Below are 72089 nucleotides of genomic sequence, written 5' to 3' on the forward strand. Positions count from 1 at the left end.
GTTGGAGAATATATATTTTACAATTACATAGGTAATACAGGCTAAACCACTTAAGGTACCATAATTAGATTCTATCAATAATTTTAAAATTAAATTATTGCTTTATTGGAGTTGAGTAGAGTACAGTCATACTGATTTATGATGGTAATTAAAAAAGTACGATTTATAATCAACGGCTTTCGATGATTTCTAATGTTTCGATAATATTTGAAGACATAATATTTTTGGGTGAACGAGATATAACAATTTCAATTCTCAATAATCGAAGCATTATTTTTAAAGCAATCGTTTGCTTATATTAACTCTATGTCTGTTAACTGTTAATACGTTCCATTATAAATTACAAGTACAGTAATAATAGTACTATCTAATACTTAGTACCTACTCGTGTTTTAATACTTAAATAAGATAAGTGTAAAAGTTAATTAGTGTTATAGAGTTGGTAGTTGGTACCTTATAAATTATAATATACCTTTGTATCATATGACTATTAAAAATGTAGTGTACAATGTATTACAGACTAAAGTATTATACATTCGTGTATCAAAAATTTAAAAGGTAAGTTGTAACGCTTAAATTATTATTAAATTATTGTTGTGTGGGGCATGCATGCAAACACATTTGATTAATTAGGTATGCATAATAATTAATTTTTCGTTCGTACAATCTACATCTATATTCTATAAATAAATATAAAACTATAGATATAAGTGATATAACATAAGACTATACCACATTAATACTGTTCGTGAATTAATTTTACTCTGTTGAAAAATTAAATTATGGGTATACCGACATACCGTTTACTGTCAACAAAAAATACCAATATACGGTTATTACTTATTATTGTTTTAACAATATAATTAAAATTATTGCATTGATTACGGGTTGGCTTATTTAGAACCAATATTAAATATATTGGGACTTGCGGTTCTTTAAAAAATATGATACCTATTTAATTTAATAATAATATATGTATATATATATATAATATAAATAGGTACTCTACATACACTGCAATTATATTTTATAATTTTATACTTTACATCTACCCGTTAGGCGTTAGCTGTATGATGGATTAATAATATAGGTAGTTTGTATTTATACGTAAAATATCTCCTACCTATTTTAACAAAAATATACCGATACGTTAAACTGTAACATAATATAAATAGCGGATAGCGGATCATAAGGCCATTAAAATTCTACATAATTTTCCAGAACATAGGTAGTAATTAAACATGAAATATGAATAATATAATATATATATTAATTTACTAGTAAGTCGTAATATATGAGTGTTTATACCGTTTATGATATTGGTATTCGAAATATGTTCACGACCTTCGTTATAAAATATGTTATAATGGCATACTTTTATTAATAAAGACGTTTGTATGATTTCAAACAATCGTCTTCTAATTAGATTAAGGCGGTAAGGGTATAATATAGCATTAATTATTATATAAAACTTTATATTTAGGTAGACCTGCAGCAGATACCCATTTATTATATAATATGCGTATACCCTCGTTCATGAGATCAAGCCCCGGACGAATAAAAGAGTATAATAATTATATAGTAAAACAGCTATAGTATAGGGTACATATTTTACATATATTCGCATTTCACAATAAGTATGGCAATGTTCTCGTATATGTCGTATTTATAGCGGTACAATATAAATGACTTCGAATATACAATATAAGTATATACCTACTAAAATACAAAAAAGTGCTATAAATTAGGTATACCTACATAATATTTATGATCTATATATGTGTATAGTAATTAATATGTATATATCTACGCATTATACTTTAACTTAAAAACTTAAACAATATAGGTATAATAATAAATACCAATTTATAAGTTGGTGTATAAATAATTATACAGAAATTGGACATTTTAATTTTAATTATATTATTATTATTATTATTATTATTATATTGAAAATTAATTTATACGACTCTTGAAATATTGAATGTTTTTGGTGTATATATGATAAAATTAAGGTAATCTTTGGCTTTTAAGGGGTCATATAAGTAGGCTCTAAAAAAGTTGAATAAAAACATGAAAAGTGCATTTAAAATGATTACTTTATTAACAATTAAATTTTAATACATTAGGTATGTACATATTGTAGAATTAGAAATGGTATATAATCTGCTACAACTTTCAACAATGAAATCTATAGTTTACGTTTATCGTTTTCTATTTAAGCAACGGTTTTTTCCCGTGATTTGACCCAAATTGGTGAGCCATTATTGCAACATAGTCATAGTAGTTCGTAATTCGTTAAAATTTCGTTTTTTATTCTTTTCAGTTATGAAAATGAGACTGATGTGGGTTATGCATTTTAAAGAAAATCTGGTTTAGGTAATGTTATAAGAAATAAAAGATATCAAATGTACATAATTGCATACAAATGTCACAATTATTAAGCATTGTTTTTTTAACATTTTAACACTGCCATTTATCTAAGTTTTTTTTTATAGATGGTTGAATTAATACGTTACAGCTACAGCTTACATTGCTTACAAGTTACAATTTAAAGTTGTAATAATTTCTATTATTCTGGGTATCCATCTGTCTGCAGGGAGGTTAGTGCAACGACCATCTCGCGATCAAACACATTGTTCTACATTTTTTAAATTGGTTAAATTTCTCCATAGGTATACCTAACCTCCCCTTGTTGCACCACTGGTGTCGACAGTCGACTGTCAGAAAAAAATATTAATAATCCATCCAAAATGGAAGATGCATTCATCTACACACGACCTTTTAAAAACTATTGATTTTTATAACAAAATATTTAAGTATATTATAAAAATATATAACTATTGTAAAATAAATATAGACAATATAAATGTAAATGTATACCTAATCGTGAATTATTCAATACTCTAAATTAAATCAAGTTAAATATGGGCCAATGAGTAATGATCTAAAATTTAAAGCCTTTATTTCTAACAAAAATAAAATTTTTCGAGGATTATACGAGTTAAAAGCACGTAAATACACCACACATCGTTTGGATTATATGATTTTCGTGACATTGCAAGGAATATAAAGGAATAAAAAAAAATAGACGGTTATTAATATACTCCAACTACTATTATTGGCATATATTGGAATGAATAAACAAATTATTTTTTTCAAAATTATCTACGTTACAATTTTCTATTAATATTATTATATTATTATTATTATTATATTGAAAATTAATTTATACGACTCTTGAAATATTGAATGTTTTTGGTGTATATATGATAAAATTAAGGTAATCTTTGGCTTTTAAGGGGTCATATAAGTAGGCTCTAAAAAAGTTGAATAAAAACATGAAAAGTGCATTTAAAATGATTACTTTATTAACAATTAAATTTTAATACATTAGGTATGTACATATTGTAGAATTAGAAATGGTATATAATCTGCTACAACTTTCAACAATAAAATCTATAGTTTACGTTTATCGTTTTCTATTTAAGCAACGGTTTTTTCCCGTGATTTGACCCAAATTGGTGAGCCATTATTGCAACATAGTCATAGTAGTTCGTAATTCGTTAAAATTTCGTTTTTTATTTTTTTCAGTTATGAAAATGAGACTGATGTGGGTTATGCACTTTAAAGAAAATCTGGTTTAGGTAATGTTATAAGAAATAAAAGATATCAAATGTACATAATTGCATACAAATGTCACAATTATTAAGCATTGTTTTTTTAACATTTTAACACTGCCATTTATCTAAGTTTTTTTTATGGATGGTTGAATTAATACGTTACAGCTACAGCTTACATTGCTTACAAGTTACAATTTAAAGTTGTAATAATTTCTATTATTCTGGGTATCCATCTGTCTGCAGGGAGGTTAGTGCAACGACCATCTCGCGATCAAACACATTGTTCTACATTTTTTAAATTGGTTAAATTTCACCATAGGTATACCTAACCTCCCCTTGTTGCACCACTGGTGTCGACAGTCGACTGTCAGAAAAAAATATTTAATAATCCATCCAAAATGGAAGATGCATTCATCTACACACGACCTTTTAAAAACTATTGATTTTTATAACAAAATATTTAAGTATATTATAAAAATATATAACTATTGTAAAATAAATATAGACAATATAAATGTAAATGTATACCTAATCGTGAATTATTCAATACTCTAAATTAAATCAAGTTAAATATGGGCCAATGAGTAATGATCTAAAATTTAAAGCCTTTATTTCTAACAAAAATAAAATTTTTCGAGGATTATACGAGTTAAAAGCACGTAAATACACCACACATCGTTTGGATTATATGATTTTCGTGACATTGCAAGGAATATAAAGGAATAAAAAAAAATAGACGGTTATTAATATACTCCAACTACTATTATTGGCATATATTGGAATGAATAAACAAATTATTTTTTTCAAAATTATCTACGTTACAATTTTCTATTAATATTATTATATTTTATTTACATTACATACTTATTATACCTAGTGCGAAGATGAAAATTTTTTTAGAAACACATCAGCTATAACCTTCTATAGAATTTTTATTGTTATCAAAATATACTTATAACAGATAATGTTTATATTTTTCTAACTTAAATGTGTATAAATTATAAATTTATAAATATGGGCAAGTATAATAATTAAATATTAAATAACATTAGCACGAACTTAGATTTATATATTATATATATATATATATATTAATTTACTAGTAAGTCGTAATATATGAGTGTTTATACCGTTTATGATATTGGTATTCGAAATATGTTCACGACCTTCGTTATAAAATATGTTATAATGGCATACTTTTATTAATAAAGACGTTTGTATGATTTCAAACAATCGTCTTCTAATTAGATTAAGGCGGTAAGGGTATAATATAGCATTAATTATTATATAAAACTTTATATTTAGGTAGACCTGCAGCAGATACCCATTTATTATATAATATGCTTATACCCTCGTTCACGAGATCAAGCCCCGGACGAATAAAAAGTATAATAATTATATAGTAAAACAGCTATAGTATAGGGTACATATTTTACATATATTCGCATTTCACAATAAGTATGGCAATGTTCTCGTATATGTCGTATTTATAGCGGTACAATATAAATGACTTCGAATATACAATATAAGTATATACCTACTAAAATACAAAAAAGTGCTATAAATTAGGTATACCTACATAATATTTATGATCTATATGTGTGTATAATAATTAATATGCGTATATCTACGCATTATACTTTAACTTAAGAACTTAAACAAATATTTAATAATAAATACCAATTTATAAATAGGTGTATAAATAATTATACAGAAATTGGAAATTTTAATTTTAATTATATTATTATTATTATTATTATATTGAAAATTAATTTATACGACTCTTGAAATATTGAATGTTTTTGGTGTATATAGGATAAAATTAAGGTAATCTTTGGCTTTTAAGGGGCCATATAAGTAGGCTCTAAAAAAGTTGAATAAAAACATGAAAAGCGCATTTAAAATGATTACTTTATTAATAATTAAATTTTAATACATTAGGTATGTACATATTGTAGAATTAGAAATGGTATATAATCTGCTACAACTTTCAACAATAAAATCTATAGTTTACGTTTATCGTTTTCTATTTAAGCAACGGTTTTTTCCCGTGATTTGACCCAAATTGGTGAGCCATTATTGCAACATAGTCATAGTAGTTCGTAATTCGTTAAAATTTCGTTTTTTATTTTTTTCAGTTATGAAAATGAGACTGATGTGGGTTATGCATTTTAAAGAAAATCTGGTTTAGGTAATGTTATAAGAAATAAAAGATATCAAATGTACATAATTGCATACAAATGTCACAATTATTAAGCATTGTTTTTTTAACATTTTAACACTGCCATTTATCTAAGTTTTTTTTTATAGATGGTTGAATTAATACGTTACAGCTACAGCTTACATTGCTTACAAGTTACAATTTAAAGTTGTAATAATTTCTATTATTCTGGGTATCCATCTGTCTGCAGGGAGGTTAGTGCAACGACCATCTCGCGATCAAACACATTGTTCTACATTTTTTAAATTGGTTAAATTTCTCCATAGGTATACCTAACCTCCCCTTGTTGCACCACTGGTGTCGACAGTCGACTGTCAGAAAAAAATATTTAATAATCCATCCAAAATGGAAGATGCATTCATCTACACACGACCTTTTAAAAACTATTGATTTTTATAACAAAATATTTAAGTATATTATAAAAATATATAACTATTGTAAAATAAATATAGACAATATAAATGTAAATGTATACCTAATCGTGAATTATTCAATACTCTAAATTAAATCAAGTTAAATATGGGCCAATGAGTAATGATCTAAAATTTAAAGCCTTTATTTCTAACAAAAATAAAAATTTTTTCGAGGATTATACGAGTTAAAAGCACGTAAATACACCACACATCGTTTGGATTATATGATTTTCGTGACATTGCAAGGAATATAAAGGAATAAAAAAAAATAGACGGTTATTAATATACTCCAACTACTATTATTGGCATATATTGGAATGAATAAACAAATTATTTTTTTCAAAATTATCTACGTTACAATTTTCTATTAATATTATTATATTTTATTTACATTACATACTTATTATACCTAGTGCGAAGATGAAAATTTTTTTAGAAACACATCAGCTATAACCTTCTATAGAATTTTTATTGTTATCAAAATATACTTATAACAGATAATGTTTATATTTTTCTAACTTAAATGTGTATAAATTATAAATTTATAAATATGGGCAAGTATAATAATTAAATATTAAATAACATTAGCACGAACTTAGATTTATATATTATATATATATATATATATCTTAGTTTGTGTCTAGTAGCATATTAATATTTAATATTTTAATCACACTACATAGATACTATATAATCTATTGTAACTATTATCTATAGCCGCAATATTAAGGAGCGTATTACACTACTTTACAGTAGGGTTTAAATTGTTGAGTGTATCTACTTATTACAATAAATAACAAAATATTAATTCTTATTTCAGACTTAAAGTTTAATTACCAGTGATTTTCTCTGTAGTATATGCGATTACATATATCAATACATGTCTTTATTATAGTATACATGGTTGATGGATTAGAATGATTAGATTATAGCGCATCGTTAATCAAAACGATATCTTCCCCCGGCCTACGGTCTCCTGATTATGTCTAAGTGAGTTATGAGTACCTATATAGTGTACCTATTATATGATAAAAGTAAATATTTTTGGAAATTTACAATAAAAGAGTAGGTTAGTATGTTGTAAGTTGTAACACCGCATTTTAATTCTTATGGTAAAAACTAAAAACAGATTATAATATGATAATTGTATTACAATTTAAATTTTTGTCACATTCAACTGTTTATTAGACACCCATACATACCTATATGGCTACATTTTCCTTAAATTAGAAAGAAGAATTATTAGTCATAGATAAACAAAATAATTTATGGTAACCTACCAAGTAATACATTATTGCTAATAGAAAGGTGAAAAAATAAAAATGTTCTGATTTATTGATTTGTATTTTATAGTATATTGTTACTATAATACAAGGGTGGCCAAACTTTTTTTGGTCCCGATCTACTAAAAATATACTTCACCTTTTAAACTTAAATTAAATTACTTTAAGGTTAGAAAAAAAGTATGAAAGTACAATATAATATATAGTCTGTTAATTTATCAATAATTTTACTTTTAATTATATTTACTTTCATGGGCGCAGATAAAACATGAAAATATGAAAAATAAAAAATCGATTCCACTGAATCAATTAGGCTTAGAGTTAAATGTATATAGGAATATATAAGCTTATAATTTATAAGTGTATACGTGCACTGTGCAGCTATTTTTCAAATCAACTATTAAAATGGATAACAACCATGCAATAGGTATGCAAAGTACGCAATAATTCCGGATCCTAATTATTATAATACCCATTTAAATAAGACGGTTGGCCATAGAGTCTCGGCGAGTATTGGAGGAAAAGATGTCAGTATAATTATCGTAAGTTTATTGTAACTTATAAGTTTATATAGTCACACAACACATGTGTATAATATATTAAGACTGTGTGAAATTATTGTTCCGGGGGATGATTTTGAAGTCAGGCTGCAAGGCGCGGGTGCAACGGATAGGTGCAAGCGTAGGCCCGTCGCTGTGGTGGGGAGGGAAACAAATTCGAAACGAAACGAGCGAATAGAATCGTCTAACGTATAATATATAATGACCGCGCGCACGTTGTAAAAGATAAAAGATATATCTATTACGGTACAATTATTGTTATTATCATCATCATCGTTACCTATACACGCGCGTAGGATGACCATATGCCGTCTGCCGGCACGCGCTTCCGCGTCAATGAGTGTTCGGGGCTCGTGCCGTCAACTGCCGCGCCGTCTGTTTAAGTGCCCAATAATAATAATAACGATAATAATACATAATATAGTGCCGTCGGTGTCGTCTGCGATCGTATTTCGCCCGCGAGTTTTTTTCCACACTTATTAAAATCATTTATGTTTATATTATACGTATCCATTGGCTGTGAATTTATCGTACATAATATTATAATTAATTGTGCTATACCGTCATGATTATATATGTATACTTACACGAATAGCAAACGTACATAGCTGGATTGAATTGTAACATACATATACCTACGGGTAAAACACCGCCTACGCTTTATCAACAGGTAAAAATATATTTTGTGATTTTTGTTACCCGAGGTAGAGTAAGTACCTACCGCGCCTAACTTACTACACCATTGTCCATTCCTAATATTCGAATATTTTTCCATTAAATTTAAAATCATTTAAATCGTTAATAAAAAAACGCTTCTATTGTTTATTCTCTTTTATGATCGACTATAACGGTTGTAATTCTTATCTAACGATCATAAATGTAAATTTACATTATACACATGACTTTTTCCGTGGTTAAGTTTGGTGAAGATTTATGTGAGAAGTACTAGGAAAGAAGTAGCTGTAAAGCAATGAGAAAAATATTTGTGAATACTTTATAATATGTAATATTCCATATATTAACATTTCGAAAATATTACAAAATAATGGTTAACCGATAGGTATAACTGGTATTAGGAGTTAATAGTTATTGTGCGAGAATTAAGATATATTATCATGAGTACCTATTGAATAGTCTTATTTATTAATATTGTTAGTAAGCCAGTAATCTGTAAGCCGAATGTTTATTAAATTGATTAACAATATTCTTTAATTTATAATTATAGATACCTACTATTAAATATTATAATAAAATACAAGAGTAGGCGTACCTATCTATCTACACTAAAAAGACGTTATACCGATCGTTTTCAGTGGTAAAAATATGTCCACTCTGCAAAAAAAAAAAAAAATGCAGCATTAAAAGATAAAATTGGATAGTGTAATGAAAAAAAACTATTATAATATCTACAAGTATTTGTAATTGTTTCCATCCACAAAATGTACGTTCATCATATGATTTTTACATTAGTATTAGTACCTACTTAAAGGTATAGGTACCTAATAAATTTGAGTTTTTAGATTAAACGATAAAAGCATTAGGTAGGTATATCTGTGTTCTTTTGACTATATTTTTTGATACTAACTTACCTAATCTAGTATAGGTGTACCTACAATGTAGGTACCTACTGTAATAATTAAACTTTAATCTAAAGTATAGAAATAGATCGTTAGAAGAAAACAGAATTCATATAATGTTCTTATTTGTTTGATAAACACATATTTTATTTACCTCAATAATAAACTATTTTGAATCCATCATTATTAATACGGAAGACGAAATTAATCAAATATTAGGATGAATAATTAAGTATAGTTTATGGCTTATAGAAACCATTATTACTCACAAAATATGAAAATATAATAAAGGAAAAACTATAATATTCTTTTATTGGTATATTTTACCGATATTTTAGATTCTGAATGGAGTGAAGAATGTATTGATTTTACAATGATGTATGTTTTTTTTTTTTTTTTTTTTGTTTTTTTTTTTTTTGTGTCTGTGTACAGCATAACTAGTCGAAATAATGCTCCAATTTCAAACTATGGGGGTGGTTTCCGATGTAAAAGTGAATATCCTTGGTGCATTATAGAGGTAAAAAGTTAACATTTTCCAATAGTTTTCAAAAAAATCGAGAAAAACAAAAAAAAAAATGACTGAAAAACGGCAATTTTTACGCAAAACCAGTTTTCGACCAAATCGATTTTTTTTTATTGTTGTAATTCAAAAACTAATCACTGAAAATACTTGAAATTTTTACCAAATGTTCATGTCAGTAGTATCTGTATATAGTTAAATTTTCAAAAAATTTTGACTTTTTTTGAGTTATTTATAGATCACTGAAATTTTCGTTTTTTTTGAGAAATTTTTTTTTAAGTGTCGATAAAAAATTTTGGGATGACCAAAAAGTTTTGAAAATTTAATACAAGGTTCCTTATGAGATGTTTTTAATGTAGCTAAAAAAAATTAAAAATCGTTAGTCACAATTTTTTTTTATAAGCGTTTTTAGTTCAAATTTTTACGAAATCTGTCGAAAACGCGAAAATTTGCAAGTAATTTTGAAGTTGAAAAATCATGAAATTTTTTTCTTTTATAACTAAGTTTTGAAAATTTGGTACAAGGTTCTCCATACATTTTTCTTCAAATATCTGTAAAAAAAACTCTACCGGATTCAGACAAAAAATTTTTATGAGTGTTTGAAATTTAAATTTTTACAAAAACCGCGTTAAATAACAGTTTAGCCTCAAACGATTTTTGATATTTGTTATTATTCAAAAAGTATAAGTCGTAGATACTTGAAAATTTTACCAGTTATTAAGATTCGCGTTTTCTTTACGTGATTTAAATTTCAAAATATTTTGACTTTTTTTGAGCTATTTATAGACAACTGAAATTTTCAATTTTTCTGAAAAAATATTTTTGAAGTGTCGATAAAATTTTTTTGGCCCTATCAAAATACTTGAAAATTTAATACAAAGTTCCTCATAAGTTATTCTTATAGTGATTAAAAAATTATAAGAATACATAGGCACAATTTTTTTTTATTAGCATTTGAAGTTCAAATTTTGACGAAAATTCGTCAAAATTATGAATATTTGCGAAATATTTGAAGTTGAAAAATCATAAAATTTTTTGTGTTTATAACTAAGGATTAAAAATACAACACTAAGTTTTCCATAAGTTTACCTTCAAGTATCTATAGAGAAAACTCGAAGCATCATTATAGGAAAAATTTTAAGTGCGTTTGAATTTTAAATTTTAACGAAATAGCGTAACGATAACGATTTATCCTCAAACGATTTTAAATATTTGTTATTATTCAAAAAGTATAAGTCGTAGGTACTTGAAAATTTTACCAGTTATTAAGATTCGCGTTTTCTTTACGTGATTTAATTTTCAAAATATTTTTTAATATAAGCTGGTTTTTTTAAACCACCTTTTTCACCAACCACTAGAAATTATATCCTAGGCTGACAAATCATCTTCGTTCAGAATCGTTTTTCGTATACAATGATAACTATCATTGGATTCAAATTTAACACTCCTATAATATAATATAATAATGATCCATACGGCACCTAATGTACAGCAGAGCGGTACTCACTTGCCCACTTTTTTTTTTTTGCATGAAAATATAAACTTTAGATACTGATGCGATAAACTCCGCCAATTGCAATTAGTTGTAGTAGGTTCCTAGTTAAGGTACTGCCAATACCGGCCACCGGGAACAACTTTGTTGGCGGCAAATGTTGACTGTCTTACCTAAAAGACATCTCATCGGCTGATAAATGATAAATCGTGATGAATAAACTTGACGCAATTTTCAAATTATAAATTAGATCTAGGTACGTTATAAAAGAAGTATTTTATTATTTATTTCCACCAAATGTTTAGGCTTAACGTAACGCTGAATTTATTTTAACTACTAATACATACAAATTTATCCATTCATAATTGAGAATAGGTACACGTCCAAATACATATCACTTAAAAGAAAAAATTTCGAAATCGAACTTGTAATTCGTATCGGAACATCCTATAGTATTGGCATGGCTTATTAAATCGTAAATTATAATAGACGCGTATACACAAAGAGGGTTTAGGATTAAGAGTTAACCCCCTCTCACCCAAGGGCGTATTTCTGGGGGGGGCGATGGGGCGATCGCCCCCCCCAGAGCCTCTGTTTTTATTTCTATTTAATAGTACCTACTTTAATATTTTCGTAATTATATGTAATTATGATACAAAAAGTGTACACCGAATAAAGTAAAATAATTAAACATTTTAGAATAGCACTCCTAGTTGTTTAAATAGGTTAACATATACATTATAATACGGCCTTTTACGGTTTTTTTTTTTAAATTGTATCAATAAGTCGCCCCCCCCTTGAAAATAGGGCCAGAGACGCCCTTGCTCTCACCAAATATATTTTTGTGTACACACTTAGTAGTTGGTATATTAATAATGACGTTTAGCTGCGTTCCCGTTTTCCTTGATCGCAGTGGCGGATTCGAGAGGAGCCCGTCCCCTCCCCCTCGACAGTTATATCATATATTTTGTAAGGTCTATAGCATCAAATCCCAAACTGTTTTTACAAAGTTGATGTGAACATTGTTGGCCACCACCTCCCCCCCCCCCAAAAAACAGCTTAATTGATATATACGCGTATATATTTTCTTTGTAATTATATATAATATTATAATAAACTGATGTAGGTACAGCAAGACAACACTATATATATCATATATATAACTGTCCGATATATTGCAGGTTTACTGCAGCAATACCGGCGAATGGTGGTCGAATAACCTGGCCGACGATGGATATGGTTCAGTATCGTCATCATCATCAGCACCAGCAGCACCAGCACCAGTCGTTCGACACGCACCAGCTGGGACATTTCGCTGCGGGGGCGGTCGACTACGCGCACGGTTCCGGCGGCCCGGGAAATTCGAACGGAAACGGCGAATCGCCGTCCAGACACGGCGCGTACTGGCAGTGGCAACACTCGTCCGACGGTTCGTCGTCCGAAGGGTACAATCACGGGCAGCGCGCGTTCTTCGACGACTCCGCGGACCGCGGCTACTGGGACGCGACTGCGAGCTGCGGTAGTCCGCCACCGCCGTCGACCCGACTACCGCCGCCGGACGGCGAATGCTCGTTCACCGGTCATCTGCAGCTGTTGAATCCACTGTCGTCCCAGCGCGGTGACCGATGGAATCGTTCCTATTTCAGGTAGGTACCGCGGTGATCTCGACCTACCTGTATACAGTAGGTATACACGTCTGGTCGGCAATCTCTCTATATTAATTACGCGTACGATATGATATTTCCCATATACCTATAGGTACATAATATATCAAATTAAAACCTTTTTATATTTAAGTATAGATATTTTTTAATTATTATAAGATAAAAATCAATATTATTTCATGACATAGATTTATTAATATAACATGTGACTAATGTGTCTTCTAATAAAAACTACCGTACGGGGTACGGCGTAGGTACGCCGAAAATAAAAATGAATTAATCGCGCCTCCCTTGAATAAATGAAACGTTTTTTTATTAACCGCACAGAAGGTACACATTATCAATATTTATCTCGTGTCTCCCCTATTATAAGTACTATGGGAAACGCACCTCACGGGCTAAAAACCGATGCCCGGGGTTTAGTAAATCGGATCTGCGATAATTTGTGTACATTTTGAAAGTGGTAAATCGAGTCCGAAGGTAGGTCCCGTTCTTACCTTCGATTATTAAATATTATAATACTACTATTGTCCATTTTTTTGTTACCTACATTTAAATCTAGGTATATCATATTATCAACTGGAAAATACCCTGCAAAATTAATATTGATTTAACTAGGTAGATACAATAATAAAAATTGATGTTTTAATTAATAATTTATACAACATTTACCAATTACCATAATGGCATATTGGCATAATTTATTATAAAACATAGTCAATGATTTGAATTCTAGAAAAGATTATTGTAGATAGATATTAAAAAATATATAACTTATTTTTTCCTGCGATTCGATTTACCAACAACCTTTTTTTCCAAGACTGAACTTGCTTATTAACTTTTTTTATTTACCAATATTTAACTGGTCCTACTGACAAACGTCCTCTTGACAAAATGTATAAATTAATTACCGTTAATCAAAGTAAATATAACATTATAAAAAAATCTATTTGAATTATTATTATATAATAAAAAAAGTCAATTCGCAATTTAATATTTACACTGACAAAGTGACAACATAATATTGCCTAATGTTTTTAAGGAGAAGTTAAAGAAATTATAACTGTTATAACTGTATAGGTACCTATTTCGATATTTAAATTAAATGCATTTTAAACTGAAACAATTTAAAAATTCAGTTCAAATTCGAACTTCAAATGCTTATAAGCTAAAATAAAACTTATGTTATAGGCATCTAGGTAACTCATATTTTCAAGCATTGATTTTTTTTTTTTTTTATATCAATATTTGCAGAAAATAATTTTTAAAAAGTTAATTTTTTTTACTTCACTTACGTGAAAAATTACATCTAATTTGCTACCAAAAAGGCAGATCAATTTAAAGTTTAAGATCGATGCATTGTTATTGTTCAAAAAAATAGTTAATTTTTTGTAAATACAAAATATTTCTCATCATGTAGTATTCACTGTCTTAAAATATTGTCAAGACTGTGGTAGTATCATACAACATTAATTACTAGATAGCCCATAGCAAAATATGTGTAATATTAGATTCTAAACTAAAATTGTATAAGACTTCTATTCTTTCTTATGTTTTTAGTAATGTATTATATTTTATAACCATTAACTATTCCCACATACTATACTACTAACCAACCTATATTAAAGTTTTGTCTACACAACTTCATTGTACCTTTCATTTATTACAGACAATCAAATGACTACATATCAACAAAGCCTAACGGCAAAGAGTGTGTATCGCCAACAATAGCAAGAAAAAGACGTTTAGCAGCTAATGCAAGAGAACGTCGTCGCATGAATGGCTTGAATGAAGCATTTGATAGACTCCGTGAGGCTATACCAACTTCTATAGAGGATGAACATAAATTATCAAAATATGAAACACTACAAATGGCTCAAAGTTACATATCAGCGTTATGCAACTTATTGGATCAGGCTCATAAATAAAATATAATTTATTACTCAATTGTCAATTTTTTTACACATAAAATATTTTCTAGTCACATAACATTTTTTTCTTTTTATTTTGTCTATTTAATAAAAATAATAATGAAAAAGCAATTAAATACAATTAACTTTTATTTGTTTCATTACTGCACACCTAAATAAAAAATATATGTGGTACAAGACAAAAAAAAAAGTGTTACTTCAGTAAAATTATCAACATAAAAACTGAAAATTTGTTTATACACAATTATTTGATTGGAAGTTTAGCCATATTACATTAAATTGTATACCTTACTGGTAGAGAGAACAGTAAAAAAAAGAATGAATTTAAAAATTAAAATATATATTTTTTTAACATATATTATAAACATTAATCAATATATTGTGCCAGCCATCTGAACCCTTCTCCATAACCATGGCGTTTCAATACGGAGCACATGAATACTTCTAAAGGACGACCCGGAAGATCTTGTCTGGGTACTTTAGCCTAAAAATAAATCAATATTAGTTAATATAAAATTAAATCACAACAGATTATAGTAAATTATGTTATAAAAATATCTCAATCTACTGTTAATTGATATATTTTGCATATAGTATTGGATTAATTATTTCTTTATAAATAAACCACCACAACTAACATTGAATGTAGGTATTGAGTGAAATTTTACTATATTATTCTACAACATATGTAAGGTAATTTCTGAACTTAATAAATAATGTTTTGTTAAAATGTTCACATTGTTAAGTTTTTGATGAGATATTTAAAATTATAATTTTCATGTCCTTGTGCATTTAAAAATACAAAAACAATATTCTATGAGTATACATGAACATTAATAAAAAATAATTATATTTTATAGTTAATAATTTTTAATTTATAAATGAAAAAATTAAGGTGTTTTAATAAATTTATATTAAATGTTAATTATCTGTTACCTAGTTGAATTATAATCATTATTATGATGATTTTAGCACACAATTTGTTATTTCTACCTGACTTACACACAGACAGCAAAAATACCAATTTTGTGTTTTTAGCTTTAAAATTATAGTAATTTATTATCAAAGTCAAAGTTACACAATTTTTTTTTTTTATGTTGGCTTATTTACAATATTTCAATTTTTATGCAAATTATATAAAATTTAAATATGGCAAAAAACAATTGTATAATACAGATAATGTTTAATAATAGATCAACCTACTCTGTTAAAGCTACAATATTTATTCTGTAGAATATAAATTTTCTGTTGCTAACTGACTGGAGAGAGAAAACCAATTATATGTTGACATACATTTATGGTTTTTTATCATTTTCATGGATGAAAGATGAATAAATTTTTTTATCATAATTACAATTTTGAAAAGTTAATAAATAAACAAAAGTAGTTTAGTTTATAAATACATACATTCAACATATTCTTATACACAAATAAGATTAAGCAATTACTGATGGTTGGATTTTTGAAAAAATTTAAATGAATAAATATAATAATAAAATACAAAAATATTAATAGGTTTAATATATAATTATATATAATATAATATCATGGTTTACATACTTTTCCAGTTGTTTGGTTCAATGCAAAGTAATTTCTTAATTCTGTTTCATTCAATGCACCTTGTCTATCAATTTTGTTACCAAGAACGAGTACGGGGCAGTTAGATAAGGATTCATCAAGCAATAATGAATCTAATTCATTTTTACTTTCCATAATTCTAGATTTGTCACAAGCGTCTACCAAAAATACAATTGCATCTACAGCAGGGAAATAATCTTTCCATACTTTTCTTGCTTGTGAATGGCCACCCAAATCAAACGTTGTGAATTTTATGTTTCCAACAGACAATTCCTCAGATGCTATAAAATAAATTATCAAATATTAAATTACCAAGTACAAAAGTATAAAATATTAAGATTTTAAAACAGGTTCAATGTTCATACTTGGATGCAATGTTGGAGTGTGCTGTGCCAAACGATCATCTTTCAACATATGTAATAAAGTAGTTTTTCCAGCATTATCTAAACCAAGGAATAGTAGTTTTCCTGATTTTTTCCACAGTCCTATGAAATTTTAATATTATTACTGGTTAGATCAATTGTTTTGAAAAAAAATACATAATATATATTGAGACATAATCATATACTATCTAGCACAATAAGTATATATGATGACGGAAGATAAAATTTAATGCATTCTTGGGGTAAGAAGTCACCCATTAGTGACTCTTAACTAACAGTTGTTCAGTTGTTTTTATAGATAAATATACATATATTCATTATATTTTTTCTTTAATTAGTTTCCAAACAAGTAACAGCACCAGTTCCTTTATATATGAATACCTGGGATGGGTTTCTAGGTAAGGTTAGAAAGGACAGGTTTTTAATGAGTGAATTTAGGTATACTTGGAAAGGGGTGGGAAAGTTTTTGTAGAAGTGTGCAAATTCTCCAGTTACTGTTTTCATTACAAAGTCTTAAGTAAAGTGTAACTAGATACAAATGATGGGGAATTTGTAGGTTAGATTAACAAATTCAATGATGACGTAAGATACCCTCCGACACTGGATACAAACTCACCTGGCTGACGTGTTACATGTATTTTCATAGTTTTTTAAAATACTAGCTGACAGTGTATGACTGTGTAAATACATGGTTTGGCTATTCAGTATATATTTTTAAATAATAGAGTATAATTGGTTTTTAGTTAACGCTTTTTATGATATGATAGTGGGGAAGGTTTTATCTTTAAAACCATTTTGGCTTGGCATGCATCGTAGTAGTCTAAAAATAAATAATGTCAGCATTGAACATGTTAAGGAAAATATTCTGGTGTTATTGGATTTTGTTGGTATTGGTAAATTTTGCAGTACTTCATAATTGAAGACCATAGGTCTATAGTGCTATAAGTAATATTGTATACATAAGAACTTTAACTTTTAATCTGAAGTGTTTATTGTGTGTAGGTAATGTAAGTAAAGTTTCTTGATAATGAATATGGTTATTTTAAGTGAGACACTTATCCAAAGTCCTAGGTATCTACCTATGTTAGATTTGGGAATATAAATTTGATGTAAATAAATGAATGTAAAACATAATATGTACACAAATTATACACATCATTAAAATTATTTATTTTGTATTCATGTATTCATATTATTCAATGATAATAGAAAAATATTAAGAGTGATTGAATATTAATATAATATTATACTTATAATAAAATAATAAATCATTGAATTTACATGGTTAAAAAATAAGTAAATTTGAATCAGTTAAAAATATTACAATATTTCCAATACCTAATCAATAATTACATAATAAACAATAATAATAGCTGTTGAAATATTACTCACCTAAATATCCTAGAACGCCAGTAACCCAATCCCAAAGAAACATTTTTTGATGAAATTATCTGTAACATACAACAGGTAATCATATTATGTAAATACTTTTTAATATTTTATTTAAGATAAACTTGTAATATATAACTATGTGAATTTCTAATCAAATATTAGCTGTTACTTTATAGAACACATAACTATATCATATTTTTGTTAATAAAAATAATAAGTATTGTGTATCAATACAAATATAAATGTAAGTTTATTATCAGATAAAAGATGTAATTTTATTTATAACTACATTGGTTTAGCAAATATGGTATGTTAAAATAACCAAATTTAAAATTGAAAGTATACAATACTTAAGTGTATAATTAGGAAATATAAAAAAAATGTATTCAATTTTATTTTTATTTTAATAAAGATTAATGATTTAATAATATATAAATTATTTTTTATAGAATGAAAAGTATTAAAATACAAAAATATATGAATTAAGTGTTTAATCTATGATTTTGAAAAATAGGTAGGTATATCAAGAAAAATTAATTATCATGAATTCTTAGTTACTATTTAAAAACCTTCAAGACCAGTTTTGATTGTTGTAAACCTGTTAAAGAGTTATAAGAAGTAAATAAAAAATATTCATAAATTTATCACAGCATTTTGTGTCTATACCATCAAGGACAAGTATACTATTATAAATAAATTATAATCATTAAATAGGTTAGCATAGAAAATGGTTAATATTAAATAATAATATATTAGCCAGAAGAGGGTGATTTATTGTAAAATATAAATGATATATTTTGTATACCTATATCATTAGATGTTTCAAATAAAGCAGTTATTAAGTAGGTATCTTGAATTTCATAATTTGTATTATTAATACTGAAATTCCTCTACAATTTAATTAAAAGATAGTAACAGCAGATATTTTTTTAATATTAGATGAGCTAGCTAAACACTATTATTAACACTTAAAAATAAAAAAGGGGGGTAGTAAATTAAATGATAATTTCTATAAATAGGTAACTATAAAAAAAGATCAAGTTGAAATATATAAAAAGGAATTAAAGGTATAGCTACAATGTTATGAATGATTATGACAAATAAGATATGCAAATAAAATTATAACCATCAATGGTGACATCCAAGAACATCCGTGTGTTTTATTGTTATGTACCTTGAAATTATTGATTATAGTATCACCTAATTAACTAAGACAATACTTACTTATAAATTCAAATTGTATACTTTACACCTAATTATTACCTACTAGTGCTAAAATTCTGGTTAAAATGTTTAAAATCTAGATTAGATTCTGAATTAAATTGATTAGGTATAAAGTATTTTTTTCTTTTATATAATATTACTACTTCTTTTTCTTTGAGTAAGATTGTAAGAATGATTCACACATTACACATTATTAATTATAGATTTATCTATCATATATATTGGACATATTTCTGGTTATTTCGTTAATATAATACTAAATTAAGCATCTATTATAATATGTAACCAATATCCTGTACTGATTTTAAAACTTAATAAAAATCAGAGCATAGGTAAAATATTCTCATAATAATAATTTAAGTTTAGAATTATTTACTATAAAATTGATTTGTTCACAAATTAAGTATTTAGTATTCATATTATATTATGTATATTTTAATTAATAAAATATGTAGTATTATATCTACTATAAAAATTTTAATTTTAATTTAAAAAAAATATTATATTTTTAAAATTAAACTCAAAAGATTATAATTTATAACATAGATAATATAAATATATAATGAGAAATTATTTTTCAAAACTTAAAATATTTGCTCAAGTTATTTAAACATATTATTATGAAAATCTTGAAGATAATACTAATATTTATTTTAAAAGCATTTAAAAGTTTAAAAGAATGTTTTATTTATACATAATGGTTATTTTCATGACCAATCACAGGACAGGATGTGAAAATTAAAACTCATGTCGGACGTGAAAATAATTACTGCCTTATTTATAATAAATACTACAAAGCATTTTTAACTATAAAATTGATACCAATAATAAAAAAGTACTTCAATAGTAAGCTAGCAAAGAAGAGTATTTATAGTCCTTATGGGATATCTATATTTTTTCTTTTAAATTAATATCACTTGATATAGGTACCTATTTTAGTTGGTTTAAATTTTTATTAAAAATTTTACTTCAAGTCATTGTTTTAGGCAGGTATGTGCAAGAATTATAAAATGTAAGATCTAATATTGTAATGACGTCATTAACAATTGTTTTTGATTTTACGCAATTACACTTTACAAATACAGTAATACTGATTTCGGAAAACGTAATAATAAACAATTAATAAGAATATATTTAATTCGAATATTACACAAACCTTGAAATGAAAGCAAATTAAAACGAACAATAAAATGACGAGCAAAGATCTTTAATTACAATAAATAGGGTTTACATACCTTTAAAAATAGTAATATGTACAGTAAATCAGTGTCACAACTTAATGTCGTTCATTGGTAAAAAGTTTTTGATGTCGTAACAGTTATTGTTGGCCACAATTCGATTCTCACTGTGCGTCTGGGCCGACGAAAAGTGAAGACAGCTACGTTACCAACAAAGTCCCTAACGAAGCGTCGTAGTAGAAAAACAGATAATTTATATTATGTACACAATATACCTAAACTAAATTAATGATAAATAAAATCTATGGACTATGAGCAAAATAAAAATATAAACGATGACTTGACGTGCAAAATAAAGTGATTAAAACATTGATAGGGCGTGGAAGTAGGAGAAGGGGTTCCAATGTGTCACAGAGCCATCGGTGACTAGCAAAGTAGCAACGATTATTGAAATAACGAACCTCTTTGGATTAACTGTTCAGCCAGACGGTGACGGTCTACTGTCGTTTAGGGTTTAATACTCCACCGATATTTTACCAACACGTTAGTCGGCTATCTGCATGTTATTAATATATTATCATTTTTATATCAATACTGATTAATGATTACATAGCATTATGCATGACAAATATGTAAATGTCATAGCAATATGTGCATTTAACATAATAAATAATAATTAATATTACAATACTCTTGGCTTTCCTATTCGTCTACTTTTTAATTTTATCTGTTTTTACAAATTTATTTTGAAATTAGTCACGACTCCGTGTCTCCGTGGATCTTAATATCTATCAACATTAAATTAGCCTATTAAGAACTTAAGATCACTTAAGATATTGTTTAATGTAGCATAACATATATTATTATAACTTACTAAATCTTTTACTAATTGAGAATTATTTAAATTAGTTTCAAGTGTTTCTAGTTCATCCAAAGATGTTTTATGAAGATTCAATGACAACATTTTGGATCTAATAGACATGCCATTTGTCAATATTGTAGCAACAGTTATTTGAATATCTGCTGGGTCTGTTTTCATTATTGATACATCATAATTTCATAAGTTCTATCTCCATATTGTCTATTTTTCAGGAGGGACAAAATACGTGTTATTGATTCAAAAATAAGAATACTTAAAATAAATGTATTTGATAGCTTTGTAACACAAATACTGTCCATGTTATGGTCCTCTAAAAAAAATAAAAATAAGCACATATAAGTGGCTTGAAATCAATTTTAATTATATACAAATAAAATATATAATTACTTAAATTAAGGAAGTTCAAAGATAAATCATCTCATGTATCTGAAAAATGAAGTCATTGTTAATTTTTATCTAAATACATATTAGTTTTTTTTTAGAAATCATTTTGTAAATTTCAAGATACATCAATTTCAGAACATTTTTTAAAAGGTATTAACTTGATTAGTACCTAATTATACAGTATGCTAATAGAATTAATATATAATAGTAAAAATAATTAAATTCACACATGTGGTATGTCAATAATTGTTTAATTAAAATTGTTTGCCTAATGGTGGCCACTGCTCTCCATTCTAAAAAGCAACTGTGTTCTTCTCAGTTTCTTTTTCATACCAATTTCTTGGGATTTTTTTCATACAAATAACTTGGAATATTTTTCATACCAAATACTTGGAATCTTTTTCATAATATTTACTTGGGATCTTTTTCAAAAAATTACTTGGGATCCATAACAATTGGGATCTTTTTTAAAAAGTTACTAAAACGCCTTTTATCTAGTAAAATATTTTATGCCGATCAGTATATTTTCCCATACACACATTAACACATTAAAGGAACATCGTAGTATCGTATAGAACAATAATAATAAGGAATATCCCCGAATATAATATCGTATTCCGTAAAATGTGTTATCTCGTAGAAAGTAGAGGTGGGTCGGTCGCGAACGAACGAATCAAAATGACCGAATCAGTCTAGTGACCGAATCGCGACCGAATCTAATATCTAAATGATTCGGTCATTCGGTCATATGATTTTTAGATCTTTTGGTTTTCAGTACACTTTGACTCGGTCAAATTGACTGATTATATGATTTATAGACTGCCAGACTGGAACGTATAAAATCGTTTATATTTTGAGGTTACTAGACTGATTCGGTGAGATAAAGAATTTTAAAAATTACAACGAATTATTATAATTATAATAATTAATTACGAATTATTATAAAGGATAACGATTAACTATAAATAGTATAATATTCTTTTATTTATTCATTATTATAAATATTATATTGTAAATTCATAGGTAATCATAGTATTCGGTAATAGTTAAATAGTTTAATAGTTATATATAATAGTAAATAGTGCAATAGTTATAATAGTTTAATAAATATATAAAAAATAGTTCAATAATAGTCAAATTGTAAAATTAAGTTGTATAAAAAGTAAATAGTACCACAGAATACAAATAGTATTTTGATTCGTTCGTTCGCGACCGACCCACCTCTACAGTCCACGGTCTTAGAAGATAAGGTCGGGACACATCTTCCCTATTTAACAATGTTAATCAATTCGGTCGCTGAGAGAGGACATTTTAGTTGAGTTTTTTGTCGCTATTTTATTGGGCATGAAAATAGCGGATTAAATAAGTACTAAAATGTCCTCTTCTCTAAGCGGACACAATGATAAGCAAAGAGTTCCGACCTTAACTTCTAAGACCGTAGTTCGCTCTATCGACTATCGTTCTTCGTTGTAAAATTGACCGAATGAACGAAATGAACGAATCAAATGACCGAATCATTTGACTGATTCAATTCGAATGATTCGAATCACTCAAGTGACCGAATCATCCCATCTCTAGTAGAAAGCATTGATAATATAAGAATATATTCTTATATTATCTATGGTAGAAAGCCTTATCCCGTGAAAGCCTATTATCTAGTAATATATTTTATCCCATATACACATTAAAGGAACGTCGCAGTATCGTATTGAAAAATAATAATAAGGAATACTTTGTATCTTTTTCATACTTATTACCTGGTATATTTTGAAAATTACTCAATTCGGCTTTCTAGTTCTAATTTATCATCAATCGGCAAAAAACTGTTCATAGACCAACATTTGATTGCACTTTTCTTTTATGCATTCAATTCTCAAACAGTGTTCAGAAATTTTTTGGTTAAGTTTGTATGTGGAATATTATGGTTTTAATTTTTAGCTAAACTAGTCGAATGCTTACACTTCTACCTCTAGAAACAATAATAATGAAAGTATATTTTTTTAATTACCTATTTAGAATTTTAGAAACTCGTAAATTGTATTTACGTATTTTCGAACATTTAAAAATATTATTAAATTATGCTAGATACCTGTGAACTATTTTTGTTAAACAAATTTGTCTATTTTTATAGAATATAAAATAAACCTGTCTAGTAATTAATAAGATGCAGTAGGTGCAGCCGTATAGCCATAACTTATAGGAGGATAGCTACCTATTTATTAGAAAACATAAATCGATTATTAGTAAATATTATAGTCCCCATCCGTTAATAAGTTTAGCGACGCACGAGTCCTATAATGAATAATAATTAAACTATCTATGCATTTTTCTGTATTAAACCTTTAAAGTCTATTAAGGGGATTATTTCGACCGCATTACTAAAAAACATATAGGTATTAATACTCTTTAATTGTTGGTTGCAAGCCTCTGTTGCTACTAATCACTAAATTATTAATGATAGATAATAAAATAATAATTCTAAAACGTGTATGGTTTCTTAGTACTTATTAATAAATAATCTACAATAGTCTACAAGTATCTAATTAAAAATGCATCATTGCATCACAAATTATAATTATACATCACATTTTTTCATAAATTTCTTGAAAATGCAACCGTTTATAAATGGTTTTGTTTTAAAACTTCACTAGTCGTTACTAGTCAAATTCGCTGGAAATATACGCATAGTATGAATAACAATAAACCCACATTAATGTAAGCTGTACCGAGTTAATATCATATTTTAAAATAAAATTGAATTTCCTTTTTTACAATAAGACGTACTATATATACAATAATAACTCCACAGTTATTGGTAAGTATAACGCGTGTTTATTTTAATTTTTAATTAAATTTTATAATTTATGTAGTGTATTTCGATCGGTGCAATTTGAAATATACAAATTATTTAATGGTTAAAAAATAAAAAATTTGTAAACAATTTAACATCATAAAACCACGAGAACTCAATATTCACGGAAAACATTTATTTAGTATTGCCCACGAGAACTCAATATTCACAGAATACATTTATTTAGTATTGCCCATAGATTATAATATTATATATTACAGCTTACATTCATATTATACATCATTTAAGGTAGAGGTTCCCAACCTTTTTTGACTCACGGTATCCTTATAGTCATTTTCTAAAAATCCGGAGGCACCCTATTGACAACTTCGGTTTTATTTAACAATGCATATTAAATATAAAAAAAAAGTAATAAGATGTAGATATAATATACTATATACACATATTATACTTTATAAAACAAATTATTACATTGAAAATTAACTATAATTTTTTATTTTTATTTATTATTGCATAAATAATACAATAAAAAATACATTTCAAATAAGTTGGTGGCACCCCGGATGGGAATCTCTGATTTAAGGAGTACATATTCAATTTATGCGGCGTATGTGTATTTTTTGATGAATACCTTATTATAGATATACAAACGTTGATAACTATGAAAATTCACGACAATCACAAACGAATTTTCAATCTCGCGTTAGCAAAATTCATCGGGTTCTATCAAGTCTTGGACATCGAAAAAGTAACATTTCTAGGTCGTCGCAACGTTCGGTACAGAATCTTCGTACTTCTCATTGTTTACGAATGTCTCATAGCGGCTATGATGTTGTTAAATGGTTTGTATTATTCCAAAAACAACATAACTGAATCCATACTCTATACCGGGTTTGTTATCAACATGTTTTACGCATCCTATAAGATGTACATCGTCCTCACACGCTCGAAAGACATATGGGATTGCTTGTCAATTACACAGTACGACTTCACGTTATACGACCACCGAGACCGACGTATAATACTGGACTTGTGGCGAAATCGTTCCATCTGGTTAACCAGCACATTTATGATATTTTCTTTCGTAATGGTAACCTTTTATGTGACGTGTCCGTTGGCATTTAACAACACGTTTATAGTGATGAAAAATCGCGACGGTTCAACCAGTACCTATCGCATGAACGTTCTCAATTTATATTTATTCATACCAGAAGAAGCTTACAATAACACCTACTTCAATGTATTTTATATCATCGAAGCGTCTGGCACTTACGTTTTAGTGTTGTTCGTCATTATTTTTGATACTATAGTGATGACATTGTGCTTGGCATTATCTTGTCAGTTGCATATGAATTTCGCTGCGTTCGAATCAGTTGGACATACATCTGTAGTTGACTCCCCAAATAGTAAGTACATCAACGTGCATTCATTGGAGACATTTAAAGTAGATATATAACCAACGAAAATATTTGTTTTAAAATCATTATAAGTCGTTAAAAAACAAAAAATACTTATTTTCTCGTTATCACTTCTTATTTTTTTTTTGTTTTTATCGACAACATACATTTTTTAATTTTTCATTCCAAATCAGAATATTTTAAGGAGTATTTTGAAGTATACAAATTAAAAATTGAATTTTTGGTGAGTAATTTATGAGTTATAACTTTATAAGTATTTTAAGTTTAGATGAGCGGTGCCGGTATTGAATGATTATTATACTGCTATACTTACTCCCCAAAACATCAGTCTACTATTACAACTTTTTATCGACTGTTCCATAGTTTCTTTAAATATTTATTAAGTTATAACTTATAACTAATAAACAATAAACTAAATATCCGAAATTGTATTTTTATATGGTGCATTACAAATCACAGACTTTTAGATATATTGAAAATAAACAAAATAATAGATTATTAATTGTTATATAGTAATATAATATATACAATTTTTAAATTTTAATTTAGTAAATATAATTGGTACGAGGTACCTCAAACTAATTCATTGCAAAACAAAATATAAAATGCTTATAAAAATCTAATTTTAATTAGCATATAATTATTTTAAAAACTTAATATTTTTTAATGGTTAAAAGTTATAAAGAATCATGCACTATTTTTTTAGTTTTTGACCAAACGAAATTTTTTTTGATATCCATAAAGGAATAACTAAAAAAATGTCTTTAGATAACTCAAAAACAGTCAAAATAGTTTAAAAATATTATACTTATAGAAAATGTTTGTATAAACATTTAATTAACATTTTAACTTGTAAGTATCAAAATATATCGTTATTAATTAACGTGTGAATACTTGACTATCGTTTAATTTCGTAAAAATTTTAAATTTTAGACTGGATTAATGCATTTAAAATAAAATTCTACGTGTAATAATACAATTCGCGTTAAATCATTACACTCATGTGAATTTTAATTGCACTTGTACGTGTATTTAACTATTTAACTATACGTAAAATAGACCTCTACTTATAAAAATAATTGTTGAATTATACTCAATTTAATTTTTAATTTCACAATACTTTTAACTTTTAAGTTATAAGGAACTCTGTAGTTTATTTTCAAATCTTAGATATGAATTAGGTATTTTATAGTCTTACCAGTGTTCCATACTTCCATAGTTCCATATAGGAACACCGCACTAGCGTAGTTCTCCGTCATCTATTTTTATTCTGTGATAAGATACTTTGTTCATTAGTTCATTGTTGTACTTTTATTGTGTTTTTGTACTACAAGACACAAGTTCATAAAAATTACATAAATTCCCAAGACTCCAAGCGGTCCAAGCTCACACATAATTTTTCACCGTATATTGTTATATTGTTATATTTTTAACTTATAAGATTTACAATTATTCAAAGTACTTACAATGTATAGGTTATTCTTAAAACAAATTATTTTTGTTTAGATAATAATGATAATATTGATAACAAGATTAAGTTACCTAATGAATATATTAATGGAATAGCTATGTACAATAACTTAAAAACAATTATAACGGACCATCAAAATGTTCTGAAGTAAGTATTGCGGATTTTGATATCTAAGTATAAAAATATATTATTCATTTTGATTTTTCATTCCAAACTTTCATTATTTTAATGATATAAATATTAAACATGAAAAAATAATTTCAAATTTTTTTTTAAATGTTTTGGTAGATATGTATGAAAAACGATGGATCATACATGTATTATTGTACTTATGATGCGTGTTTTATTTTTAAATAATTATAATTAATCTTTTTTTTTTTTTATTTAGGAAATATGACGAATTTTTATCAATATTCAAACCAATAATGTTATTAGAAATATTTGTCTTGTCGTATGCAATCATTGTACTTTGGATCATTTTTCTTACGGTAAATACAAACATAAAAAGAAAAATAGTGTTCAATAACATTCAGCATTTCATTATTTAGATTAAAAAAAAAAACTAATTTTTTAAATATTTTATTTACGCAGCTACTAGCTAGCTAGTTTGCACATAATTAGGATTTTTTATTTATCACAATGTATAAATTATTGGGGATTCACCAATAGCATGATTTAGTGGATAATTTATGATAATTTGAAAGCTGTAATAATTTATAATAATTTATGAAAATAGTTCAAGTATATAATCCAAGACCTGGAGTTAGATATATTTTAAATTTTTGTAAAACTATTTTTAAGGACTATTATTTATCATACATAAATAATTTAGTAATTGAAAAACTTCTGGTTCAATTTTTGAATTAATTACAACGAAATTAAAAAAAAAAAAAATGTTTACACTAAATAATTCAATATAATTCAATGTAACTCTGATTTTACATTAAAAACAAGTTTTTATCACCACAGAACATTCGTTAAATAGTAAAAATACTGTCTTAAGTATATTTGAAAATATTTATTTAATTATTTGATTAAATCTAAAAATGTCAATAATCAGATTTTGAATAAATTCATTATTAAATGAAAAAAAATAGGATAAGCATGTTTGGTGAATCACCGTATATAGTTAAGACTTTAGACAATTTATCTAATTTTTTAAATTTTTATAATATTTTAAGAGTTTTATTGTCGGAGAATTTACGGAATCTATGGGAGTGACATCGATGCAGACTGGTTTTGCCATTCCTTTCTGTGTTATACAACTGTTTATGTCGTGTTTCGTATTTGATATCTTACACAATAAAGTAATTTAAAATTTATATAACTAATTAAAATTATATTTTGTATGTGTTAATTACAGAGAAATTACGTATGGTTACTATAAAACGTAATTTTCATTTTAAATGATAAATACGAGTATTATAATTTACAACAATACAACAACAATATAGGTACATAGGCATTTATATTCATATATATTCATTTTTTATTTATAGTTAGGTATTTTTATTTTTTTGGTTATCATTACCTTTTGTAACAGTAAAAATGCTTCAGTATATTTTGTGTTATTAACGTGAATCCAGCTGGCAGTCTGGCACTTATTTATTTGAAATTTTTGATTTTTTTCTAAAAATACAGTAAATCTTCCATATAATGAACTTTCTTTTAACGAAATTGTCTATTTAACCAATTATTATTGAGAATCATGACCTTCCTTGATATCATTGTTATTTCTTATTTGTTAATCAAATAATATAATACAAATTTTGTGTTCCTACGAGACTTCGTTATACGGAAATTTCACTGAAATAAAAATATTATGCATTATTAAAAAAAATTAATGAATGTGTGTGAAAATAACAATCAAATTTAGAATCAAATTTCCGTGAAGATGTTAAACATATTTTCTAAAGTAATTTGTAACGCATATAAAATACAGCATGATAACAATAAGACAATTGACTATAGTTTATAGTCCATAGCCCATAGGTACCTAGTAAATAGTTATAACTAATAAGTAACTGCAATTTGCATTATCCATGGTATAAGATGCATTAAAATGATTGTGAATTAGGTGCTCTTAATTTTTTTTATATTTGTTTTTTTTAGAAAGATTCTATGACATTTTCTTTGTACAGTTGTAATTGGACAGAATTATTCGATATGAAATGTAAAAAATTGGTTTTTTTAACAATGGGAATGAATGATGCACATCACCAAAAATTACAATATACAAGGACGAGAATTATTAACTTGGAAATGTTTTATCAAGTATGTTTCACATTATCATCATAATTATTATAGTTGAATGATATAACATCTATCTACGTATATTATTAAGATTATGTTGGCAGTGAAAATTGTTTTCCATAATTTTTATTGTTTTAGTAATAAATAGTAATTTTTCTTTGCTACAAAGAAGTGCACTGTGCAGTACCTGGGAATATTCTAAAATTCTGAAACTTTTTTGTATTTTTAGTGAACGACGTATTGACAAATTAATTTACAATTTATGTTAGTGCTGTTTGAGATTTTATTGTGTCTCTATCAGGATACAAAGTAGAAAAAATATTTTGATCTTCAATTTTGAATGTGGATTTTAATAGCAAGTTGAATAAATTATTATATAAGTTAAATAGTAATTGGTGCTTTTGAAAGGAAAAAAAGTTAACAAAAACAGGAATTTCTATTCATATCTAGTTTACAACAAAATCGAATTAATTTGTTGTAATTCAAAAACAAATAACTATTGTTACTTAAAATGTTCATAAAATATTTAAATTATTTTTAATAATTTATACACATTTGGCATTTTCGATTTTATTTTATGTGTTTTTCTATAGGTACATTTAAAAAATTGTTCACTTGTTCAAAAATCTTTATAGAATTAATGCACAATAATATAGCAAGTACATTTACTGTAAGAAGAAAAATAATAAGTCTATGAAGTTTTTGTATTTTTCCTTAGGAATCGGAATCCATACTCTCCTTACTGCATACAGGTGCCATAGATTCATCTGCCATGATAGTGTTGGCGGTGGTGTGGTAGGAGCCAGGGGGACTGTGTGAAAAACTTAGATTTTGCATATTACCTATATACGATTAGTTCTTAGTTGCTTATTTTTTAGTAACACATAATGCAACAAATTTTACTTTATTGATTTATTTAAATTATTCTTTTATTTGACTTTGAACGGAGTGAATGAGTGATAAATGTTTAATTAGTATATGTATAAGTATCTGGTATATGAATTTATCATTCGCGACATTCGCATGTATACAATTATATTAATATCAATGTTCAGACAGTTCCTTCACAAAAAATAATTCTATTTAAAAAAATTGGACTATTTTTTAAAAACTATACAAATTATACGCTATACCTCCTATCTATCTCTCCATCTGTCCGTCAGCTCTTTTTGTTATTTTTTTCATGTTATACCTGCAGTGAACAATTTGCTTCTTGGAGTTACTGCACTTCCTCAGAACAGAAATTCATTACTAGCAGAATTCCATTACTATGCGATTTTTTTTTTTACAAAATATCAGAATATCATTAGGTATAGATTCAATTTTTATTAAATATTTTGTTTTATTACAGACTATACGCGTTTGTTACTCAATTATATCCGTGGTAATAAATTACAGAAAAAATAACTGATGTTATTTAATCGATTTTGAATTTTGATCATAGTATAATGCATTATACGATATGTAGGTATAATTGGAAACATATAAATTACAGTACTAACTTATGTATTGTTTAACGCATTAAAAAAAATAATTGCACTGTGAATAAATATATAATATGTATATTTTAATTTAGTAGCTATAATACGTTATTATGTTTATATTAAATAAATAAAAATCGTAGATTAATTTAATTTATTGTACAATATAGGTATGTGTTTTTATTTCTGACACTTTTTAGAGTGGAAAAAAGCTTCGATCATCAACTTCGAGAAAATCTTCTACATTATATCTTCTAGTATTACATGTTGGATCAAATTTGTACTTGGGACATTTCTCAGTAATTCGTAAAATAACCAGACATTTAACAAACATGAATTTTATAAGTTACACAGACCCAACATTGATAATAAGTTACAACTGAAATAATAATAATAATTGAGTCATTGAGGGGCTAAGCCCCACCCTAGCTCCCACTTAATTTCGCCTATGATCTAATATAGGTACCTAGTATTTTGAAAGGATTAATAACATAATATAGAAACTTTAAATAATCTATTATTATACTTAAATTACCATTTGGCATTTTCTATACTCAATAAAAAAATGTTATAGCTAAATTTTGGGTCTGGTATTGAATTGGTTCCCGAGCCCCAATCTCATATGTCTAATTAGCTCCCATTTAAAAAACAGAACGTTCTAATGACCCCTTTGTATGTACTTAGTCCCCCTCGGTTTTTCCCACTGTTCAACCACTGAGCTGATTCTACACACTGCCCACGTTGGTTATACGACTATACGAGTAATATGTAAATTATTACAATTATTATAACACATCACAGTTCACATTATAACACAAAAATATATCATCATATAATATGATTATTCTATATAAATCAGTGAACACCGATGAGGCGGTAACACCGCAATGTCACTGACCACTGTAGTTAGGTCTTAGGTACACACGTGCGCAGAGACGTATATTTAGGAATTTTGGGACCCAGGTAATCTGAGTGCCATTAATTTTTTTTTATCACCCAAATGACCTAGGTCCTAGGTACCATACCAAAATGCTCTCCAAAATTTACCACCCGGGGCCCAAACCCCTCCAAAATACGTCACTGCACGTGCGCCTAACGACTATCATTAATTGTATATACACATACGCATCTATGTGAATATAATATATTCATTTTACATTTGTAACGGGTTAAAATGTAGTTATGTTAAGATGATATACCTACACTAAAATAAAAATTTGAATACTTACCTATTTGGTTATGAATTTCGAAATTATTTAATTATTATTATATTCCAACATATCAACGCCAACGACCATACCACGTTGAATACACCAGTTCTCGTCCGATCACTGAAGTTAAGCAACATCGGGCGTAGTGTTAGTACTTGGATGGGTGACCGCTTGGGAACACTACGTGCCGTTGGCTTTTTTTTTTTTGGTGGTTAAAATAATTTAATTATTTACAATTTCATTTAAAAAATTACGTATAGCTATAACAGTTATCATTAATGATAAATAACACAATGAAATATTTTATATAAGCAATAATGATATATTTGAAATATTTAAGTTAACTATTTTTAACTTTTAAGTTAATAATATTATATTACGGTCCACGAAGAAACAATCTGATTCACGCCGTTTTCCAAGTAAGGCATACTTTTTTTTCTACTCAAACGATGATACATGAATAAATTAAAATATAAATAATATATTATACTATAAATACATACTGATATAATTGGTAAATTGGTACCTAATCGTATATTGGACGAAATTTGACCAGGAAATCCGTTTTAATTGCAGTAAGATCAACACGACAACACTTATTAAATATTAAAATTTAAAATATTACATTTTTAGCGGTTAACGCACTCAAAGTTTGGCATCGGTGTTTGTGCTTCTCTCTTTAATTGTTCTTTATCTTGTTCGGAGAGCCGAGAGCCCTTAGAATTTAGATCATACACTATATGTAGTAATACTACTGCAGTATAGTAGTCCGTGATATGAATAATCTAAGATTTATACTCAAATCGCTCGCCAATGACGGGTGATAAAACTAGTATCGACGCTAAACCATAGAGAGGCCGTTAAATAAAACTGTTAAAGCCAGAGATGTATAAAAATACATTATTTTTAGGTATTTTTATATATCTGTGGTTGAAGCGCAGTTAGACTACTTTTTATTTTTTACCACGGACTAAGATATATATATATATATCTTAGTCCGTGTTTTTTACTCGATTATCACGATTATAAAGAACTTTATAATCGTGGCTTCAACCTAGCATACGGGCCTTATAAAGAAACGGCCTAAAATATTACTTTATGCGCTAAACTAATACCATTGATTTGATTTTTTAACGATAAAATTTGGTTTATCACAGGTACCATTATATTAACAAATAATATAACTTACATATTATTACTTAGGTATTTTTTAATATAGATTAACATCACTAAATCAAAACCTAAAGTGCAAAAATTAATATAAATGTAAAGTGCTTTCTAGTTTCTATATAGTATATACCTATATATTTAAAAATAATTTTATTTATGACTGTAATTATTTTAATAACTTCTAACCAAAATTAACGTTTTTCACCTTGTCGTTTATTGTCGTGTTGTTTTTTTACCGATTACCATTAACACAACCGTAAAAATTATCGTGCAATGACACACATAAAATATCATTACTATAAAAGTAAGAATTTTAAAATAAATCTCTTATCTATTTATTTACAAAATTAATTCCATTTTCAATAGATTAGTATTAGGTAGGTACCGGTATGTTTTTAATTAATTATTATAATTTTAAATAGGTACTCTTACGACAAATTAAAAAAATATCAAAAACAATATTACACAATTTCAAACTAAGAAATGACTAATTAATTTATTATCATTTGTTAGAAAAAAAAATAAATCTAATTTAACTGTAAGTATTCGCAGTAGACTTCAGTAATTATTACAGACTTACAGAGTATAACAGTGATGTCAGATATTTTTCAATTAACATACCAACGTTTGGTAATTAATTTTCAAAAAAATGCCTTTGTCAGTATTTTTTTCATATAGATGCATAGTACAACTTTTTCTCAAAGTGATAAACTGACGAATAATGTGGGTTTTAAATATAAATTACATATTTATGAGTCTTATGCCCGGTTGCATGAAAACAGTTCCGTAAATTGTTGGGCCGATAATATATTGATAGTATAATAATGGAAGTTAAAGAACAGATTGCGTTTCATGAAAGATGTATAAATTGTATCAAATAATCAGGTTATAACCAATTAACATATTGATAAACTTTCTATAAATAGATGGAATAATGCTTTGGGAATCTTGATAAACTTAAAGTGATTGAACTATATTTTTGTGGTGATAGTGGCGTTTGTTGGCACACTATCAGCCAGCAATTTAGGCGCTTCGAGAAGACTCGAAGCGAGACAGGGTAAATATAAAAAAAAAAGGAAAACTTAACAGACAAACACTTTTTAATGTGTAGAACAAAACGTTATAAATGTATTTTAAATAATAAATAAACAATTACAGCCGTAGAGAGTTATAAGACAATCGCGGAGGCGAAAAATACGCGCGGCGTGATTTTACGGCGTCGCGGAAACAGAAAAAGGTCGCGTGACGGTGCAAAAGTCTGGCGGACGAGCGGACAGAGAACAAGTCACTTGACAGTTCGGATGTCGAAAAAGGAGTGCCAAAGCGGGAACAGCGAATTTAGCGTAACGGTCGTAACGAACCGAGAAAAGCGGATCGGTCGCTCGCGGGGGCGGGTACAGTTTTCCCGATTTTGATAAAAACTGATAACAATAAACCTGATAAGAAAAAAAAAAAGGCTCATACCAACCTATAAAATTCCAATTCCCACATCGTTTACTAGCGATTAAATAAAAAATTTAAATATCAGTTTAATACCAATCGTGATTTTTCCAAAAATTCATACCGAGAAATTTAATCTCCTATAAAATAAAACCCTGTTTAGTTAGCTTTTAATATTGGTGAAGTTAAGTTTTAATCAGTTTAATCAATAATTTCGTCCGTTAAAATTTCAAATAGCAAATAACCGTCTATAATAACTTTAACGGTCATTTTACGTTTGTCTTTGTCGCTTTTATTAGGAAGTTGGTATTTGGTTCATCTTAACGTAAGTAAAACTTATATTTTTTAATTTTTACCTTAATAATATGTTCTTAGATGAATTATTGTTTGTAATATATCTTTTTATTCTTATTGTTTATTAGATAATATTAAATATTTCTTAATAGCATGTGCACTCCTAATTAATAAGTTTTTCGACTAGGAAGTACTACATTTACGTAACTATAGACTCAAATACCACGTTTTTGTAAAACAATTTCAACATAATTATTTATTTGTATTTTGTACATTAACAGCTTAATATATATCATTATACTTATAAAGTAAATAATTTCCTTATTTTTACAATGTAAATAATATAATACTTAACATGTTACAAATAACACACTTCCAATTTCCATTAGGTGTTATTAAATTTAAAATTAACCCTCATAGCTTTTATAATTTTCATCATCTTAAAAAAACTATTATTATTAATATAATTAGCTTAGCATAAGTTTATCCAACTACATTAAACATTAAAGATATTGTCATTCTATTATTTTAAATCAAAAATTATTTTTCATGCTCTGTTGCTCATTATCTTTTTACTTATTTTCTTTAATATGTATTAACCAACATTATTATATATATTAATTATTGTTGTTATTATATTGTTTAGACTTTTAATATTTTTATGAACACAGCCAATGGCTTAGAAATGTCTAACAACTGCAATTTAATTTTGTTTATCTTATAAATTGTTAAACTATAGTTGGGAAATAAATAAATTAATATTATTATTGTTATTTTATATTGATTAATAAAGATCATAATGTATTATTTTAAAACTATCACTGATCACTTAGTTTTTCTGTTGCCACTATCTAAATTAAATACCAGTGCTTTTGATCATCATTACTTGAACAGAATTCTGCAGATTGATTGTCACAATGTTTAAAATATTCTAATTTTCTATAATTACAGATTTGAAAATACTGAATGCTGCTTACAAAAATCTTCCAAATATATTGAATGCAGTAAACACCATGGATCTTGTTGTGATGGTCATTGGTTGATGATAGCATTGATTATACATAGTATAATACTATGTATAATCAATGATGATAGCTATTTTGATGACATCTTGAAAATTGCAATACTTAACTTAACCATAACTTTGTCTTTTTTATTAAACAGTTACACATATTTTTATGAATATTTTAATAACTATACAGTTATTCTGTTTAGGAAAATTGAATATGTCTGAAAATTGCATGGCAGTTATGGCTGGAAGAATCTGCAATGTTGTTAAGTCAAATATTTATAAAGCATATCAAATAACTTAAAACTTTTTCTTATTAATAATTCATGAATTATTAACTGTGGAAGACACTGAAAATAAGATTAACAATTAATCTCTATTTTTATTACCTAAATTATGTACCTATGTGTTCTAACTGAAATAGCTTCAGTTTATGTAAAGTAAATAATTATTAATGAATTATTTTAAGAGTTGTTAATATTATGTAAATGTAACAAAACAAATAATTATGTTAATTAGATATTTTATCATATCTGTGAATGACTGTGATACTAATACAAATTTTTTAATTTATTATATAGCCTGATATATCTACCATTTACCTGCCACTTACCTACGAGAAAAAAAAAACAGTTTTTTTAAGACTAACTTCTGCGATTTTACTGTAAGTAAAAGAAATAAACGGTTTTTCTCAAGACCAATCTCTGTGACTTGCCTATAAGTATATATAAAAGGTTTTTCTTAAAACCAACCGACTTTATATTTATACATATATTCTTTTGTTTGTTTAATATTTTTTTAAGTTTTGTTTAGCATAGTAAAATGGCATTGAGAGATCATGACTATGTCATTCCAGCCAATCACGAAGAAGTCGGTCTCCCAGCTCATTTGTTGGATCATGATTATTTTCGTCCAGTTGTTTACGAGAACAACCCGAATGAAGAACTCACCGATGAAGAAGTAGAAGTACTTGAAAATGAAAGAGTTCCAGCAGATGAAGAAGTGCTTGAAGAAGAAGATCCAGAAGATAATCCTTTGAATCAAGTACCAGTTACTTACAGACTGATCCCGGGGGTTCATCATGGTTCTAGGGTTTATATTGATAATTTAGGTTTTAAGTATTACAAGCGCGAAGCCAGAATTAACCGGATATATTTGGTATGTGAAAGGCAAAAAAGGCGGGTACATGATTATTGTCCTTGTACAGCATCGATAAGTACAGAACCTGTTGACAATAGAATTAGAATTCGAAATCGACACAACCACGAACCTGCAGATATCAATTTACATGTGCCTTTCTTGAGAGAAGCAATTGGTGCAAGGGGCATTGATCCTGAAAACATGTTTGTTTCAGTTAGGACTGCATACAACAATGCAATTGTTCAGTAAGTTTATGAATTAATATTTTATTTAACTAACTATTTCGTTTATTTAAACATTATTCGCTTACTTATATATTTTTAATCACAGTTAGGTAGGTAACTGATAAATTTGCAAGTATTATGATAAAGTTGTTAAACATTCCTTGTTCTAAGTTATTTACTTGGTTATTTATTATTAAGAGGCACTGTTGAATTTAATACAACTAATTTTCCAATTCTATAATATAGAAAAAATAATAATAATATATATAAATAATATAGTATATAATAATAATATATTATATGTTTATTTGGTATATTTCTTTTAATTTAATGGGTTAGTAGTTATTATAATATGTTTTAAGCTTTACATAATAAATAAATCAATTAGGTCCCGGTTATGTTGTACTTATCATCGTTGTACAATTGTCAAACAACTATACATTATCATCAATTTCCTCTTAAAATACCTAAAACTATTTTAAAATATATTATTAAATGATAAACCAGCCTCATTCAATAATTTGTATTATTGATAATTATTATAATTTATTTGTGTAGTTAAAAATGTGGTTTGACAGTAAGTTTATAGTGAAATAAACAATTGTATTGAACAAATTAAAAAAACATTTTATTAAATTTTTTTAGGTATCCAGAAGCTGCTAACAATTACACATTTATGCAAGGACAGAGAAGATGGAAGAGGATGCGGAGGTCACGTCAACCAAACGGTGGACGCATTCCCGAAGACATCCATTAGCTTGCTGAAGCATTGACCCGACCAGAGAATGCTGCCTACAGTCAAACGCTTCAGACACCACCGTCAAATTTCTTCCAACAAGAACTTCTAGTCAATGGATCAAGCGAAGGAATTATTTTTGCAAACCTGGATGCAATTAGGAGATTTAGAGAAGAGTTGGCCACAGTTACAACAGTTGGAATTTACGGGACTTTCAAGACTGTTCCTGCTACTCCTGCAGACTTGAGAAGTTTTCTGACTTTTCAAGTGGTATTTAAGAGTGTATCGTTCCCAATGGTGTATGTTCTTCTTAGAAGTCGGACAGAAGAAACATACGTTACATTGTTTAATATTGTTCGTCAAATTTTACCTTTAAATTATAATTCAATTCGATTTGTTACAGATTATGAAAAAGGACTCATGAATGCAGTTCAACAAGCATTTCCAGAAAGTAGATTAGGATGTTGCTGGTTCCATTACACCCAATCAATTGTGCGGTATTGTCATCGTAAATTAAATGGTGTTTTGGATTTAGTCAAGAGAAATCCTGAAGCAGCTCGTGTTTTCAGAATGGTTCTTGCACTGCCTCATCTGCCTGCTGTTAGGGGTCATCCACAATGTCCACGGTTTTGTATGTATGATGGTTTCAGGGCCATCATGCAGTATGTTCAACAATTTCCTGAAGTCGAACAGGGAATGAGAAATTTTTTAATTGGATATATTGAGCATTATTGGTTTTTATAGGTTGGTCCAGAGTTTATCAGTGTTTTTGGAGAAGACTATCGTACAAATAACTATTTAGAATCATTCCACTCAACATTATTGTCGCAAATGGGACGCCATCCTAATATTTGGGATTTTCTCCGTGAGTCAGATAACGTCTGATGTGTTTTTATGTGTTGTAACTTTGTCCTAAATGTTTGTGATTATATGGTTTATGGTTTATATATTCAACAGCGTGTTACAGATAAGTAAGTTAATTTATGTGTATTTTAATTTTAGTTAAAAACCATTTGTTGCTTTCCTTATAATCTATGCTTTTGTGTATTATTGTAGTTACTTGATTTTATGTGTAATGCTTGAGCTATGGTTACTGATTTCTTATTGTCTTATTTTTTGCTTGTGTCTTATCTTAACAAAATAATTAATAATATATTTTTTTAATTACACCACAATTATTTTAAAACTAGATTTTTGTTATAAATGAATAATCATTTATACATGAAATAATAATAATATTAATAATAATTTAAAAAATATTTTATATAATTATGAATTGATATTTTTATAAAATAGACAATAATTTTTAACCATATACCAACAACCAAAATTTGTTATCCGGGACATTTCATTAAGAAACTTCCTCAAGACAATGGGTTGAAAATCAGTTGTGTCCTGGCAAATCTGTGACATATCACTCTAGTCTATTAATTATGTTTGATTATTTTGCCTTGGGTTCAACATTTAGTTAATTTAATATTTAGCATGATGTAAAATAAATTGTCTTTATTGCTGTAGTTTTATAGTATATCATATCAATTTTATATTATTTATATATTATTAAATAATATATATTTATATTTATAATAAAATATATTACATATTTTTATTCATTATTAAATAATGGATAAATAATATAAAATTGATGATATAATAACGTATGTAATATATAATAATGTCATCTTCTATTTCAGGAAAATTAACTTACATTGAAAATCAGTTTTCAGTTGAGTGTAATCAAGTACGGAATAATCTCAGGGTAAATGGTTAACATACTTAACTTGTTTTACTTAATTTAAAATATAATATGAATTATTATTTTTATTAGGTGAGAGACGGCATATCAAGATCGGAACGAGTTATTGCCACTCATATTATTGCTCAAAATGTCCAGCGCCTTAATGAACAACAAGACCTCTTGTTGTTTTTGCGGAATACCGGTCATCGTAATGATGGATACATTCAAAGGGAAATTGGACCTTATGCGCAGCCATGAAGCCGTTGTAATTTAATTTTATCAATTCTTAATGTATTATATTTAGGTTATAATCATTAATTATTTTATTTATATTATTTTGTATACTAAGTTATATTTTTAATTGTTATATAATTTATATAGGTATTGTATTTTCTTTATAATATTAATACATAGTAAGTAACTATTTTTATTGTTTTATGTTAAATCATATTTTGTTTTAATTACTTTCAAAGTGTTACATTTAATTACTTTTCTAATTTTTATCTCTTGTTATATATTTTATTTTTATTTTATATTATATTTTCCTTTTACTATTACCTAAAGTGATATTGGATATTAAGTATATATTTTGTTTTTTTATAATAAAAAATCATATTTTGTTTTTTAACATTTTTAAATTAATACATTTAATTAATTATTTTACTTGCCTGTTGTACACTGTTACATAGGTTGTAACTATTATATACAATGCATATACAAAATCTATTACCTGATAAATTTGTCTAGTTTTTCAATATAACTAACTACCTATTTCATCATTAATTAAGTACATACTGAGTTTGAAATTTTCTAAGACTAAGTTAAACTGTTCAATGACTGGTGTTGTAAAACTTTGAATTTTGTATTATTTTGAATGTGTATGATTCAGTATCCCTTCAAATTCTTCTTTTTTTTTGTATTATTTGTATTTACTATACTATAATCAATATTATTCATATTCTCCACACAAAGTTTGTTCCAATATAATATAGCAAAAATCCTTGTGTTATAGTGGTGTGCTTATAGAGTAGGTACTAGGTATACTTCAATAGTATATAAAATCTACAGAATACACAAATGATAACCAATAGCCAATAACTATGAACGACTTACAAAAACCACATTTAAGGAGAACTGTTTAGATTTGAAATTTGTATACTGTACACTGTAGTGAAATTATTATTCAATTAAACAAAACGAAAAATGTAAAATACTTTAAATACTTAAAAATTAAATCAAAAATATCAAAATTGATAATAATCATTTTTTCTTTATCATGAAATTAAAAACAAAAAATCACGGACTAAGATATAATATAATATAATAATATAAGATATAATGTTCCCGGTGTTGTATTTTTAATACCTCCTCCTGATCAAGAAACTTTAGATTCAGTAGATCGTTTGCGTAGAGCATATGATCGTTCAACAGCATTATGGCAACGTAAACAATTGCCTATGCGTCAAAATATGATATTTGCTACTATCAAAGTTGTCAAGGGATGGGATTTGGCTCAAGTAATAAATACATATTTTTATTTTTTGAGTTGGATTAACGTTATTTTGTTTTTATAGTGTTTGACCATGGGTGCTGAACATTGTATTGCTATTCGTAAGGCATTAAATGAACATGCTAATAAGTTGTTAAGAGAAGGTGATCCAGCTGACCCTCAATTAAGAAGACTCAAGAGAGAAATGGATGAAGTTAACAGGTTATTTGACGAATTTGAACGGTGATCACAGGCTGAAGAGCAGGCACCTTATCATTATTTTTAACATACCCCATTTTGTTTGAAGCTACAAATTGCGTTCACTGGTATAGGTCTAGTAATTGGGAGTCTACGTTGTTTTAGTGGAACTACTTGCCTAGATCGGTCTTCAAGTGTACCGATCACTTCACTGAAATTATTTAATTCTTCTCGGAGGTCTTGCATACCTTTCAACAAACGTTCTCCTTCATCCAAACTAAATTCTGATTGACTAAAAACAGAATTTAGTAACTCATCTCGTTTGTTTAACCAGTGTTCAGCTTCTTTGACATCAGCATAGAACTGATGGTAGTAAGTGGCATGCTTCAGATGAGTTTCCAAACAAAGAGTTAACTGAAGTAACCAAGTCCAATGTGTTTTTAATGCAGATATATAAGCTTCAGTACACTTTGATGCTAAATGACCCTGAAGAATTAACGCTTCTCCGCAGTCTTGAATCTCTCTTTTCTCAAGTTCTGACATTAAAGACTGGAAAAATAAATAATATACATTTATTATGCATAAAATAATAAAGAAGTAAAAATTTAATGAAAACACAACCTCAATCCCAGATCCAAATGCAAGCTTAAAAAATAGTTACCATTAAATAATTAGAAATAATAAAATTAAAATTAAACTTTAACATAAATACTCAATAGTAAATATTACCTCATAGCATTGTCGAATTGATGGAATGTTTAAATCTTTATCGCTCCAATCACGATTTAATTCAATTTCTTCTTTTTCGTTGAGCCAAACAAGTTGATTTGTAGCCGATTGCAAAAAGTCTTGTAATGTTTCAAGATCAGATAATCGTTTATTAGAGAAAGTAACTAATTCAGCATAAACCTTCTGCAATGTATTCAAGTGCTGAAAATACAATGATAATTCGTCTCCGTGGAAATTACTCTTAGCATTTATGCAATGCTCAACTTTAGTATGAAATTGGTCAATTATTTTGTGTCCGCGTTGGTGTTGATCCAAAAGCCCTTGAACACTAGGTAAGTCTGAACCATATTCAGCTTCTTGTAATTGTTTCTAAAAAATAAAAAATAAATCATAAAACATTAACCACATAAAACTAAAGAAAAATAAAAAACCAATTTTCAAATGTATTCTACCAATTTGTTATTGCACCAATCAATGCATTCTTGTAATGAACGGAAATGAGTATTGATATAGACAAGTCGGGTTTCCAGAATGGTTCGAGTTTGTTTGGTAACTGTACGCTCTTCAACAATTGGAAACGATAGAGTAGCCAAAAAAGTAAGAACTTTTGAATGTAATAAAGAATCTAATGGATGGAGTCTATCTCCAGAACGTTGTTGAGATTCCTACAAAAATATAAAACTTAAAATAATAACATTGTTGATATAAAACTATTAAATTTTTACTAACAGAATCATAAAGATGGTGTAAACGTGGGGGCTCTGGGAACACTTCGTGTAACGATGATATATAATTAATAATTGATTTTTCATCAATTTCGTGGGTGTCAACGTCTGTAAAAGAAAATTAATAACAATTAATTTGTATGCTCAATATTAATCTATGTTGAAAGTTGATATACCTTCGGGATCCAATAATCTGGCGACTCCATATTCTCGTTCAGCGATTTAAAATGCAGACTCCAATCGCTCACGAACATTTTTACTTTTAACATTGCGCCAATCGACTAAATCCGGCCTGTGGTCAAATAACAAATATTTATTTTCATTTTTATTTAACTACAAAACAACTTTTCCCACAAAAGAAATATTACCTATTTCTATGTATAATCGCGTTGAATGCCAGACCATCCCGCCAAGAAGACGTGAAGTCCGTCACTCGAACACCTGGGTATTTCGATGTTGATTTTCGAGCCCATTTCAATAAAGCGTCACGCGCCGATACGTTCGGCTCTTCGCCGACCACAATGTCAGATATCTATAAAAAAAAAAAATAAATAACAATAATAATATGAACGTAAAAAAAATAATAATAACGAATATATCGAAAATCGCGCCATTACAAGTCGACGCGCGTATTAAATGTCTACATAAGGTTTCTTGTCCCACCGGAGGCGGTTCGAATTACCCATATTACACTGGTGCCATATACATAATTGTACATAAAGTAATATATTTTTTTACAGAGAATAATAATAATAATAAAAAAATAAGACAATTATTATTAGGGTCAACAATGCGCACACCCGCAGACAAAAACAAAATACAATTCGGTACCTATACGTGTTTTTTACGATTCGACCGAGCCACCAGTCTTCTCCTTAAATGGGCAGTAGGTCCGCTCTAGAGGCCGTTCACAACACATTCTCGCCCATGTCGTTTATTAGTAGGACAAATTATGTGTAATTTTATTCTTTGATTGAAATTATTATCATTTAACCGAATAATAACGTTAAGTAAAACAAATTTTTACTCTTGAAGACGATTCAAAGTCAAAACTTTGGTCAAAAACAGAGATAGAGAAAGAGAGAGAGAGAGGTGATTTATGGACGTGTGTGTGTGAGTGTACATTATGTGTTTGCGAGTGTGTGATGTGTGAGCGAAGAAAGAAATCAAAAACCAGGTCACCATCATCATTATGCGCGTTTGAAGGAAATGTGCGGCATGCAAAAGAAACCATCCATGCGTGCTCTGATCATATAGTCATGTTATTCTTCACTATTACAGCAGCAGGTACAGAGTAAAACGTAGACATTATATTGTATGTAGATACTATCCATGTTAACTATGTTTCAGTCACAGGTGATGTACAGAACACAACTGTACACGACACAAGAAATAACAGCGAAAAACATTACATGTAGCCTATGTTTGTCTCGTTCTGTTCTCGATGCAAATTTCAATCGGCCATGGAGAAAATATCGTAACTACCTACTTACGGGCCTAGAAGTTTGTCTTACAGACGTACGAAATACATTTTCAGTTGTGACTTACCTTTATCGGTGCTGATCGGTTCTCTATTAGCCTATATATTATGACTAAAAAAAAAAATGCCATTATCGTGAATCCAAAATTCAACAGTTTATCAAACATTTTGTTTTTGGTTTTGAATATATTATAATCGTCTTCAATCTATATCATAATAATAGTTATTAATTATTATTATTTTCACTCGAAAACTTCTATGAAACGTCTTACTTGTATGACAAACGATTGGTCCATACTCTGCATACCTACTACAAATAATTATTATATAAAAATAAGTCCGGTTTTCCTCCCTGACGCTATAACTCCAGAACGCACGAACCGATTTCCACGGTTTTGCATTCGTTGGAAAGGTCTTGGGTTCCGTGAGGTTTATAGCAAAGAAAATTCTGGAAAATTCAGGAAAAATTCAACAGAAAAGTGGGGAAATCGTTTTTCACATACAGCGCCATCTATTATACATAGCATGTACTTCAAACCAATAGCAACGGTGCGTGATAAAGTGTGTGACAGATAGTCATTATTCTCTGCTCAGTTAATTTCATTTAAGCTCAGTGTAAATTATGTGGATCGTGCATTTGAAGTTAAATTCAACACTCTGTCCATAGTCCAAAATGCCTAGAGAACGACGTGCGAACAGCAACAAGTCTATTCAAGGAACTTAAGAGAAGAAAGACAAAATATAATAAGAGAAAATGACCGATTGAGACATCGCGTGAGCACACGAAGATCATTGGCATCATACAATCGCTTGGCATTCCAATATGATCCCACTGCGAACTACAGTGATGATGAAAATTTGGATATTGGACGAATGACGACTATATGCCGATATTGCAATGCGGTAAAGTTCAAAAGAGAAACGGTTGGATTGTGCTGCGCAAGTGGAAAAGTCAAACTGGATCCATTACTTACACCACCACAGCCACTGAAAACATTGTTTGATGGAAGTGATCCCGATTCCAGCCATTTTCTTCAACACATCCTTGAATACAATAACTGCTTTCGCATGACTTCCTTTGGAGCTAATATCATTCGAGAAGGCGGCTTCATGCCGACTTGCAAGGTAAAAGATACAACACACATAACCAACACATAATTGCAACACATAACAACTTCATATACACCACACACTACACCATCACACGATTTACAATGTATTCATGAACAAATTTTAATGATTATTTGCAATTACAGATACAAGGTCAAATATATCATTTGCATGGTTCAATGGTGCCAACACCAGATGAACCGCATCAATTTCTGCAAATATATTTCATTTCGTCGATGGTGGATCAGCTGAACGTGCGGTGCAATATACAGGGAGCACAACAGTTAAAGAGACGAATTATTGAACAGTTGCAAGCATTTTTTCACGCTAATAATGCTGTGGTTAATATGTTCAAAACAGCATTGGAACGAATGCCATCGGATACGCACAAATTTGTCATAAGAGCGGATTGTACTCCAACAGGTGAACATGTGCGAAGATTCAATGCACCCACCGTTAATGATGTTGCTGCAATTATTGTTGGCGATCCAACTAAATCACGAGACATTGTCGTTCAGCGAAGAAGCAATATCATGCATCGTGTAAACGAGACACATCGTTTGTACGATGCGTTACAATATCCAATCATTTATTGGCAAGGGCAAGACGGATACGACATCACGTTGAAGATGGTCGATCCAATTACAGGTACAATATTCACACACTAATTATTTCCATTATTACTTTTATTGGTTTCCATTAACAATTCATTTAATTTTGCATTTTCAGGAGTATCAACGAATAATAAAAATCTAAGCGCAATGAATTACTATGCGTATCGTATGATGATTCGTACACATGAGGAGAATGTCATTCTGAAGTGCGGTCGGCTATTCCAGCAATTCGCTGTCGACATGTATGTCAAAGTCGAGACCGAACGTTTAGCGTTCATCAGATTCAATCAGCCAAAGCTACGATCTGAGGACTATATACACTTGCGTGATGCTATTCATTCAGATGGTGATGTTCAGAATATTGGACGACTGACGATTCTCCCATCAACTTATATCGGAAGCCCACGCCACATGCACGAATACGCTCAAGACGCTATGACGTACGTGCGAAATTATGGAACTCCGGATTTATTTATTACGGTCACATGCAATCCGAAGTGGACGGAAATTGAACGCGAGTTGGAACCGGGTCAAAAACCGCAAGATCGCCATGACATAATCGCCAGAGTATTTCAGCAAAAACTCAAGGTTATGATGGATGTGCTTACTAAGTATCGAGTTTTTGGTGACACACGTTGTTATATGTACTCGGTGGAATGGCAGAAGCGTGGACTACCGCATGCTCATATCCTAATTTGGTTGCTGAACAAATTACATTCAAATGAAGTGGATGACATCATATCAGCTGAAATTCCTGATCCAGTCACTGATCCCCGTCTACACGACATTGTGACGACACAGATGGTGCATGGACCGTGCGGTGCATTAAATCCATTATCGCCTTGCATAGTTGATGGAAAGTGCACAAAACGATATCCGCGACCGTTAGTTGCTGAAACAGTCACAGGGAACGATGGATATCCAGTTTATCGTCGGCGTTCAAAAGAAGATAACGGTCGAACTATCAAAGTTAAAGTTCAAAATCAAGAGATTGAGATCGGAAATGAATTCATTGTACCATATTGCCCGCTGCTATCACGAATTTTCGAAACACATGCAAACGTTGAGAGTTGTCATTCGGCCAAATCAATCAAATATTTGTGCAAGTACGTCACAAAAGGCAGCGACATGGCTGTGTTTGGTATTGCGTCGGAAAATGTGAATGACGAAATCAGCAACTTCCAAATGGGCAGATACGTCAGTACTAATGAAGCACTGTGGCGATTATTGTCATTTCAAATTCATGAAAGATATCCCACAGTTGTACATTTAGCAGTGCATTTGGAAAATGGCCAAAGAGTTTACTTCACTGAGGCTAATGCGGCACAACGAGCTGAGAGACCACCATCGACAACATTGACTAGCTTCTGTCGTATACGCCGATCAAATCGTACATATAGACATAAACACACAACAGAATTCAATATTACACTTTAGAGAATCTAAGCCCTAAGCAGTGGCCGAGTCACACGACCACTCACTCTCTGGTCTCTCTTTATTCATAAAATCAAAGGTGGGCAAGTTAATGAAAATAATTAACTGTGGCTAGTTAAGTTAATTCAATTGAATTGCCTTCAGTTAAAGTTAAAAGTTAACAAAAAAAAAAAAAAAACTAGATAAGTTAAAAGTTAAGATGGAAAATAAAATTAACTTAACTCAGTTAAAAAAAAGTTAATTTTTTTTCTAGTCATAAATTGCAATAGTATTTTGATTTGTAAAAACATTTACCAAGACACTATTAAATACTTAAATCAATGATATTAAAATACCTTAATCCTCATTCCTCAATCATTCTACTATCTTAGTTTAGACTTTTATATTTTATAATATAATATTAATATATAATACATATTATATATATTAAGTTAAAAGTGTTAAACTTAAAACCACCACAACGATAATTATCCATAAAAATCTAAAAAACATATATATCTCTCGGACGACTTTGTTTTGTCCTTTAGAATTGTCGTATTTAGTATTTACTATTTACCAAATACCAATAGAGGTACCTAATCCCTATATTATATTATATTATTGATATCCAATTTTAACTTTACATTAAAACTAGGTATGCTATTTATTTTTAAACCTGTTTTTAGATCTACACTAATTGGAGAGTTAGACAAAACAAAAATCGATTTATTCAATACCGAGTAAATCATTAAATAGAATTCATGAAAATAACCAGTCCATACAATAGATAGAATACTAATTATTACTATTTAGTATTTACTAAAGTACCTATTGATTAAAATATAATTTGATTATTATGAATTGATGATATTATAATATTATTTTATTTGAAAAATAAATCACCAAAATCGAAAGAATAACCAAGTTTTGTCTGATGGTTCCCCGTGATAAAAAAAAAAAAAATTAATTAACTTAACTGTAAAATAATGATAATTAACTGTAAAAAGCTAAGTTAAAACAATACAAAATTTAACTGAATAAGTTAATAAGTTAAAAACAAAAATAACTAACTAGTTAAGTTAAAAAGTTAAAAAAAATTAACTTTTTAACTTAACTTTAACTTTTTAATAAGTTAATGCCCACCATTGCATAAAATCATAACCCTATATATATATATCCATATCTTAACCTACTTACACATATTTATTGCTTACATGCTAAAAGTTATTACAATTATTGTTCTTATACCTATGTTAATTATTGTTTAAAATAGTGTCTATTTAAAAATGTTTACGTAGTGTATGTTTATAGTTAATACTTCCTATGTTCTAATTTTTATATTATTACAATATGCCGTGACTACGAATTTACAGTATTGCTTAATACAACAGTCCCCGTTGTTAAGAAAAAATATGTCCTCATATTTTAAATGGAAGGAATATTTTGATTAGTTGTTATCATAAAATATGTTTATGTTGCGTTTTTTTTTGTGGTAGTTTCTGTCTGAGTAGGCTTGTGTTGTTGTCATGTTTTATTCTTGCGTCGTTCTTTCATCTGTTGTTGTCCATCATGTGTCCCAAACCTGTTGTTCGTGTTTGTGCTAGGATTGTTCGACCTTTACGTGTTCGTTGCCATTATATTTTCATGGACGTAAATGATTTACATGATTTACGTGATGTGATTATTCGGTCTCTCGCGGTGTTGGATTACTATAACGACGCCAGTGATCTTTATATGTCCTACGTTCGCGGTCTGTACCACGTGGACATTAACTTGATCCGTCTGCGGCGTCTTCGTGGGGCACTTTGTTAATAATTCTATTTTATGTTTGTTTTATTTTGTTAAATTTTTGTGTAGAGTTCGAATGATGATTTTTATTTGACTGACGACTTTACTGTAATTTCATATTTTGTCTATTGTTATATTAGTTAGTATATACATAAATAATTTTCATAACCTTATTACACTCTTTTTTTTTTTATTTTTTTTTATACAATTTTCGTTTACATCCACATATTTTGCATACAATTGAATGATTCTTATAAGCTAAACAATTTGTTTGTACTAGTTGTGTGCTAGTTTACAAGTGAAAAATTTTAATTATGTAATAGTCTTTCATTATTATTTACATACATATATATATATATATTTTTTTTTTTTACATATATGTTTAAACATACGTAAGTACATATGAATATAATAGTATTAATTTTGATACAGTGATTATATATGAATTTTTTTTTCTTTTAGCGATTTGTCTGTGTTGGAGGTTGCCGCTATTGAATTTGTCGTCCCTGTCGATTCCCCTGTTGATGTTCTCGATATCGCTCTGAACGATGTTGCTGTCGAGATTGACCGCGTTCTGGATTCAGGGAACTTCCTCTGCTTTCCGTCAAATGCTTCAATAATGTCGTTGAATTTGACTGTGTTAGAAGAAGAAAACGTTCTTCCTAGCTTGTTGTCGAAAATCAACTTCGAAAAAACTTCTCAAATCCGTACAGTCAATATATACAGTCAATCGTATACAAATATATACGCGCAGACTTGGTTTCGTAAAATAACGAAAATAAAATGTTCGTATGTTCAGACAATTGTACACACAAAAATGTAAAAACACACACACACACACACAATTTAAACTTCGGTAGGTAACGAGCTTTAGTTGGGCGCCACTTTGTCGTATACGCCGATCAAATCGTACATATAGACATAAACACACAACAGAATTCAATATTACACTTTAGAGAATCTAAGCCCTAAGCAGTGGCCGAGTCACACGACCACTCACTCTCTGGTCTCTCTTTATTCATAAAATCATAACCCTATATATATATATCCATATCTTAACCTACCTACACATATTTATTGCTTACATGCTAAAAGTTATTACAATTATTGTTCTTATACCTATGTTAATTATTGTTTAAAATAGTGTCTATTTAAAAATGTTTACGTAGTGTATGTTTATAGTTAATACTTCCTATGTTCTAATTTTTATATTATTACAATATGCCGTGACTACGAATTTACAGTATTGCTTAATACAACACTTCTTTGCAATGTGTGAAGCAGATCCATTCGCAGCGACGCTGATGTACGTTGAAATGCCCAAGTATTACACTTGGAATCAATCAACAAAGAAATTCCAACGTCGCAAACAAGGAACCCCAGTTCCAGACTGGCCACAGGTGTTTTCAACTGATGCACTAGGTCGTATGTACACTGTTCATCCTAGAAACGATGAATGTTTTTATTTGCGACTGCTGTTAGTAAATGTACGTGGACCGAAATCATTTGCGCATTTGAAAACTGTGAATGGCCACCAATGCCAAACATATCGAGAAGCATGTCAACTATTGGGTTTGCTGGAGAACGATTCTCATTGGGATTTAACACTTGCAGATTCAGTTGTTTCATCAAATGCGTACCAAATACGAACGCTGTTCGCAATTATCATCACCACATGTTTTCCTTCACAACCAATTCAGTTATGGAACAAATACAAAGACGCCATATGTGAAGATATCTTGCATCGCTTGCGTATTCAAACGAATAATCCTGACATCCAAATAACCGATGAAATCTACAATGAAGGATTGATTCTGATTGAGGATCAATGCTTGACTATTGCAAACAAGCTACTGATTTAGTGAAGTAGGAATGATTGCGCCAAATCGATCGATGCACGATGCATTCAACCAAGAATTAAATCGAGAGCTGCAATACAATGTTGATACATTGCAGGAATTCGTTAGAAATAATGTTCCGTTGCTGAATGAACAGCAAAACAAGTATACAAAACATTAATGCAAGCGGTGGACAATAATACTGGTGGTCTATTCTTCCTGGATGCACCTGGAGGAACAGGGAAAACATTTGTCATTTCATTGATTTTGGCCACTATTCGATCAAGATGTGACATAGCTTTGGCGTTAGCATCATCTGGAATTGCGGCGACTCTTCTAGATGGCGGTCGTACTGCACATTCTGCGCTTAAGTTGCCACTCAATTTAAACACAATTGATACTCCAACGTGCAATATTTCCCGATCCAGTGCAATGGGAAAATTGTTAATGCAATGCAAGCTCATTGTTTGGGATGAGTGCACAATGGCACATAAGAAATCACTTGAAGCACTTAACTTCACACTGAAGGATCTTCGGAGAAATAACAACATCTTTGGCGGCTTGATGATATTGTTGGCAGGCGATTTCAGGCAGACGTTGCCAGTAGTTCCCCGTGGAACGCCTGCAGATGCATTGAATGCTTGCCTAAAGGCATCACCTTTATGGAATAACGTAAAAACATTATCGCTAACCACTAATATGAGAGTTCAACTTCAAAATGATCAAAGTGCTGCACAATTTTCCAAACAATTGTTAGATCTTGGAAATGGAAAAGTCCCAGTTGATGCGACATCTGGATTAATTACTCTTACCAACGACTTTTGCCGATTTGTAGACACTCAATTAGTTCTTATTGAAAATGTTTTCCAAACATTAGTGAGAATTATAAGAATTATGCTTGGTTAAGTCAACGAGCAATTCTTGCAGCAAAGAATAATGATGTCCACGCACTGAATTTCACCATTCAATCAAAAATTGCTGGCGATTTGGTGACATACAAATCCGTTGATTCAATAACAAATCCCGATGATGTAGTAAATTATCCAACGGAGTTTTTGAACTCTCTGGAGATACCAGGATTTCCCACATAACTTGCAACTGAAAGTTGGTACAGTTATTTTGATACTGCGTAATTTGAATCCACCGCGACTTCTTTGCAACGGTACTCGACTTTCGGTAAAGAGACTTATGCCGAATTTAATTGAGGCAACCATTATTAACGGAAAGTACGCAGGTGAAAATGTATGTATTCCTCGAATACCAATGATTCCGACTGATCTTCCGTTTGACTTCAAACGATTGCAATTCCCAGTTCGCCTTGCGTTCGCAATGACAATTAATAAGTCGCAAGGCCAATCGCTTAGTGTTTGCGGGATAAATTTGGAAAATCATTGTTTTTCACATGGACAGTTATACGTTGCGTGTTCACGAGTTGGGAAACCATCCGCTTTGTTTGTGTTAATGTCAGACCAAAAAACAAAAAATGTGGTTTACCAAAGAGCACTACAATGAAACAATTAAATAACACTTCATTTTAGTAGGTAATTGAAATGAATTTATTACTGTTGTGAAATGAAATAAATATTTTCCTTTTCAAATATATAACAAAAAAAATTTTTTTTCTTTATCTTTTAATCACCAAACGAAATGTTACATAAAACGAATCTGGTGGCGAAACGGAGTTCGCCGGGTCTGCTAGTTGATATATGAATTTGATATTTACTTATATAATAATAATTCAGGTTGCCATGTTCCTAATATTTGTTATTAGCCAGTTTAATTTTGAGCAATAATATTATTAACATATTTTTTAATGAGTGTATATTATTTACATATACATGTGCACTTTCATATTTAACATCGATAAATGATAATGAGGTCTCGTTAATAATTACTTATTTACGTTATTATATATAATATAATATATATATATTATTAATCGACTATTAACTTTCTATGAACTAAAATTAACTTACACACTATTTATCATGATAAGAATCCTTGATCAAATCTAATTGTTATTTTAAAATATTTGATTATTTATCATTTTAAGTTCTACCCATATAACATGAATATAATAAAATAGTTGAGGATGTTCTTATTAAAGTGTTGTCGTGTATTGTATAGCTTACGACCGACAATAATACAAATTACGTGTATAAACAACAAAACGTATGTTTATCGTAATATTTAAGTTTGAACTCCTTAATCAACAAATTTTACTTATATCTTTAAGAATATATTATTGCTACTCGATAACATTTAGAACATTGAAATTATTAGCAAAATAATATGCTTTTTTCAATTAAGACAAGATCTATCTGTAAATCATTTTTATAATTGCATGCTCAATATTAGTTACGTTGTATTATAATCAGACTAAGCAGTTTGGAAGAACTTAGATGTTCTTTATTGGTTGTAAACAACGGGTTTACGTGATTTAATAGACTACTGCTCGGTTGCATGAAAACAGTTCCGTAAATTGTTGGGCCGATAATATATTGATAGTATAATAATGGAAGTTAAAGAACAGATTGCGTTTCATGAAAGATGTATAAATTGCATCAAATAATCAGGTTATAACCAATTATCAGGTATTCAGTAGTACAAGGTTTTCCCCATAGATATATTAATACGTCTATGGTTTTTCCCATTTGTTCTTGTCCGTGGCTTTGATTTTTTCAATTCTTTTTTTTTTGTCCGAGTGATTTACGTTACATTACAATTTTTCTATTGTATTTTATACTTTTTTACGTCATTGAATTGATTTAATTTACTTTTCTATAGTAATTTATTGCATTAAATAAATAAATAAATTAAATAAATATTTTTTATTGATTTAATTTAAAAATATTATTTATATAATTAATATGGAAGACGACAAAAAAAGGGGCAAGAACTTTTCTGAAACAGAAAAATCAATTTTAATTGATCTTATTTTGCCATACAAAAATATTATTGAAAATATCAAGGTAAGCATAACATGCTTTATTATTATTTACTGTTTATTGATTATATTTTCTACCTATATGATTCTTACCTATACATGATAAAAAAAAATATCCTAATATTTTTGGTCTCACCCCCTAAATGTGTGCGTATATGTATAAAAATGAAGTGCAAAAAATTTGAAATCAATCGGTTAAGATTAACCCGTGCCGACTTGTAGTTTAAGTTTGAACTCCTTAAATTTTTCAATATTTACCAAAATTGTCCACATTCCCGTAATAGTCCAGTCATGATGGTCTTAAAAATAATATTCTTAATAGCAATTTAAATAATATTAATAAAACATAATAAACGTAAAATGCATTGTAATATTTGTAAATAAACTATATTCATTATTATTATTTATTACTTAAAAAAAAATCCACAACCAACCTTTCTCCAAAATTTCAAAACTTTCCGATTTAATTCTTTAGCCTAACCTAACCTTTTGAAATATCGACATAATAAAGATTATTATTATTATTATTTATTATTTTAATAAAGATCGTCCATCAACTTCGTCATTTAATTTTATTCGATTTGATGGTAAAATTCAGAATATGTTCTACAAGCTACTTTAAAAGCTTTAAAATTTAATGCTGAGGAATATGTAATAAATCAAACTAAATTTTTTTTTATGATAAAAATGTTCCATTTTTTCAATAGATTTATGAATCATAAACATAATTATTCATTATTATTCTATAAAATTATTTATTATTACTAATCGTTACTATGTTACTCGTATTTCCAAAAATATAGTGCTTTTTTACAGTCAAGTCCATATTATACTTCACGAAACATTGGATATATTAAAAAATGTAATATTATAAAAGTTATAAGAAATTTAATTTAATTTAAAATATATTATAATATAGAAAATGTCGATATTTCTAAAAGTTAACGAAATACTTACGGGAATGTGAAAAATTTTCGTAAATATTGAAAAATTTAAGGAGTTCAAACTTAAACTACAAGTCGGCAAGGGTTAACCTTAACCGATTGGTTTCAAATTTTTTTGCAATTCATTTTTATACATATACGCCACATATAGGGGAGGAGACCAAACATTTTTTAAAATCAAAATTAAGTAACACCCTATGACATAACATATTATATCTTTAGTACAAACCTACTTACTTGAGTATCATACTTTATACAAATATTATGATGTAATATAATAATAATTTATAATACAATATTTAGATCGATGGCGCAACAAATAAAGAAAAAGATGCAGCATGGAGTGAAATTGCAAATTCATACAATTGCCAACAAATATAACTGGCATCAGAACCATTCGCCAATTGAAATCTGTGTATGATGTTCAAAAAAGAAAGGCTCGAAAAGACAAAAGTGATTATAAGGTACTTATCTAAAATTATTTCAATTAATTTATTGTTTTTGAAATATGTAAATTAAAATATTGAACACTTTAGGTTGACTTTTTTTCTCTCGCAATGTCATCGTCTTGTCCGTGTCAATTATAGTCGTTCCTGTGTCACTTTCCTCGACCGGCGACAACGTCTGTTCTTCCACGGGGCACACCACCGGCGGTACCAACTCAACATTTTCCATCTCGGGACCGGGAGTTACAATGTCATTAGTTCGCGGAAGGCGCCGGCGTCAATATTGGCTCATCTGGGCACACCACCGGAACTTTCATCTACTAGAAATATAAATCTAAATTTCTATTTCTATAGAAAATTAAATGTAGGTATAAGAAAACTTTTTTTGCAAAAAATTGATCTGATACCTAGCAAATATGAAATTATGAACAGAAAGGAATTAAAAATTGTCTCCAAGATACACTTCTTAGAATATCACCTTGACCACAATTCTGCAAAATGACATAAAAATTACTATGAACAACTAATTAATGTATTTAAACTCTTAAATAAAAACTACAGTTTTTATAATTTAATCATATTTTATTATTTGACAAATTTTATTGGAAAAACATTTGTAACTTACCTACTATTTAGTTTTATAAAATACTAAAATAATACGAGTGTGAAGTTGGGGGACCATAGCTAGGGGACTATCTTTCCGGCCGCCTAGTGATAAGAAACCTTGTACGCCTGGTTGCAGTTTATTATTTTTAAGGCACCACACACTTAAATTACATTATAGCACAAGATAGCGCCATGTAATTCACCCAGTGAATACTATTATAATATAATGTACTGTGTATAATATTATAAGTACCTAGATGCATACGATCTTTCAGTACTGGCGGGCGCGCGGTTATTAATTTGACAATGTTCCGGAAGGTGGCGACGCATCAAACCAATATATTCGGAAAGCCAGGAACATTTCCTATCGAACGTTTATAATTTCATTTTGTACAAAGCTTTCGGGGATATAGTAATGTGCGACCGACCAGCCCAGGGGACCATGTTTTCGTACTGCCGCGTGCAGGTACCCATGCGCCGTTTTTGATTTTTTTGACAATGTTCCGGAAGGTGGCGACGCATCAAACCAATATATTCGGAAAGCCAGGAACATTTCCTATCGAACGTTTATAATTTCATTTTGTACAAAGCTTTCGGGGACATAGTAATATGCGACCGACCAGCCCAGGGGACCATGTTTTCGTACTGCCGCGTGCAGGTACCCATGCGCCGTTTTTGATTTTTTTGACAATGTTCCGGAAGGTGGCGACGCATCAAACCAATATATTCGGAAAGCCAGGAACATTTCCTATCGAACGTTTATAATTTCATTTTGTACAAAGCTTTCGGGGACATAGTAATATGCGACCGACCAGCCAAGGGGACCAAGAGTGCACGGCCGCGGTACGACGATCTATTCGCGGTTTTTGATTTTTTTGACAATGTTCCGGAAGGTGGCGACGCATCAAACCAATATATTCGGAAAGCCAGGAACATTTCCTATCGAACGTTTATAATTTCATTTTGTACAAAGCTTTCGGGGATATAGTAATGTGCGACCGACCAGCCCAGGGGACCATGTTTTCGTACTGCCGCGTGCAGGTACCCATGCGCCGTTTTTGATTTTTTTGACAATGTTCCGGAAGGTGGCGACGCATCAAACCAATATATTCGGAAAGCCAGGAACATTTCCTATCGAACGTTTATAATTTCATTTTGTACAAAGCTTTCGGGGACATAGTAATATGCGACCGACCAGCCCAGGGGACCAAGAGTGCACGGAAGCGGTACGACGATCTATTCGCGGTTTTTGATTTTTTTGACAATGTTCCGGAAGGTGGCGACGCATCAAACCAATATATTCGGAAAGCCAGGAACATTTCCTATCGAACGTTTATAATTTCATTTTGTACAAAGCTTTCGGGGATATAGTAATGTGCGACCGACCAGCCCAGGGGACCATGTTTTCGTACTGCCGCGTGCAGGTACCCATGCGCCGTTTTTGATTTTTTTGACAATGTTCCGGAAGGTGGCGACGCATCAAACCAATATATTCGGAAAGCCAGGAACATTTCCTATCGAACGTTTATAATTTCATTTTGTACAAAGCTTTCGGGGACATAGTAATATGCGACCGACCAGCCAAGGGGACCAAGAGTGCACGGCCGCGGTACGACGATCTATTCGCGGTTTTTGATTTTTTTGACAATGTTCCGGAAGGTGGCGACGCATCAAACCAATATATTCGGAAAGCCAGGAACATTTCCTATCGAACGTTTATAATTTCATTTTGTACAAAGCTTTCGGGGACATAGTAATATGCGACCGACCAGCCAAGGGGACCAAGAGTGCACGGCCGCGGTACGACGATCTATTCGCGGTTTTTGATTTTTTTGACAATGTTCCGGAAGGTGGCGACGCATCAAACCAATATATTCGGAAAGCCAGGAACATTTCCTATCGAACGTTTATAATTTCATTTTGTACAAAGCTTTCGGGGACATAGTAATATGCGACCGACCAGCCAGGGGACCATGTTTTCGTACTGCCGCGTGCAGGTACCATGCGCCGTTTTTGATTTTTTTGACAATGTTCCGGAAGGTGGCGACGCATCAAACCATATATTCGGAAAGCCAGGAACATTCCTATCGAACGTTTATAATTCATTTTGTACAAAGCTTCGGGGACATAGTAATATGCGACCGACCAGCCAAGGGGACCAAGAGTGCACGGCCGCGGTACGACGATCTATTCGCGGTTTTTGATTTTTTTGACAATGTTCCGGAAGGTGGCGACGCATCAAACCAATATATTCGGAAAGCCAGGAACATTTCCTATCGAACGTTTATAATTTCATTTTGTACAAAGCTTTCGGGGATATAGTAATGTGCGACCGACCAGCCCAGGGGACCATGTTTTCGTACTGCCGCGTGCAGGTACCCATGCGCCGTTTTTGATTTTTTTGACAATGTTCCGGAAGGTGGCGACGCATCAAACCAATATATTCGGAAAGCCAGGAACATTTCCTATCGAACGTTTATAATTTCATTTTGTACAAAGCTTTCGGGGACATAGTAATATGCGACCGACCAGCCAAGGGGACCAAGAGTGCACGGCCGCGGTACGACGATCTATTCGCGGTTTTTGATTTTTTTGACAATGTTCCGGAAGGTGGCGACGCATCAAACCAATATATTCGGAAAGCCAGGAACATTTCCTATCGAACGTTTATAATTTCATTTTGTACAAAGCTTTCGGGGATATAGTAATGTGCGACCGACCAGCCCAGGGGACCATGTTTTCGTACTGCCGCGTGCAGGTACCCATGCGCCGTTTTTGATTTTTTTGACAATGTTCCGGAAGGTGGCGACGCATCAAACCAATATATTCGGAAAGCCAGGAACATTTCCTATCGAACGTTATAATTTCATTTTGTACAAAGCTTTCGGGGACATAGTAATATGCGACCGACCAGCCAAGGGGACCAAGAGTGCACGGCCGCGGTACGACGATCTATTCGCGGTTTTTGATTTTTTTGACAATGTTCCGGAAGGTGGCGACGCATCAAACCAATATATTCGGAAAGCCAGGAACATTTCCTATCGAACGTTTATAATTTCATTTTGTACAAAGCTTTCGGGGATATAGTAATGTGCGACCGACCAGCCCAGGGGACTTTATATATATTGTTTGAATATTTCATAATTTTTTAAGTGTTTTTATTTTACACCCACACACATCAGACATTTTTTATAATCGATTACTCATTAAGTAAAACACAAAATGCCGTCCCACTTTAAATCAGACTGCGGACTGTCAGTTATGCATGAATTAAAGTAAAAGCTTAACTGGTGTGGTTACAAGTTGTGTTTTTGTATAATGTCTGGTATTTTACATACCTATGTGAAAAAATGTTTGGATTAACTTACTGTAACAAGACTAGCTTGATTAAGCTAATGAATTAATTCAATTCTGTACCTTTTAATGAAAAGTATTTTAAACATTGTTTAAGTTATTTTTTTGTGGTTGTTTTTTAACTTACTATGTATGTTTTTTTTTTTTTTTACTAACTTAGAAATAATCAACTATCATTAATTATAGCATTTTGATAAGATTGCTATTTTTGTTTTACAGGTACCTACTGTTGTGTAGAATATTTTCTTAGCATCCGAGAGATATCTCATAAAGTAGTCTAAAACCTGTGATATTATTATTATTAGATAGGTAGATTATTGTTTCAAATAACATCTTCTTATAGTTACTGTTTAAATATTTCATAATTTCTTAAGTGTTCTTATTCCACACATAGGTACCAGACATTTGTTAACAATAAAACTTGTTCACCTACCTAAACTCTATATTTAGTATTTCTGTATATTGTTTTAATTTCATCATTTTTGACAAAATAAACAGAAGAAATCAATATTATTATAATTAATAAGTCTGTATTTTTTAGGGATGCAATTGATGGCTATCCAGCGACAACACCGAGAACACGACACCCATTCTACATATTCATCATCCAGTGGACAACGGTGCCTATCTGAGTGCCAGTTACAGTATAAGCATATGTTTGTCATGTCTTCAGAATTCTCTAATAGATAGGTCTTTAAATATTCTCTATAAGTGTTAGGATCGAACTCTAAACTGAACTTGGAATTGTCCATAAATTTAAATGCGTAATATATAATATAAACTCCACAATTAAATGCATCATTTTGTTTTGGAACATTTTCAAACGGGCATGGAATCTGTGTTAACGATGGACATTCATGTGTGCCGTCACCGTAGATGACATCTGATTTCAAAATTTTAAATACTTTATTGAAACGATCTTTTGATGCTCGACTCTCTGTATCATATGGACTAATCGGGTCCATGATATAACACTCTTTGGTGTTGAAATTTATAAAGACTATAATCCAATGTCTACCAATTAACCATGGCAGGATAACCATACTGTTCTGATTGAAAGTAATTTTGTTATGCACTTCCCCAACTACTCTTTTTCCCAATAGCCATGCAACATCATTGCATGATAAAATGTGTGTGTTTTCTAAGCGCAGATTAAAAGCGTATGACAACAAACAAATATCTATAACAAAGTTACACAACCAATTTTCTTCAGACAATGTATCAAAATCTGGGAAATACAGGTCGTCCAAGATGTTACAATTTTTATAAATAGATAATAAGTAACTATATTTTACAACTAGATAATGTTTATTTTTTGGCAACTTAATTGGTTTATAGTACGTCAAATCTTTAGGGAGCATATTGTCGTATAAATCTATAGATTTCACTGGTAGTCGAAACGGAGATTTATGACTGCCAGGTGTCGAAACGGATTTCATTAAACAATCATCCGACAATGGCTTACTTAAATCACAGACAACTACGTCATTAATAGGCTCATCAACAGTGAACCTAGTCTCATTGTCACATTCTATGACCACAATGTTATTTTTATCTGCTGTAATGGTCGAAGACTTTGGGATTTTTAACGACAGTGCTTTGAAAGGACGGTACTTGATGGGTTGGAGGTGTTTATGTTGTTTTTCTTTTTTTCCCCAACTCTCTGTTTCATTTAAATGATTAAGGCTAGACAATTCTGAAATTTTTCTTTTTCCATTTTCTTTAGTAGTACTCTGTTTAGACTTAGTGTCAAAATCAAGCGCACGAGTGCACTTCCCTTTTCTAATATTGTACTTCATTTGTTTGTGTACATTCGTCACACGCTGTCTCATAAGTTTTAAAAACCGGCCGCACTTAAACCTGCGGTCGCCTTCTAGTATGTCTTGTTTGACTGTTTTAAACCAAGATTCAACGGTAGCATTACTCTGGCGGATTTCAATGCCATTGCTGAGTTTATTATTCATAATAGGTGTCCACAGTGCTAAGAAAGGTACACACTTAACTATAAACTGGTGTAAATATGATTCATCATAATATTCATTAATGCTTAAATTTTCAAAATTTTCAGCACAATTTGAGACTTCAGATTTAACTTGTTCTTTGATTGACTGAAATCTACACAACATCATGGAATCACTCGTGTTGGATTCGCATAGAAATTTATTTATTTCCTTCGAGTGATCCTCACCTTCGTTGTTCGATTCAGTTGGCAATTGGTATATTTTATCATAACACTTGGCTCTCATTGTACTAATGGCATTTTTCGTGTGTCCTGTACCATAAGGTGACAACAGTATTACTGAAAATATTTTGAACCATTGTTCGACATCTGTCAAACTGGTTGTGTTAAAAAGTATGCATATCCAATCAATGACATCATTTCTTTTCGTTTTTTCTACAGTTATACGATGGTTTTTCTCAGATTGAAAATATGTGTAGACATGGTTTACTATAATTTTTGTGTAATGATTTGCACATATATTTATGATGGTGACATTAGATTCGTCGTGGTTTTCAACCAATACTCTGTAACACCAGTTAAGGTAGTCGAATATGGAAGTAAAACCATTCCATCCTATACACAAGGCATTCATTTGGGCATAACTGAAATCTGTCACGATATTTGTGAATACTGGCCAAGTCAGTTTGTGTTTCAAAACGAATGCTTTAAAAGCGTTCAGCCATTGTGAAATCGCAACAATGTCGTGGGCTGAACTAATCATTTCAACAACAGGGCACGTGACACTTGAGTCTCTAGGTAATGGGACATTAACAACTAGAACATAGTACAGAACTCTTTTGCTGTTCTTGTCAATTTTCCTGACCACTGTACCAGTTGCATCCAAATACCCAGTTACTGGTTTTTGTTTTTTAATCAGATTTTTTAGTATGTCCAACTGCTCGTTACTATAACAGTGAACGGACGGTATGCCGACATGCTTTACAAAGTTGTTTTCTTTGTCATTACACATCAATACTAGGTCATGAAAATCATCTTTATCATAATCATCGGCACTTAAGGCCTCTGATCTGATTTTTCTGACGACGTCATCCGATTTAATGCCTTGCAAATTACCACAATTCAACTGAGTGGGTGATGCCATGTCAACAGCGTCCGACCTGAAGGAAAACGCTTTTGTCTTTTTTAGCGCTTCTTTGTGCAAGTCTCGCTGAATCCCTTTTACGTGGTTCGTGAGACCATTGTCTTCTGGATTGTGATGGTAATTTAAACCAGAACTATATACTTCCGCCAAAAACACTTGGTTTTGAAGCTGGACTTTAATTCTAAAAAGTTTGCACCCCTCGTGGCTACAATACATGTACACATTGCAATGGTTTTCAAAATATCTAACCCTTTTTGCATTAACAACGCATGTATTGTTCACAGTTCTAATGAGCTTTCTGAACATAATAGGATATTTATTCTTATCCAAACGTTTTTCACCGCTAATATGTGTATATAACATATGAGACCACTCTACACGTGAAAATGTGAAAGTTCCTTCAAAAAACTCACATTCACAGCTATTGTATTCTTTTGGAAAACAGTTTATTGTTTTCAAAGGCAGCACAACACCACACTTGACCGGGGTTTTCTTAAAATAGGCATTTTTAAGGGGACTTGGCACAAGTCCAGCATTTTTTCTGCATTCCAATTTATTCGGTGTAACAAAATCAGATTCAACCCTTATGCTTTCTGGTAGAATTGGAGTACTACAAGGTATGAGTGGATTTCCTATCATCCAACTGCAATTACTTTGGGGCGATACACTTGTGTATTCAAGAGAAACGTGGTCTTTATGCACTAGTTCAGGCTCTGTGTGATCAGAATATGAAGTGCAATTTTCAATACTAGAATTTTCATTAAAATAAACACTATTTGAATTCATAATGTCTGTGTCATCTGATGGATTACACAAAGACATGTCAAAGTGTTTTTTACATTTCCTATACAATTTAATACGGTTAACATGATTTGCAGCTACTTTAATGTGTTTACATATGGCATTTAGAATTGCGACATTGTAATTTAAGAAATCACTAGACGTATAGTTACAACTTTCAATACATTTTATTATTGTATTATTCATTTCTGACACATTACATAAATCAGTATTGTTCATACTTGTAATACGTTTACGAAGAGATGAAGTGTTTCTATTGATAGCATTTGTAATTGATTTTTTTAAACCATTATCATTTTCTTTATTAAAGATGATATTGCAAATATTAGTTACACAACTGTCAGAAACTGAGACATTTCCAAAATTTAAATTTGGATATTGATTCTTAATATAGTGAGCTACCTCATCCAATTTTTTGTTTAAACTCATTTTAAACCTTATAAATAATTTTTTTCTGTGTCTGAATTACAAATTCGTTCACACTTTTATCTGCCTGAGTAAGACCTCTTCGACTTTTTGCTGTCTGAGTTTACCCTCTTCGACTATTTCGTGTCTGAATTAACAACAATTCGTAGGCACTTTTTGTTGTCTGAGTTTACCCTCTTCGACTATTTCGTGTCGGAATTAACAACAATTCGTAGGCACTTTTTGTTGTCTGAGTTTACCCTCTTCGACTATTTCGTGTCGGAATTAACAACAATTCGTCGGCACTTTAAGCTGTCTGAGTTTACCCTCTTCGACAACTAAAATTATAACTAAAACTACAGCTACAACTATACTTAAAACTACTTTTTTTTTTGTTAACTACAACTACAACTACCACTAAAACTATTTTTTTTGGGTTTTATTTTTCTACTTTTTTTGGGGTTATTTTTCTTTTTTTTTAACTACAGCTAAAACTAAACTACTATTTATTTATTTTTTAAACTACAGCTAAAACTAGAACTAACACTAATACTAACTACAACTATTACGAGAGTTGATGTGATGCTGCTGTAAATAAGGCAATATGCTGCTGTGCGAAAATGGTTCGGAAAAAGCAGGATGACAACACCTGAAAAGTTTAAAATAGATAGGTTTTATTTTTAAAATTACAAAAATATATTATATTCAAAAATTATACACTCCTATTTTAATTCGCCATTGAACTTGTGAATACTGTGACAATAGTAGACATAGTTATTACAATTAAAATAATTTAAGCATACACATATTAAATAAAGTTATGATTACAATTCGATACAATAATGTCAAATATATTAAGTGTAGATCAATTATGCCACTATGATAATTAATTCATATTTTCAAACAAACCTAAACTAAGTTAATTTCATAATTTATTTATTCTAAAAAAATAACCTTGTCCGTACTGACAAGTAACACTTTTTCAAACATATAAATAAAGTATATAAATGTATTTATTTATTAAACATGTAAACAAGTAACATTTTATTCAACTTAGGTAACAACACATGGAAATGTGTTGCCTTGAACAATAAAAATTTGGTTCATAATTATAATCTTATGTATTAAATCTAAAATGTGAAAAGGATACAACAGTATTGTGTTCAATAACAGATTCAACGATAATTTCTTGTCATAGATCATAATGCTTTAACAGAAAATGTAGACAGCTGGAATGGATAAATGTTTTATTCTTGTCATCAAATTAATATTGTACATATGCATTGAAATCCGCTATTCATGCTGAAACTCAATTAAAAAATATACAATTCTATAAGCTATAAAGGATATACTTACTGATACATACATCATTGTATAATTATAAGGATAATGGTTTATAAAAAAAAAAAGACATTTAAACACTTTACAACACTACAATGAATTACATGGGGATAACCTAAAACTATTCAGGATATATGTTGTTTTTTGAGGAAAAACGATTTAAGATCTCCCATATTTCCAGTGGTTAGGCCTCTTAAGGGCGTCAAATTTTTTTTTGCAATGGGGTGCAAAATGTCTAAATACGTCACTATACATAGTTGAATAGTTCTTAAGCATTACATTTTTATATTTATATTCCAAATAAATGTATTAATATTCATTATAACTTAGACAATACATTAGGTAATATTTCACAATAAATATGGTTCTATTTACTGTGATGTAAACATACCATGGAAAAATCATAATACAATAATTAGTGACTACTCAGGTGACTACTCATCACTGTGTGGATAGGGAAACAGAATATGACATAGGTATTACATACTTAAATAATGAGTAAAAGACTTACATCTCTATAACTATTCAGTACAGTAGACAGAAGTTTATACATACCTGTTTCCGTAAAAATTGATGTTTTAAATACTTCAAGAAAAATTACATGTTTAAACGTTAGACGTGAGTTAGATTATAATATTGTATAGTCTTTAAAGGAATTTTGAATTTATAACCTAACTTTCCATTATTATTGATTTACAATATTATGTCAGTATGTTCGGTATAATTATTGTGGTAATAACGCCAATAGAAATTATTTATAAATATACTTTTAAAACAATACAATTTACAACAATTACTGTGTAACATAGGGCGACATCTACTTGACGGTTTCGGTGCAATAGTATGACACCCCTGAACTTTTATGAAATGCAACACAACGTACAAGGCTTCTTATCACTAGTCGTCCGAGTAAATAGTCCCCTAGCTATGGTCCCCCAACTTCACACACGTAAAATAATAGTGAATATTTATTCATCCATAGGTATATAATAAATTAATAACTATTAATTCTCAAACTGTTAATATTTTATGTTATAATTTAAAAACGAAAAACTATAGATACTTGAAATTTTCACAAAATGTTTATATCATCATTGTATAAAATTAATTATTTATATAAACAAATATTTTAAGTAGTCGAAAAAATCAAAAAACAGCATTTATAAAATTTAATTCTAAAAATACGAATTTAAATTATACACATTACATTAAATATTAAAAACGTATTTACGACCATTATACGGTCAAGTTATTTTCGCTAAAACCTAAAACTCATTTTATTGGGATCTAATATATTTTTTTGTACATAATACGATAAAAAATAACCTTTTCACATCAACGATCAACTGGTGTACTTGGTGCATACTCTCTCTTTCCATAAAAAAAATGGTACTTACAGTCATTTACTACAATTCCATCACAAAAACGATAGGTACCTAGTTATTTTATCAATCCATTTATATTTATTACTGTTTTTTTTTTCACTGATTTTATAATAATACTTATATTATAGACAGTCAAAATATAATATACGTAAAAATATGTTAAATTTTCATGAAAATTGATCAAATAATAAAAAATAGGACCAAATGGAAAAAAAGCTATAATAAAATTTACTTTATTCAATTCAGAACGATTTAAAACGTACTTAGTTTTATTAATATATAAGAATTATCATTCTATTATACTCCTTTAAAAAGTAGCATTTTTGCTAAACAATCAGATCCCCAATAATAGACATGATTCAAGAACTGAAATATATTATCATAGGAATACCTTAGTTCATACTTCATACTAACAGTTCATACTATTTATTTATTCTGTGATACTAATAAGTAATAAAGTAAGAGGTAAGCAATAAGTCTGATAAGACCGTGGTCCCTGGTTTAAAAAAAAAAAACGACATGAAAATCACTAATCAGTTATTACTGTTATCAGCATTCATGTCTCATACTATTTATACTCCAATCGCTCGCCGACAACGGGTGATAAAAGTATAGACGCTAAAGGCTGAACTCATACTATATTACACAACTTTAGATGCCCCAGACGGCATTTTCAACTTACAAGTTCAACTTTCATCCCCTGTCTCTTTCAGTTCTCCACCGATTACCGATTTACAAACAATGTTTACTTCATTCCACGATTTGCAGATAAATGTACAGTCCTATATTTTCATTTAATTACGGATGAATGACGAAATAGATTCGTCTATACAGCATTGTCATGTAATCCGACACTGTAACTATCGGATGAACATTTGGTTCGGGGAATTAAATTTGAAAAAAAGTCAAAATGATGCTTCGTAACGGTGCTACATAATTGTCGGTGTTAGAAATCAAAATGCCTGAGTGGGACGACCGTTTAAGGTTTCATGTGCGGTGCGGCACATTGGTGAAACTGTCTTCAAATAGTAGATCAGCCAAGCGGCTGCGGGCATTTGACGAATTTAATAATGGTGTGGTCATGACCAATCGAAATTTATTCGACGATGAACTGTTTGAGGTAAAGATTACTATTATGTCAAACCAAAATGTAATACATATACTTATTTACAACTTTACAAGCTTGATTATTAATTGGTTTTCAGATTCGCATTGATAAATTAGTAGACAAGTGGAGTGGTAGTGTTGAGGTAGGTGTTACTATTCATGATCCGGGAGCTATTCCGATACCATCAACAATGACTAATTTGAGGACTGGCACTTCAATGATGTCGGGACGCGGTATATTGGCCAATGGTAAAGGAATTAGACGAGAATACGGAAATTTCAATCTGGATGATTTAAAAGTATTATAAATTACAATATTGTTTAGCATAATGGATATTAATTTATTCTAAATCTGTTATATTATTCAAGGTTGGTGATCGTATTGGTCTGATACGAAAGCGAAATGGTGATCTACATTATTATATCAATGGTCTTGATCAAGGAGTAGCTGTTTCTAACTTACCTCCTAAAGTGTGGGGTGTAGTTGATATGTATGGCAGAACGGTTAAAGTTACTATTGTTGATCGCGATGTTAATGAGGAAAGAAATTTGCTAACAAGGCTAAGCAATTCAATAACTTTATCCAATGAAAACCAACGCAAGTTTATTTAAATAAAATAAATTAAGCATAATTTTTATCCATGATTCATTATATCTTTTATGCTAAAAATTAAGATATAGTCAGAATTATTTGTCTTATTACTTCTAGTCTAAAGTTTTTGATCTCTGATGTTAAAAAAATTTGCATTTGTATATTATGTGGTAATTTATTTTTTTAAATTTTTATCAATTGAAAATAATACATTTGAATTAAAATAAAGGTTGTAAAATGGCACCTTATTCATTAGACATATATCATATTTTGTTTTAGTTGACAATAACACTGTGTTTATTTTGTTTCAGTAGTTAATGAGGATTTACTTGAATTCCATCCAATGTGCGGTGCACATACTCTAGTCATTAATAATAATACTGTTGCTTACAGGCCAAAGTAAGAAAAATTGACTATTAATTAGTTTATTTATTAATTATTTTAATTTTAGCGCATTAGATGATTTTAATAACGGTGTTGTGTTAACCAATCGTCCATTACGTTTAAATGAATTATTTGAAGTACGTTTGGATCGTCTAGTCACTAAATGGGCAGGATCAATAGAAATTGGTGTAACAACACATAGTCCTGGAGATATTGACTATCCTTTAACTATGACTAATGTACATTCTGGTACTTGGATGATGACTGGTGTGGGAATTATGCATAACGGCATTACCGTTGTCAATCAATATGGAGTGAATTTAGATACATTAAGGGTAGGAGACCGTGTTGGTGCTATAGTCAAATCAAATGGCTCTTTATACTTTTATGTAAATGGCATAGACCAAGGAGAGGCTGCTAAAAATATACCATTGGGAGTGTATGGTGTTGTTGATTTATATGGTCAGGCAGCACAAATTACTTTATGTCGTGATAATGTTGATCAGATTTCTCCATATAAGTATGTAATATTTTACAAATTATATCAATAGTCTTAATTAATTATTTTTTATTTCACATTATAGAAATAATGTTAGATTCTTTCCTAATCACGGAAAAAATGCACGTATAGTTCCTGGGTCACGTGGCCGTACAGCTGACAGGTTGTATTCTGAGTATGAATTTAGTCAGTCAATTGTTCTAGTCAATCAAATGTTGCAAGATGGTGAATTATTTTCTGTTAGTGTGGATAAACTTAATGATAGATGGTCAGGCTCAATAGAAGTTGGTAAGTAATATTAGCATATTACTGAAATGATAGATGATATAAATTATTTTCTAGGTGTTACTACTATTCTCCCAAACATTTTATCTGCTGATCTACCAAATACTATGACAGATTTAGATCATGATACTTGGGTTTTATCTGGATGTACTGTGATGAAAGATGGTTTAGCAATTAAATATAATTATTCACTGGATTTGGACAAAGTTAAAATTGGTTCGGTGGTTGGTGTAATGAGACATAACAATGGTTGTTTGAATTATTTTTTGGATGGAAATGATCAAGGAGTAGCTTGTACCAATGTGCCTCCAAATTTATATCCAGTAATTGATATATATGGTCGATGCACTCAAGTTACTATTCAGAGTCCACCAGAAATTAGATGTGATGATAGTGATTCAGACACAAGTTGTTGCTCACAGGATGATGCAATGTCTGTTCAGACTGAAACTGGAGTTAAAGGACAAAAGTATGATGAATTATTTTTTTTATCTAGAAATAATGTTGATTTTATGTTCTATATTTTAGAGATATTAATTTACTTCAATTTCTTTATGGAGAGAACATAAAACTAATTGAAGACTATAGGACAGCAACTCGAGTAAAATCTTTTAAAGGGGGCCTCTTAATATGTGATAATAAGATGCAGCCGAATGAATTATTTCAAATATTAATAGTAAAATGTAATACAAATTATGCAGGAAGTATGCGAATTGGTGTTGTTAGTTCTTTGCCGGAAACTCCATTGCCATCTAATATCAAAGATTTAAGTATGAAAGAAGATGTGTGGTATTTTTCTGGTATGTCAGTTACTTGTATTGTTTTAATTATATAATTAAGATAATGAATGTATTCTAGGCAACCAAGTATGGTACAATCAATCATTAATTATGAACAACTATTGTCCAAGCTTAGATAGACTGAGAGAAGGTGATAGAGTCGGTATTAAGTATACAGCAGACCGAACATTACATTTGTTTGTGAATGGCTATGATCAAGGAATCGCTGTATATAATGCACCTGAGGTAACAAAGTTTTCTACTAAATTTAGTATTGTATAATATTCCCTAAAATAGGTAAGCATATTACAGCAATTTTATGATTAATTTAAAAATGTAGACAAAATTTTTTCAACATTCACCTTATCATAATTATAACCACCTACTGACTACTTGAACTTGCCCTCAAATAATAAATAATTCCCACCAATAAAAGTTATCACATTATCCCTTGAACATCTATCCATTATTCCTTAAAGTACCAGAAGTAATCACCACTTTAAATAATCCTTTGCTATGGTACAATAAATTCTTATTATGTTGAATCACAGAATATAATAATTTTAGCTATTATTACAATAAGACTCCATTTTTAATTTTTAGTTATCTTAAATTTTTTTCTGTTTTCTTAAGAGTTTTCTGTACTATAGTCTATATTATAAATATAATTTATTAACTTGATATTAGGTTATTTATGGCGTAATTGATTTGTACGGTTGTCATATTTCGGCGAAAGTAATACAAACGGATCAAGATTCTAAAACAAATGTGCAAATGATTTCTTCACAGTGTAACAGTGAACATACATCAGATATATCTGAATCAGTTAAAGTGTTAGAATTAAATTCTTTAACAATTTAATTTAAATCAGTGTTGTATGTATTTTTAATTACTTAATTACTTAATTTTAGAGACACTACAATTAATGTTCTGAAAAGAATGACCGTACTAGATGAAGATATGAGCGAATGCGGTTCATCAGAAATCAGTTATTTTATAGACGAGGTAAAATTGTGTATAATGGGA

At 29.5% G+C, this 72089-nt stretch overlaps 7 protein-coding genes, 3 long non-coding RNA genes, 1 other non-coding gene and 1 pseudogene across 15 annotated transcripts in view; 9 read left to right on the forward strand and 3 right to left on the reverse strand.

Moving 5' to 3' along the window:
* The first annotated feature begins 480 nt into the window (after positions 1-480).
* Positions 481-15405, forward strand: LOC114130021 (class E basic helix-loop-helix protein 23-like). Of its 3 annotated transcripts, none has more exons than XM_050200498.1 (3): positions 481-558; positions 12816-13335; positions 15023-15405. In XM_050200498.1, the coding sequence occupies exons 2-3, from the start codon at positions 12920-12922 to the stop codon at positions 15279-15281; spliced, it is 675 nt and encodes a 224-aa protein (XP_050056455.1). In that variant the 5' UTR covers positions 481-558; positions 12816-12919; the 3' UTR covers positions 15282-15405. The 3 variants fall into 3 exon arrangements, with proteins under 3 accessions (XP_050056455.1, XP_050056456.1, XP_027850706.2); XM_050200499.1 differs by lacking the exon at positions 481-558 and adding an exon at positions 8346-8770 and having other exon boundaries at positions 12882-13335; XM_027994905.2 differs by lacking the exon at positions 481-558 and adding an exon at positions 8347-8770.
* Positions 15406-15607: 202 nt separating this feature from the next.
* LOC114130023 (GTP-binding protein SAR1b) lies at positions 15608-21368 on the reverse strand. The gene is made up of 5 exons (XM_027994906.2): positions 21097-21368; positions 18638-18696; positions 17228-17347; positions 16845-17143; positions 15608-15768 (listed from the first exon to the last, which is right to left on the reverse strand). Exons 2-5 carry the CDS (start codon positions 18678-18680, stop codon positions 15652-15654), a joined length of 579 nt encoding a protein of 192 aa, XP_027850707.1. The 5' UTR covers positions 18681-18696; positions 21097-21368; the 3' UTR covers positions 15608-15651.
* Positions 21369-21493: 125 nt separating this feature from the next.
* LOC126549952 (uncharacterized) lies at positions 21494-22378 on the forward strand. The gene is made up of 3 exons (XR_007603923.1): positions 21494-21884; positions 21949-22066; positions 22132-22378. It is a non-coding gene; the product is annotated as an uncharacterized LOC126549952 (long non-coding RNA).
* Positions 22379-25672: 3294 nt separating this feature from the next.
* On the forward strand, positions 25673-33013 carry LOC114130039 (uncharacterized). The gene is made up of 6 exons (XM_027994924.2): positions 25673-26521; positions 28040-28151; positions 28393-28492; positions 29186-29311; positions 30117-30278; positions 31609-33013. Exons 1-6 carry the CDS (start codon positions 25777-25779, stop codon positions 31666-31668), a joined length of 1305 nt encoding a protein of 434 aa, XP_027850725.2. The 5' UTR covers positions 25673-25776; the 3' UTR covers positions 31669-33013.
* Positions 27696-31663, reverse strand: LOC126550381 (uncharacterized). 2 transcript variants are annotated; one of them, XR_007604465.1, is made up of 3 exons: positions 31391-31648; positions 29536-29810; positions 27696-27860 (listed from the first exon to the last, which is right to left on the reverse strand). It is a non-coding gene; the product is annotated as an uncharacterized LOC126550381 (long non-coding RNA). The 2 variants fall into 2 exon arrangements; XR_007604464.1 differs by lacking the exon at positions 27696-27860 and having other exon boundaries at positions 29458-29810; positions 31391-31663.
* An 11-nt stretch (positions 33014-33024) lies between the features above and the next one.
* On the forward strand, positions 33025-33145 carry LOC114130056 (5S ribosomal RNA). The gene has a single exon (XR_003592882.1). It is a non-coding gene; the product is annotated as a 5S ribosomal RNA (ribosomal RNA).
* A 2073-nt stretch (positions 33146-35218) lies between these two features.
* LOC126550299 (uncharacterized) lies at positions 35219-41128 on the forward strand (annotated as a pseudogene).
* A 1343-nt stretch (positions 41129-42471) lies between these two features.
* Positions 42472-45617, reverse strand: LOC126549811 (dystonin-like). The gene is made up of 8 exons (XM_050200189.1): positions 45594-45617; positions 44210-44373; positions 44102-44133; positions 43846-43949; positions 43569-43781; positions 43117-43485; positions 43009-43032; positions 42472-42936 (listed from the first exon to the last, which is right to left on the reverse strand). Exons 1-8 carry the CDS (start codon positions 45615-45617, stop codon positions 42472-42474), a joined length of 1395 nt encoding a protein of 464 aa, XP_050056146.1.
* LOC126549812 (uncharacterized) lies at positions 44351-48482 on the forward strand. The gene is made up of 4 exons (XM_050200190.1): positions 44351-45128; positions 45192-46446; positions 46578-47079; positions 47161-48482. The coding sequence occupies exons 2-4, from the start codon at positions 46195-46197 to the stop codon at positions 48480-48482; spliced, it is 2076 nt and encodes a 691-aa protein (XP_050056147.1). The 5' UTR covers positions 44351-45128; positions 45192-46194.
* A 3035-nt stretch (positions 48483-51517) lies between these two features.
* On the forward strand, positions 51518-52108 carry LOC126549813 (uncharacterized). Its single transcript, XM_050200191.1, has one exon. The coding sequence runs from the start codon at positions 51518-51520 to the stop codon at positions 52106-52108; it is 591 nt and encodes a 196-aa protein (XP_050056148.1).
* Positions 52109-54283: 2175 nt separating this feature from the next.
* On the forward strand, positions 54284-56653 carry LOC126550093 (uncharacterized). The gene is made up of 3 exons (XR_007604139.1): positions 54284-55056; positions 56279-56439; positions 56512-56653. It is a non-coding gene; the product is annotated as an uncharacterized LOC126550093 (long non-coding RNA).
* An 11335-nt stretch (positions 56654-67988) lies between these two features.
* Positions 67989-72089, forward strand: part of LOC114129792 (neuralized-like protein 4) — a 6160-nt gene continuing 2059 nt past the window's right edge. Inside the window, exons 1-11 of one of the 2 annotated variants that reach the window (XM_027994629.2) lie at positions 67989-68537; positions 68623-68823; positions 68894-69122; positions 69428-69515; positions 69568-70020; positions 70085-70287; positions 70342-70753; positions 70813-71084; positions 71143-71309; positions 71751-71896; positions 71975-72068. In XM_027994629.2, coding sequence (XP_027850430.1) covers positions 68376-68537; positions 68623-68823; positions 68894-69122; positions 69428-69515; positions 69568-70020; positions 70085-70287; positions 70342-70753; positions 70813-71084; positions 71143-71309; positions 71751-71896; positions 71975-72068 — 2427 coding nt within the window. In that variant the 5' untranslated portion in view covers positions 67989-68375. The remainder of the gene's footprint in view (positions 68538-68622; positions 68824-68893; positions 69123-69427; positions 69516-69567; positions 70021-70084; positions 70288-70341; positions 70754-70812; positions 71085-71142; positions 71310-71750; positions 71897-71974; positions 72069-72089) is intronic. The other variant, XM_027994630.2, reaches the window with a different exon arrangement.

This window comes from Aphis gossypii, chromosome 2 (genome assembly GCF_020184175.1).
Source record: "Aphis gossypii isolate Hap1 chromosome 2, ASM2018417v2, whole genome shotgun sequence".
Taxonomy (NCBI): domain Eukaryota; kingdom Metazoa; phylum Arthropoda; class Insecta; order Hemiptera; family Aphididae; genus Aphis; species Aphis gossypii.

What these genes read in the sequence shown, in the direction of transcription:
- LOC114130021 (XM_050200498.1), top strand. Translation starts at nt 12,920, where the DNA reads ATGGATATGGTTCAGTATCGTCATCATCATCAGCACCAGCAGCACCAG. An exon ending in TGGAATCGTTCCTATTTCAG is followed by an intron (nt 13,336 to 15,022) that starts GTAGGTACCGCG and finishes CATTTATTACAG; the next exon opens with ACAATCAAATGACTACATAT.
- LOC114130023 (XM_027994906.2), bottom strand. Translation starts at nt 18,680, where the DNA reads ATGTTTCTTTGGGATTGGGTTACTGGCGTTCTAGGATATTTAG. An exon ending in CACTCCAACATTGCATCCAA is followed by an intron (nt 17,144 to 17,227) that starts GTATGAACATTG and finishes TTTATTTTATAG; the next exon opens with CATCTGAGGAATTGTCTGTT. An exon ending in TGAACCAAACAACTGGAAAA is followed by an intron (nt 15,769 to 16,844) that starts GTATGTAAACCA and finishes ATTTATTTTTAG; the next exon opens with GCTAAAGTACCCAGACAAGA.
- LOC114130039 (XM_027994924.2), top strand. Translation starts at nt 25,777, where the DNA reads ATGAAAATTCACGACAATCACAAACGAATTTTCAATCTCGCGTTAGCA. An exon ending in GACCATCAAAATGTTCTGAA is followed by an intron (nt 28,152 to 28,392) that starts GTAAGTATTGCG and finishes TTTTTTATTTAG; the next exon opens with GAAATATGACGAATTTTTAT. An exon ending in ACTTGGAAATGTTTTATCAA is followed by an intron (nt 30,279 to 31,608) that starts GTATGTTTCACA and finishes GTTTTATTACAG; the next exon opens with ACTATACGCGTTTGTTACTC.
- LOC126549811 (XM_050200189.1), bottom strand. Translation starts at nt 45,617, where the DNA reads ATGGACCAATCGTTTGTCATACAA. An exon ending in TACACCATCTTTATGATTCT is followed by an intron (nt 43,782 to 43,845) that starts GTTAGTAAAAAT and finishes ATATTTTTGTAG; the next exon opens with GAATCTCAACAACGTTCTGG. An exon ending in ATTGGTGCAATAACAAATTG is followed by an intron (nt 43,486 to 43,568) that starts GTAGAATACATT and finishes TTTATTTTTTAG; the next exon opens with AAACAATTACAAGAAGCTGA.
- LOC126549812 (XM_050200190.1), top strand. Translation starts at nt 46,195, where the DNA reads ATGACGACTATATGCCGATATTGCAATGCGGTAAAGTTCAAAAGAGAA. An exon ending in GCTTCATGCCGACTTGCAAG is followed by an intron (nt 46,447 to 46,577) that starts GTAAAAGATACA and finishes TTGCAATTACAG; the next exon opens with ATACAAGGTCAAATATATCA. An exon ending in GATGGTCGATCCAATTACAG is followed by an intron (nt 47,080 to 47,160) that starts GTACAATATTCA and finishes TTGCATTTTCAG; the next exon opens with GAGTATCAACGAATAATAAA.
- LOC126549813 (XM_050200191.1), top strand. Translation starts at nt 51,518, where the DNA reads ATGTGTGAAGCAGATCCATTCGCAGCGACGCTGATGTACGTTGAAATG.